This window comes from Oratosquilla oratoria, chromosome 6 (assembly GCF_046742065.1).
Source record: "Oratosquilla oratoria isolate Oo_2021 chromosome 6, ASM4674206v1, whole genome shotgun sequence".
NCBI classification, from domain to species: Eukaryota; Metazoa; Arthropoda; class Malacostraca; order Stomatopoda; family Squillidae; genus Oratosquilla; species Oratosquilla oratoria.
The window spans coordinates 40529147-40601235 of record NC_134782.1 but is presented as its reverse complement, the minus strand read 5'-3'; the positions used below and the strand labels follow the sequence as shown (position 1 = coordinate 40601235).

The 72089-nt window shown below is 37.4% G+C and overlaps 3 protein-coding genes across 8 annotated transcripts in view; 2 read left to right on the top strand and 1 right to left on the bottom strand.

Moving 5' to 3' along the window:
- The window catches only part of LOC143026433 (ADP-ribose pyrophosphatase, mitochondrial), a 19314-nt gene extending 14729 nt beyond the window's left edge, over positions 1-4585 (top strand). For all 4 annotated transcript variants that reach the window (XM_076186786.1, XM_076186785.1, XM_076186784.1 and 1 more), the window contains exon 6: positions 3612-4585. In XM_076186786.1, coding sequence (XP_076042901.1) covers positions 3612-3853 — 242 coding nt within the window. In that variant the 3' untranslated portion in view covers positions 3854-4585. The remainder of the gene's footprint in view (positions 1-3611) is intronic.
- A 10429-nt stretch (positions 4586-15014) lies between these two features.
- Wsck (tyrosine-protein kinase Wsck) lies at positions 15015-47927 on the bottom strand. Its single transcript, XM_076186783.1, has 4 exons — positions 47749-47927; positions 30767-32227; positions 30340-30639; positions 15015-29320 (listed from the first exon to the last, which is right to left on the bottom strand). Exons 2-4 carry the CDS (start codon positions 32225-32227, stop codon positions 28775-28777), a joined length of 2307 nt encoding a protein of 768 aa, XP_076042898.1. The 5' UTR covers positions 47749-47927; the 3' UTR covers positions 15015-28774.
- A 14115-nt stretch (positions 47928-62042) lies between these two features.
- The window catches only part of LOC143026431 (uncharacterized), a 79253-nt gene continuing 69206 nt past the window's right edge, over positions 62043-72089 (top strand). For 2 of the 3 annotated variants that reach the window (XM_076186782.1, XM_076186780.1), the window contains exons 1-2: positions 62043-62182; positions 64219-64714. In XM_076186782.1, coding sequence (XP_076042897.1) covers positions 64700-64714 — 15 coding nt within the window. In that variant the 5' untranslated portion in view covers positions 62043-62182; positions 64219-64699. The remainder of the gene's footprint in view (positions 62183-64218; positions 64715-72089) is intronic. The other variant, XM_076186781.1, reaches the window with a different exon arrangement.

Genomic DNA, 72089 nt, shown 5'->3' with positions numbered 1-72089 from the left:
GACTTCGCCAAGGATGTGTCATGTCACCATGGCTGGGGTGGTGCAAGGGTAATGGGCCAGGGATTGGAGATGGTTAAAGAAAATAAAGAAAAATTGGATATAACCTAGTTGTTGTTTGCTGACGACACTGTGCTTGTAGCAGGATCAGAGGAGGGATCAAGGAAATTAGTGAAAGAATTTGGGTAAAAGTAAGGTGATGTGATGTACAAGGGGAGAGGATGACAGTAAATTGAAAGTAAGTATTAAGGGAGAGAGGCTGGAGGAAGTGGGTAGCTTTTAGATACTTGTGGGAGAATGTGTCAGGAAGATGAGGAGTGGAGGTGGAATGTAGATTGAGAGAAGCAAGTAAATGCCTTGGGGATTAAAAAATGTAATGAGAAATAGACATTTGGGAATGGATGCCAAGAGGAGATTGTATGAAGGGGTGATTGTGCTGACACCACTGTATGGGGCAGAAACATGGAACATAAGAGAGGAAGAGTTTATGTGTTTGAGATGAAATGCCTGAGAATGTTTACTAGGCTGGATAGAATGAGAAATGAAGGGAGGAGGAGAGTGGGGTTGGAGAGTTGGGAGACAGGGTTGATAAAAGAATATTGTATGGTTTGGGAAGAATGAGTGAAGAAAGATTAGTAAAAGGTGTAGAAGGCAGAGGTGGAGGGAGTGAACATGAGGGGGCGAACAAGGTTGAGATGGATGGATGGGGTGGCATTGGGAAAAAAGGGAATGTATGTTGAGGAAGGAAGGGAGAAGATAGAAGATAGGGGTGAGTGGAGAATGGTTGTGTATGGATGATGCTGTGATGTATGGGAGTGGGTGGGGATGGGGGGTGAGGGATAAAGTGTGATATCTTCACCATCTCTTTTACTGCATAAGGGGACACAGGAGGGGGGGTCACTGATTAAATGAAGTGGCTTTACTGTGGATGTGCTGTGTCTTGCTGCATTGCTTCTGACCCAGGACAGTGGGCAAGATGCAGGGATGACCCATCATCCAGGAGGAGCCAAGAAAAGAGTGAGGGAGGGGTGGTGAATGGGAGTGGAGTATGTGGGGATGAAATGGATGGGAGTGGATTTATGCCATTGATTTGGCTATCTCCCTTGTAAGGGGGAAATGCCCTTGGTATATGTATGTATATAAACAACTTGGACAATGGGATTATTAGTGATGTATGTTAGTAGAGCAGATGACACTGAAAAAGGATGCCAAATCAGGTCAGAAGAAGATGCTGGGATATTGCAAGATCTTAACAAATTGTTCACATGGTCTGTGAAATGGCAAATGGACTTCATTACTTCAAAGTGTAGTGAATAAACATGAGTTTACACAACCCAGAAAGCAGATATAGCTTAGATAACACCTTTTTAGAGAAAACTGAGTGTGAGACTTGGAAGGATTAGTGAGTCCCAACCTTAAATCCAGGAAACAATGCATTAGTGCCAGGAATAGAGCTAGTAGAGCATTAGGCTTCATTGCAAGGAGGATTATGAATAAAAGTGCAAAGGTAGTTATCACACTGTTTGGCTTTAGTTAGACCAATCCTTGACTATGGGGTACAGTTTTGGTCTCTTACCTATAGAATGGATATAAATTTACAAGAGTCAGTACATACATACATATACCAAGGCTTTTTCCCCCTTACAAGGGAGGTAACCAAAAAGGAAAAGGCATAAAATCATTCCCACCCATTCCATCCCTGAATACACTCCACACCCCTCCACCCTCCCTCTTATCTTAGCACCTCCTGGATGACGGGTCATCCCTGCACCTTGTCCACTGCCCTGGATCAGAAGCAGTGTCGCAAGACACAGCACATCCACAGTAAGGCCGCTTCATTAAATTGGCGATCCCCTCTCTCCGTCCCCCCATGCATAAAAGGAGAAGACGGGGAGAAATCCCTTCGGGCTGTGTCAAATTTTGCTCACACATACTACCTCACCCCCCATCCCCCCGCCCATTCCACCTTATGCATCACAACATCAGTAGAAGAGAATAACCAAATTGATACCAGAGCTCAGAAATTTGCCTTATGAGTACAGGCTTAGGCACCTTGATTTACACTCTAGAAAGATGCAGAGTGTGGGGTGATCAAATAGAGGTGTTCAAGTAGATCAATGGCTTTAATAAGGGTGATGCAGAGAAGGTTATCATATTAAGAGATCAGGGCAGGATTTGCAGTAATGGATTTAAATTGGACAATTTTAGATTTAAGAAGGAAATAGACAAGAACTGGTTTACAGATAAGAGTGGTCAAATAATGAAATAGACATAATTACCATGTAGTGATTGCTGAAACAATCAGTTATTTTAAGAGAAGGTTAACTTTGTGGATGGGGATGATAAGTGGTAATGGACATAGAACTGCCCAGTGTAGGCCTTAAAATAGCTTGCAGTCTCTTTCTCTTATGTTTTACTTCCTAGTGTTTCTCACCTTCACCATCTTCTTTCAAGTTGCCAGTCATAATGATACAAGGATTCAAAATAAGGGTTTGGTGACACCAAATCCATTTTTTGAGGGTTTGAGGTCAATTGTAAATCAAGGTCTTGCTGTGTAACTACAAGAGCAGAGATGACTCTTACTACACAGATCTCTAATCAGATTCTCAAGTCTCAACCTCTACCCCTTGTTTGCATTGAAATTGTGAAGTCTTTGGGACAGAACTTACCAGGAGCTCTCACCATGTAACTCCTAGTTAGAGCGGCCACAATGACTCTCTGGAACCACATGCTCTGGAGGGCCTCTACCATCTAGGAGACCCTGGCACATGTACATTCAGGTCAATACCTTGCACAGAAACTGTACCAGCTGCCTTAGATGGAATCAGAACACAGAAGATACAGGGTACATTATACTACACTGTGTTATACACACTCCAGACAGCTCCACTGTCTTTAAGAGTGGCTTTTGTACTGAATTGGTGGCTGTGGCCAGTTTCCTGGAGGTCATGTAGGTCTCAGCTACAAGAGAGAACTTATGGAACAGATTGATTGATTCCTGGACAGAGGAATTATACTAGCCTGCCCAGGTCACCATGTAATACAGAAACTATTAATCTATATACCATGGGCCTCTTTCCCTTTATAAGAGAGGTAGCCAGTCAAGGGACATGCCCACTCTCATCCACCAGCCTTGTTTCCCTCTCATTTTAGCTCCTCTTGGATGAAGGGTCAGAAAGAAAACGAACACAAAATTAACCGAGAAACAGACACCATATGCCTTGGATGCAGTTGCCACACAAAAGGCATTGAATGTATCCCATTATACTCCCCAACATTCACACAACATTTATGACTACATTTTCTTTCTGAAGTGATTTGTGGGCCAACTACAGGGCCATAACCCAAATCCCTCATAGGACCAAAGCTTGACTGAAATTAAATACAAACTCATCCCTGGGACTACAATATTGTAGATTTTTATTTTGCATAATGCTAGATGATTCCACTTAAATTAATGTCCCTCCCAGTTGAATGAAATCAATTGGTATTCTGAGAAAAAAAAAATAAGTACATCACATTATTGTAACATTACACTATTGCTGCATATGTCTAGCAGTTTTATATTTTAGGTATGCTGATAATATAAAGAGTGTAAATATAATTTTTAACAGGAAAGGAGATCTATGCTGGCTATATTGATGACCCAAGGAACACTGACAATGCTTGGATGGAATCAGTGGCCTGCAATTTTCATGATGAAGACCTGAAAGGTATTCTTCATAAGCTCGAACTCAAGGCAGGTGATGATGCCAAATCAGTGAAGTGGATGGATCTAGATAAAGAGCTGGAGTTATATGCCAGTCACAAGGATATAGTACATCAAGTGACTCTTCAACATGGTGCACATTGGTGAATACCTGTTGTACGTTGGTTTGAATAGGAAGAACCTTCAGACAAATTCAAAAGGTATCCCCAAATTTATAGGACAAGCACCATCACAAGATACTTAAGAATTTGTGATATTGTATTCCCAAACTTGTAATATACTTACCAATACAAGATATTAAAGAATTTGTGATATTATACTTTTAGGTTGTGACAAAGTTTGTCACTCATAATGTGTGAATCAAAAATAGAATAGAGGCCATATTATCTGTCTATACACAAAGCTGCATACTTGAGGGGTAGCTGACTCAAAGCATGCAATTATTTGTCTAAAGTCTCAACATTGTCATCATAGCTTAAGTGAGGCATTTGGTGAGTGGATGTATACTTTCACTCGTGCTTTAAAGTATAAACCAGATTTATTTGTGCTTAATCGTGTTGGGTTTTCATTATTCCTTATATCAAAAAAGAAGACTGTGAATGTTCTATGCAAATAGAATACTGTATAGTTTGTCTTAATTCTGTGTTTTCTGTTTTCTATACAGATAGGTGTGTGTATGTGTATGTCTACCACAAGAGGTAATCAGGCCACATTTTTGAGTGTGTTTGAGTTGTTGCTAGCACAAACAGAAGAGGTGTAAACTTTTATTGCACAATTGTAGACAACTTAATAGGCACTGAGCCATGATCATACCAAAAATTCTACCAAAATGTTATGTGGTATTTTAATAGTGAAATAAATAGTTGCCCAATTACCCCACATTATTGTGTAAATGGTCCTTTTCATCAATTCATTTACAATCTATCTATATACCAAGGGCTATTTTCTCCTTAACAGGGAGATAGCCAAGTTAAAAGGCATATACAGTACCTACTCCTGTCCACCACCGTTTCCTTCCTCATCTTAGCTCTTCATGGAAGGCAGGTCATCCCTGTATCCCGCCCACTGCCCTGAAGCAATGCAGCAAGACACTACATCCGCTCGTGCAGAAAAAGAGAAGACTGGGAGAAATCCCTTTAGGCTGTGTCAAAATATCATTCATGCCTAACCACTCCCTAACCCCCCCCCTCCCTTGCATCATAGTATCATTTATACACATTCATTCTGCAAGGTGATTTTATTCAAGCTTGGGCAGAGATAATTATTTTTTTTTAATTCAATATTTTTTCTTAGCCCCACCTTTTTAGCCATAGCTCCTAGCCCTGTAACCAAAGATCTAATATTTGAGACTTAAATCCCACCCAGTCAAATCTAAGCTCTGCCCTCTCGAAGTCTATACTCCATCCCCTCTGGAGTTTAAGCCACTCCTACAGTCTAAGCCCCAGCCCCTAAGGCATATTATAGTCCTTGTGCTCTAAGGAGTCCGTTCAGTGTTGGGCAGAAGTGGGAATTCCCCAGAGTGCAACAGTGCCAATTTGACCATTTACTGGATTGTCACTGTCCCCTGCCACCCAGTGACACCTTGGAGTGTCATACATACATATACCAAAGGCTTTTCCCCCCTTACAAGGGAGGTAGCCAAAAAGAAAGGCATAAAAACTATTCCCACCCATTCCATCCCTAAATGCAAATCAACTCCCCTCCACCGTCCCTCTTATCTTGGCACCTCCTGGATGATGGGTCATCCCTGCATCTTGTCCACTGCCCTGGGTCAGAGGCAGTGTCACAAGACACAGCACATCCATAGCAAGGCGACCCCCCCTCTCCGTCCCCTCATGCAGAAAAGGAGATGGGGAGAAATCCCTTCGGGCTGTGTCAAATTTTTCTCATACATACTACCTCACCCCCCATCGCCCCCACCCATTCCACCTCATGCATCACAATATCATCCATATACAACCATTCTCCATTCACCCGTCTTTTGTCCTCTCTCGTCCTTCCTCAACAGACATTCTCCTCTTCCCCAAAGCCCCCTTCACCCCATCCATCCATCTCATCCTAGGTTGCCTCCTCATGTTCACTCCCTCCACATCTGCCTTCCATACCTCTTTTACTAGTCTTTCTTCACTCATTCTTTCCATGTGTCCAAACCATCCCAATACTTTCCCAACTCCCTTACCATCCCTGTTCTCCTCCTCATTTCTAACTCTATCCAGCCTAGTAACCCCCATCATACTTCTCAGACACTTCATCTCAAACACATTCAAACTCCTTCTCTCTTATGTTCCATGTTTCTAGCCTCCATTCCCAAATGTCTATTCCTCATTACACTTTTTAATCCACCAAGGCATTTACTTGCTTCTCTCAATCTACATTCTACCTCCACTCCACCCTTTCCTGCCACATTTGCACCCAAGTATCTAAAACTATCCACTTCCTCCAGTCGCTCTCCCTTAATGCTCACTTCCAGTCTGCTGCCACTTTCACCCCTTGTACATCTCATCACCTTACTTTTACCCACGTTTATCTTCAACTTCTTGTTCACACCTTCCCACCATCCATGTACTATTTAGAAACTGTTATTTCAGATGGCAGCATACACACAAACCACTATCAGTTGCTGCCACCTGCTGCTTTCGCAGTCTTGTCTCATCTCTCACAGCATCAAGTACTTCCTGTGAGTGGGAAGAATGGTATTAAAAAGTATTGTTTGACTGTGAAATATTGATTGCTGAGGTAGAGAAGAGACCAGAACTTTGTGACAAGGACATTAAAGAAAAATTGTGGACCAAGGTGTGTAAGGCTGTGGTCATTGATGAGTAACCTTTTGCCAGGAGAGGGAGAAAGGTTACATTGTATTGGAGAGAGAGAGAGAGAGAGAGGAAAAAAAAAAAAAAAATTCACCAGTAATTTTATGTTACACTTGCCTGCTTATCTGTGTATTTACCTAGTTGTATTTTATGGGAAGGGGAGCTATGCTCATGGTGTCCTGTCTCCATATCTCGTTTTATCCACTGTTTTTAAATTCATGTATTGTTTTTGCCCACACATTTTCATCTAACTTGTTCCAAACGTCTATTATCCTGTGGGGAAAGCTGTTCTTTTTCAGGTCTCTTCTATAATTGTCTTTTTTTATTTTCTTTCCGTGTCCTCTTGTATCTCTACCATCCCATTTTATTAGATCCTATCAATAATTTCTATGCATCTCATAATTCTATAGTTATCAAGTCTCCTCTCTCTCTTCTTTGCTCTAATGTCTGTAGCTCAAGTTTTGCCAGTCTCTTCTCATATGATAGTTCTGAGAGTGTTGGTGCCAATTTCGTAATTGCTCTGTATTCTTTCAAGTTTTGTTATACATCTTTTTTAGTTCTTGGTGACCACATCATTGCTGCATACTCCAATCTTGGTTTTATCAAAGCGACTAGTATTTTCTTCACCATTTCTTGTATTTACCTAGTTGTATTTTATGGGAAGGGGAGCTATGCCCGTGGTGTCCCGTCTTCATACCTCGCTTTATCTAGACTATTTTTAAATTCGTGTATCGTTTTTGCACACACCACATTTTCATCTAACTTGTTCCAAATGTCTATTATCCTGTGGGAAAAGCTGTTCTTTTTCAGGTCTTTTATAATTATCTTTTTTTATTTTCTTTCCGTGTCCTCGTGTATCTCTACCATTCCATTTTATTAGATCCTCTCTGTCAATAATTTCTATGCCTTTCATGATTCTATACAGTAGTTATCAAGTCTCCTCTCTCTCTTCTTTGCTCTAATGTCTGTAGCTCAAGTTTTGCCAGTCTCTCCTCATGATAGTTCTGATAGCGTTGGTGCCAATTTCGTAATTGCACTTTGTATTCTTTAAAGTTTTGTTACATATTTTTTTTGTACTTGGTGACCACGTCGTCTCTGCATACTCCAATCTTGGTCTCATCAAAGTGACTAGTATTTTCTTCACCATTTCTTGTTTTACCTAGTTGTATTTTATAGGACGAGAGCTATGCTCATGGCAGTGGCGGATCCAGAAAATAATTTTGGGGGGTTGAACTATGTATGAGTGGGAAGCGAGCAAAGCGACCTGAATCAGCTGGGGATTTGAAATGTGAAAATTTTTAGAATCATTTTGAAGCTATTTGCAAAGGTATATTGAGGAAATGGTCAATAAATTAGATTGCAATGGTAAAAAACTTTATACACATGCACATACATGGCTCTTCCTGAAAAGTAGAATACAGGTATGGCAAAAAGTAAAACTGTCACTTCAAGTTTTTCCATCCCTCTTTCCCAACATTGCGCTACAGCATCATCTGAGATCACCTCGACCAATCAGCATTCATTGCCATCATGACACCGTCATACGATGCTCTAACTGAAACCGATGAAAGCCAATTGCGCTCCAACACCACCACGACGCTGTCATATGAATACTTACAGGTCCAGTTTGGCCTTCAGTGTCAATTAAATCCAAAATACGTTATATATATATTAAAAGGAGAGTCAGTAAAAAAAAAAAAAAAAATTGTTCTCTGACAATGGGATGTTAAAGGCAAAAATTTGGGGGATATTCAGCCCCTCCCCCCTGATCTGCCAATGGCTCATGGTGACCTGTTTTCTTATCTCTCCGCATCCAGTTTGTTCTTAAAATTTTGTTTAGTTTTGGCACTCACTGTTTCTCCGTTTAGTTTGTTCCAGACATCAATCACTCTATGTGGGAAGCTATTCTTTTTCAAATCTCTTTTGTAACTGTCCTTCTTTAGCTTCTTTTTGTGTCCTCTTGTTTTCCCTTCTGTCCCATGTGTGTATGCGATCACGTATGTGTGCATGGAAGCTTGCATGTCTGTAGCCTGTGTGATTCAACAGGTCTTGGATCATGTGTTGGACTTGTGATCAACACCTATTTCCCTCCTGGAAGAGAGCTCAGAGCTCATATATGACCAAGATATGTATATACCTAGTTGTAATATACGGGTGGGGAGCTATGCTCGTGGTGACCCGTCTTTGTATCTCTCTGCATCAAGTTTTATCTTAAAATCTTGTATAGTGTTAGCACATACTGTTTTGTTGTCTAATTTGTTCCATGTATTTATTGCTCTGTGTGGGAAACTGTTCCTTTTCAAGTTTTTTTCTATAAATATCCTTTTTCAATTTTTTTCCGTGTCCTCTTGTTTTACTGTTTTCCCACACTAACAGGTCGTTCCTGTCTAAAACTTCCATTCCTTTCATTATTCTGTAGATTGAAGTCAGCAAATCTCTTCTTTCTCTTCTTTGTTCAAGAGTTGGTAGGTTCAATTTGGATAGTCTTTACTCATATGTTAGTTCAGCGAGTGTCGGTGCTAGTTTGGTTGTCGCTCTTTGTAATCTTTCTAGTTTCTTAATATTCTTTTTGGTACTGGGTGTCCAAAGTGATGCTGCGTACTCAAGTTTTGGTCTTATTAGTGTAGTTAGTATTTTCTTTATCATTTCTTCGTCCATATAAGCAAATGCCACTTTGATTGCTCTCAATAAGCTGTAGGTCTCTCCGAATATTTTATTTATATGCTTCTCTGGTTTCATGTCCTTTCCAATCATCACTCTTTTTCATAGTTTATTTATTTTTTCTTCCCCAATTCTGTAATCTTCTGATATTCTGTTTTTACTCTTTCCAAATTCCATTATACTGCATTTCTTAATATTGAATTTTACTTCCCACTTTTGAGTCCAATTCCATATTGTGTCCAAATCTTGTTGCAATGAGTTGCAGTCCTCTTCCGTTTTTACTTTCTTAAGTAATTTTGCATCATCTGCAAAAAAATTTATATAGCACTCCACTCCTTCATGTCATTAATATATACGGCGAACATGACTGGGGCCAGTACTGATCCTTGCGGGACACCGCTTTATACTTCTTCCCAGTTGGAGAAATGGTGTGTGTTTACATATTTCCTTGTAACAATTTTTAGACTCATGAGATTCACCAATCCTGGTAGATAGCTACATTTTGTTGTATTGCCACAAAACAGCTCTTTGAGGACCATTAAAGTACAAGATAATGTGAGACACTTGCCTCATTTGTGGTTCGTATACACGGTGCTCCTACTCACCATTTTTTCATGGCGGCAACTTTGGGTGGCAGGCACTGTCCACGAAAAGTTGCTTGTGTGAACTCAGGTCGCCTACCTGGACCTGAACCTGGTGGTCTGGAACAGTTCACACATGAAACAGGATGTGTTCACGTGATGCTACTGTTAAGAGTGCGGTGCCCAGAGGAGACCAGGAAGGGAGGGCACCCCTCAACTCCAGGCAGTGCCACTTAGATGGAGAATAGCACTGGCTCTGTACTCAAGCAGGTAGTGGTGAAAGGGTTATTACACTGCAGCTCCACGTATACCACTTACCACCCACAATGATATCCAAGGTGGATCCTTTAGAAGATAGATTCTGCCCTTCTACCAGGCAACAGGTGGATGGCCTAGTACCTAGTGACAAGGCAGTGCCACAGCGCTGATTCTGAAGTATGAAGATTGCTGCTATGGTCAGCCCTGGCCATCAACCTGGCCTCCTTGATACAGTAAGTCCTCGTTATACGGTACATATGCGTTCCTGAAAACCTTACCGCAAATTGAAATTACCATATACCGAACCCATTATAACATGTAATAATAGGATATGGCAGATGTACCTTCTCCCTGCTCTTTCCTCTTCAAAATATCTAGTGGATGCCGTATCTGTGAATTTTTTCTTACCATAAATATAATCGAGAGTAGTAATTACCAAATACCGTAACTGTGAATTTACCACATAAAGAATTACCGTATAAGGAGGACTCACTGTAGTGATACTCTTGATCTGTGTGATTGTGAGTACTAGAGGCAATGTGATCCTGCTGAACCTCATCGCTGCCTTAGCAGCAGCATCAGCAATAGTGCTCTCCCTGAAATCCCAATATGACTGGGAATCCAGTGAAACTTTACAGACCTCTCATGCCAGTGCATGAGGTTCAGCAAGTGCTGGATTGATGTCATAATATAGACATCATCTGTTGCCTTCCCGATGTGCCGTCACATTGTTTCAAAGTAAAACACTATGATGCCACAGCTCAGCTCGTGCCACTGCTATTGCAAGGTGCCAAATTTCAAACTAAAAACTATTACATCAGGATGCTACAGAAATCTAATGAACTGTTGCTCACCAATGCAATTTGTGTTTGTGCTTGGTTGTATTTTTTGTATACATACACCAAAGGCTTTTTCCCCCTACACAGGGGGTAGCCAAAAAGAAAAAGGCATAGAAACCACTCCCACCCATTCAATTTCCTATATATTCCACTCCCCTCCCTCCCTCTTATCTTGGCACCTCCTGGATGACTGGTCATCCCTGCATCCTGTCCACTGCCCTGGGTCAGAAGCAGCGTCACAAGACACAGCAAGGCCGCTTCATAAATTCAGCGTATTAGGGTATTACTGGTGGATGTACTGTACATATTTTCTCAGTTTCAGAGGAGTCCTTGGCAATTCCATTGCATGATAAGAGTATTTTTATTTGTGTTGGGATATGATGGTATGGGTTGTATATCATCAGGCGCAGGTGTAGGATTGGTTGATCACTGCAGTTGAGAATCCTTCAATGTGGTTGACTTGCTTACAGGAGTAGGATAAGCAAGTGGGATTTGGGGATGAAGATGAGCTTCACAAATGCTCATTCATTCTTGTTGGGTCAGATTTGGTCATTGGTTTGGAGAACAGGTGTACATGAGGGTGTATTGTTTGAATTTTTTTTTTTTTTTTCCATATTATGGAGATACAGGTTAGGGAAGTGATTGTAGATGTATAGGTTTACCAGTTTTGGCATACTTTGTGCATTACTCAAAGGGGGGATGGGCTCAGATTCATTTTCAATTATAGTATTCACTTATTTGGTCTTTAGGACCAAATTCTGCATTGTAGTGTCTTTGAAGCCATCGGAAGGTTGTTATTATTATTATTTTTTATAGGCTGTAGCTCAGTCTGGATCTTGTTAGGTGACAATGTTGTAATGAAGATGATGGATAATTTTCATTTATTTATTTTTTTACTGAAAGGAATGTTGCTGAGAGTAATTCGTAAGATAGGTCATTGCTGTGCCGACTGCTGGGTAGTCTTCTAATGGCATGGAGGTCCTACCTGATGTTGCTTGAAAAGTTTTTCAGTCTGCACAGGTTGTGGGGTTGGAGGGACCTGGAAGGGGTGTAAGGATATGTGTGAAATGTTCATTATGGTGTAGGTCTGATATTATTTTTTTTTTTGTGTGTGTGTGGGGGGGGGGGAATGCAGAGGGCCTCTTACAGGTGGCATAACGTGTGGGTGCTGACCATTCATAGTCAAGGAGGTTTCGTGCATATATGTTGATGGGTGCGTAGGTCATCGTCTGGAAGCGAAAAGCTGATGGTCAGTGTTGTATAATAAGCAGTGTTGTTAGTAGGTATGATTAGTTTACTTGGGGTGGGGGTTGTGGTGGTATCTCCCTAAAGGTGTCTTGTATTAAAGTCTCTTAACTTCTTCAATACCAAGTCAAATTCTTGCGCACAGCATCGGATGCCTGAGGTATGATTGATGTATCACAATACTTGTGTTATGAGATATAAAGTCACTGTTGTATTACTCATTCTCTTTCACGGAGTAATTATAAACACAGAAAATGAGATCAAGCCAGTTCACAGAATTTGAGGGTCACTCAACTACAACTACAAAATAAATTTAATCAAGATGCCAATGCAGGCATCCTCGTATACCCACCGTGCCTCATGACACCTACGTAGGCATCATCGTATGGAAGAGGTTAATAGAAGGTTGAGGGGAGAGGGGGGTGTAGTTGGGTCAGGATACTTAAGAGTGTTCCCAAGGTGACATTTTCTGATGAAAGGTGTCATTATGCTTTTTCCAAGGAAGAAGAAAATAGTGAAACAAGGATATGTTTGTTAGCAAATACAGTATAGATAATTGTTTCTATTTGCACTTGGATATTTGTATTGCTGACCATTTTGGATCCTGTTTGGACTGCCGCATGCAGGGGCTGACCACTGCTCAGTTGAGCCTCCTGGATAGCAACATCATTGTTTGACAAGTCCAAAGTGCCTACTTGAAAGTGGTGTGGATGTGGGTAGTATTTTCTCATATCTTAAGAAACTTAGGTGAGTTGGAAATTGGGGTCTATCAAAACTCTTTTTTTTTTTTAGTTACTCTTATTATTCTTTTTTCTTAATCTGCAACATATCCTAATTGTTCTGCCTCAGTGTATTCCCACATTCATGAGATGTTGATAATTCCTACACTGTTGCTGATCTGTTGCATGTGGTTTTCTTTGAACTGAGGCTACGGTTAAGAGGGATAAAACTGTATGAAACTGGCAGTTGCTAACAAATCTATCAAAATAAACACCACATGAGGATGGAGCCTTCATTGGTATATTTCAATTATTACAGCTTTATCAAGAACATTTATTACATCATAGCTGTAACATGCAAAATGCACTAATAGAGGCTCCATCTTTACATGGTGTTCATTTTGAGGGGGGATAAAACTTTATTATATAGAGCTTGATTCTATTTCCGACGGGACCACACTTTTCTGGATTTTGCTGCAAATGATGGAGTACTGGTAGTATTCAGACCCAGCAATGTCCAATTCAGGGTCCACTTCATCTCAATGTGGGCTGGGTGAGGCCAAACTTGGGATTGGAGTGGTGATTGGTTCTGATGCCATTCAATTTTGTCATTAGTGGTGATTGTTTCCCAATGGGAGGGGGTGAGCAACTGCAAACATGTTGTCATTGTAGATTATTCCTGGATCAAAGAGTGCAGCAAAGAGGTTTTTGTTTTGGGAGGGCTCTTGTCCCAAATGTATCATTTTCTTTGTTAGTGTTCATACCATAGATAGGATGACCTTGCTAGGGTTGGCTCCCCAGCTAGATTAGGGTAAGGGGATTTATATTTAAGGCACCTTTTCTAGCCTCCTTATGTGGAGTGAACAAAGTGGATTCTGAACAGGGCTGCTCAATTATGCAGACTGCTGATGGGCTGTACAACACATGTTCCACTTGGTTCCAGTACAGGAAGACTTATGGGCCTGCACCACTTGTGATGTGGATTGTAACTTAGGACTTCCAGAGATCATCATGTCTTGCCCTCACAGATTCATTGCTAGAACTTTTGGTTGCTTAAGGGAAGGCCAAATTTATTGCTAGATATGTGAAAGTTTTGACGCTGACTAAATATTGTCAGTCTCTGTCTCTGCCTTACACTTGGCATCAGTCAGTGAGGTGAACTCTGGGAGCACCACAGGGAGGTTGTGAGAAAGCAATTCATCTTCATCCAAATATCCTGTCTCCAACTCCTGTCCTGAGGTCTAAGTACCCTCTTCTGAGGTAAAGTGTTGCAAGACCTCATAAGATTCAAAATTGGCACAAGACACCAAGGAAAGAAAACCTTGCACCTATCCCATAAGTTATGTTAATCATTACACAATCAACCACCTTGTGACTTCTTTTTTTTTTTTTCTGGAATGGAATAAGATTGTATAATGTGGTATGCCTGTACATACATTCCACAATCATAGCCATTCCATATCCAAAATTCCACATGCACTTCACACTCTACATACAATCTTACTAACCCAGATTAAACCACTACAGATAAGTACTAAGGCCATATTGTCCCCTATGGGATAACTGGTCCTGTGGTGGACCATTAAAACTGACCTCACAATCACATGTACATACTTCCCGTAGTCATGTCCACTTCTTCTCCTTGCACTATCTACTTTTCATGCCCATTTTTGGCCTGAAGATACTTTCAAATAATTCCACTTTTGGTGCTCCTAATATAACTAACCCTTCTATACATGCACATGTATTGTATACACACATGCATATGAGAAAAATCCACCAAATGTGTCTATATATATAAAATCCTAATTGAAAATACAACTTACATGGGCAAAAATTCATAGCATTTCTTCAAAACCAAATAGATATTTACTACTGAAATGAATTACCAACATAGATATTCAATAACCATTTTCCTATGAAGCTATATTATTGGGCACAAATTACACATAATTTCCTTGTCATATTCAAACATTATGCTGCTCATTTAATAATTTTCATTTGTTTGACTTACTTTTTCATGCACATGCCACTTACAGTATATTTCTCATTTAAAGTCCCATTCCATGTGATTTCCTCATTCAAATGACTGAATCTAACATTCTCAGGAAAAAATTTCCACTGACAAAAATACTGACAGATTTCACGTCACTAATGACATCCTTTCAAATATTAAGGTTACAAAAAGAAAAAACTACAAAAAAAAAGTTTATACAAAAGAAGGGTACAGATTGCATGCTAAGAAGTATGTGATTATATATCTATCCATGGAGAACACAGCATTTAAAATAATAATTCAATAACTTTTTTTTTTACTACTTTCTTTGACAATATAGGTTGAATTTTGAGTTGTGTCACAAACATAAGTACAACTGCAATTACCAATTGTGTGCATGTGTGTATTTACCTAAATGTAATATAGAGTAAAGGAGCTACACTCGTAGGATCCTGTGCACATGCACACATGTGTGACCTCTATTGTTTACAATCACACAGTAAACTAACATGTCTGTAGCTGATATCACATGCATACAAGAGTAACTGTAATTGTATATGTTAAGTGAAACAGACTTAAATTTCATGCATGATATGTCACCTGTGGAATAGGTTTATATTAGAACAATACCAGGGAAGGGTGGATGTAACACAGGATAATGAATATATAGGCAATTATTTTGTGATAAAATGCTTACATTCCTGTACCACCTTAAATTTTCTGTGACATGGCTTAGCTCATGATCATGCAAAGCCTAATGATGAGAAAGTTTCAAGTTCTCAACAGAAATGTCTAAGACATCTGCATTTCAATCAAACAGATAGCTACACATGGTAGGCTCCTCATTTGAGCATTTGGTGAACACAAGTGTACACAGGTTAATGTTATGTGGTTATATGCACAAGATCTTGTACATTTGCATAACTAAACTAACCCAATAATTGGAAAATTCATTTACATGTAGTGACTACAATGGGACGGAAAAATTATAAGTTTCCAGGACTTCATAGTGTAAACGTAATTCCAATCGCAATGACTGGGCAACTGCAGATACTACTGCAACTCTACACACAAATTCATACATTTTACAGTCATACACAGTATTCAACATTTAACTTAAATATTCACACTTATACTAAAAATTCTTGGTGACAAAATACATGTACACATGACTAAAATTCACAAAAAATGGAATTTGGCTGGGTGCCAACATAGAAAAAAATACATATACATATATATGTGTATATATATATATATATATATACATACACACACACATATATATATATATCGATAATAACAATTATGCCGTACTTAAAGAGAACAGATTAAGCACCAGCACTAAGTACCGTACATGATAACATGCACATTTATCTAATAAAATAATCTCATGACTCGTACATATTTGGTAAGTCCTTCACAACTGAAAAGATTATTGAAAAATAACCTTTTCGTCCAAGTCAATTTTTCTTAACATTAACCCTTTTCATTAACCCTAATATAGTATGGTCAACAACCTATTTTGTACAAGTGATAAAAGGCTGCTTCATAAAAACAGAAAAGATGGAAAAGAAGGAGGAGAGTCAGCAATACACTACATGCCACTTATTTCTAATTCGCTCTCCATGTTCCAAACTTGCTATCAATCACATGAAAACTGGAAAAAAGGGTAGCATAAAAATATGTAAAGATTACAATGGTGATACTAACATAAAAAAGGTTAATATACCTCATGACAATGAGCATTCAACCCTACACATTGTAAATAAATTAGTTTCCATGGTATGTCCATAAATTTCTGCATATAATGGTGACTAGTAAGCTAATACATACCATGATTCATGTTTGGTTCAATTCATTTACCCATACACCAAACTGGACTGGACCTCCAGCTGTTAACTCCAGTCAAGGTGGTGAACATCTTTATTTATGAAAATAAAAATTTCCTTCATATGTGAAAATTATGAGATTCAAGGTTACTCGTATATAAATCATAAACTTGGGGCAGAACCCAGAAGTATGGATCACATTATGTGCTTTGCAATTTCACTATATTAACCTCTTACACATGGTGGCCTACCACAGTCTAGAATCATGCCACATTGTTTCACTCTGTTAATGTGTGGTGCTGGGATTGAAAGAGTAAACACATGACAAAGCTCAACTCCACTGTTCTAGATATGTTCCTATAACTCTTAATGATTACATAAATGAATATCTAAAACATTCTTAATTAAAACCTGTTACCCAAACCAATGATACAATTCTTTTGAATATGATGAATTTCTGGCTATGTTTACCTCTCCTGCTAATAATGTCTACTGGGTTTCCAAGATAATACACGTGTCATTCACTATTACTATGATCAAGATAACTTCATCTACAGGTAAGGATTGTAGAGAAATAATGTTTTATTACACCTACTGATTACTAATGTGTTAGTTCTTGGCATCACAACACCTTCAAGGAAAGGTGGTCACAACTGAACTTGTGAAACTTCCACTTTCTTAGCTAAACACTAACCTCATTCATCTTGCTGTTGTTGAATTTTTCCTGTGTAAAATTTCCTTCACAAAAGATACAATCTTGACTCATCTGCTAATGGTATCACATACAGTGGGGTCTCTGTATAGTATTTACATAGTAACACATCTATTATGGATAGCTGTTGACCCAATTGAATGCTATGTGAATAATAGTAATTGTCAATCCATGGTCATGGACACAAAATAGGTATAGTATAGTGACAGTTTGTTGGGGATGCTCCTAGCCACTTCCTTGGAGAATCTACTCACAGTTTGTTGTTCTCCAGAAAAAAACATCCATGATTCAATTTGTTCCCCACCCTCTACCTGACCTCCATATTTCTCATTCTACCCACTCTCATAATACTTACCATACCATACTTCTCAAACATTTTAATTCAAACTTGTCTTGCCTCTTCTCTTCTGCCTCCTCCAAATTCTAAGTCTCCACTCCATACAATTAGGTGCAATCACTCCCTTATCTTTGCTCTCATTTCCTGATACTTATTTCTTGAAGCACTTTTAATCCCAAAATATTTACTTGTTTCCTGTACTATAAATTCACCTCCATCCCCAATCCTCCATTTACTGTCACATGTAGCAGGTGAGGAGCATATGCCATGAGGCATATAAGTGCAGCTGAATCTATCACCTTTGCCTTATGCATTTGGACTGTTGGGGCAGGTTACTGTTGGGAACCTGAAAGAAATATGGGAGTTGAACCCACAACTAGGAAGATGCAATAACAGCATCTCTCCACTTCTGCCAGCCTTTCACCCTTTAAACTTATCTCCAACCCATCAATATCATCACTCATTATACATCATAAACTTATTTTTGCCCACATTTAAGTTTTCTCATCTCACACACCCTCTCAAATTCCACTACCTATTGCTTTAATCTACCCTTAGACTCATCCACAAAGAACCGGCTTACTTCCCACTACCTTTTACTCTCTAACTCCAACCCCTCTCTTGCATCTACAAGATAAGATGACTTTTGAAGGAGACTCAAAGTATGAATTTAATGGTTTTAGCTCAGTAGGGAAATTTTAAATCAGTGAGTACTAATCCACAAATATGAATTAACTGTTAACATAAATGAAAATAATATATCATATGCAAATCATCATTATTAAAGGTAGTAGTTCAACCAATTTCAATGACTGAAATGTTTATCCTATGTCTATATATGATGCACTTGATATACTTTCTTTTTTCATTCCTTCAACTGAAATAACATCACACTGGTTATTATGTTGTAAACATTACATCAGCCATTTCCATGAACAAGTCCAGCACCTTTCAGCAAAAATAAGCTATTGAAAATTTGTGAAGAGTTTTAAAGCCCAATCTTTATATCTAGCCTACATGGTGATGCACTTCTTATGATTCAGTTGTCATCTTATCTGCTGAATTATAAAGTATGCACTGAAAAATGTAAGTTCTCCTACACAAATTTAGGATATGTACTATTTAGTTTCTGTAGCAATTATTTCTTCATGGTAACCAATCATTTTAATGAATATTTAGAGGCCTGCAAAGATAAAACATTTACTATACTTCACTATATGTACTGTATAACAATGATCTAATGTAAAGAAACTAATGAAAGAGGCCAGGGGGGGTGACTTGCTCTAGTAGGAGGATACATTTATTGTTTAGGGTGGCAGCCCAGGAAAGACTGATACATTGTTCTACAAAACTATTTCTGTAATGGGAAACAATATTAACCTCTTACACCGTTCTGCACCCAAATGCCCCATTTATTGCTTTACAAATGTAATGAACCTATCATCACTATTTTCCTTTTCTTCAAGAAAACTTATTCACCAAATAATACCATGTCATGTGAAAACGATCATATTGCCGGAGTTATCTGTTGTCACAGGCTGTCCATCTGATTCCTACTTATGAGATACTATAAAAAATAAACATCCTCCAAAAGATACCATATGCTGTTCTCTGACTAAGTACTGTATAGAATTATTCCTGCATGGTTAAAGCTGATGACATGAGAAACTACTCACTTCCTAGGGACACATCCCTACCACCAACAAATGAAGAACAGTGGAGCATTAGCTACATCATGCTGTAATTTGTATAAAATAGGTACCGAGGTAGCATTTTCCCATCACCTCATATTTAAGAATTGTATTGAAAATAATACCCTAAAATATTATGAGCTCTTTAGTACTAAAGATAGCAAAAATTAAGTTCACTCAAAACAGGACATTTTTAATGAGTGAGATGCTGTCAAGTACTCAGATATCCGAATTATTTAATTCTCCATGAAAAACCAATAAAGTTAACAAAAGATAAATACCTGTGTATCTATGATCACACTGTTTTTTCACTAACACTGAAAGCAGAGGTTTGGTTATGTATTCCTGTAAATACTATGGTATTCTCTATATATTTCTAAAAATTAATTCCTCATATCTTCATGGCAGCATGAACTCCACCCTTACCACATCAAGTCTACAGGGAAGATTTGGTTATAAACAACTTCACTATAAACAAAATTAATCTGAAATATAACTAACACATACAGTATCTCTCAAGATGTTTTGTGTACATACATATATAATTAAGCTACACAAGTCTTACAGGAATCAAATTCACTGCATCCCATCTCTTTCTTTACCATAAGTTCAAATACCACTGGTTACTTTGAACTATATAGGTGGTAATAGACATGGAACTGCCTAGTGTAGGCCTTATGGTCTCTTGCAATCTCCTTCATCCTTATATTCTTGTATATGGTCCGACTGTCTTTGTTTAGATGCTTGCACCTGCTTATGTATACATGCACCTAAGTACTGTCATCCTTTCTAATATGCTGGGGTTAAAATACTATCCCTGCTAATACATGTAATACATGAACATGAGCTACCCTCACCCTAGGAAGTTATTATATGTAAGAACACTCGTATCATGAACTGTTATATCAAGTATTCATATTTGTAAGAAACATGATTATGAATATCTATTTATTCAATCCTTTGGTTGAGGAGCTTCCTTCAAGTGAATAACATTACCAGGCAACAGCTAGAATAAATGAATCAAGTAATAAAATGTTGCAGCTGGGACAGACTCAAGATAAAATGTTACAACTGGGATCTCAAGATAATTTTTAATTCTTGTTGTGGAGGGGGGAGGGCTAGCATCATGACTGGTGGCAGACATTATCTGCTGAATGAAGAGCATTGTTTTGGCTTACAATACTATTTGCTTCATGTCTCTATGGACTAGCTTATCCACATTTTAACATTTTCATGTTTGAGGGCTCTTACTCTGGATGGATCAATGCAACAAAATTATTCTGTTACTTTCTTTATTAGCCTTCAGCCAGGTTATCCAAGGCTAGCTGAGGATCATACTACTCCTCTTCTTCCACTTGACCAATGACAGCTACCTGGAAGTGGTTGTCCAGTGAGACTGACAGCTAAGAGGATCATATCTCTCCTGCAACTGCAGTCTTTAAAACCTGTCAACACCCTCGGTTCTATCTAAAGATGCAGCCCTGAGGAACTGACACCTGGTCCCTAGACTGGGCCCAAGGTCTTTCTTTTTTTAATTCAACTACATTTCCTTCATCTTTTCACGTAAAAAGACCTCAGAATTTTCTAACAACAACAACAACATGGTCTGCAGATCCATTTTCACCAGTGACCTAGATATTCTAGATAATGAACTGTCCCTTAAAATTCTTAAACCATCCTTTACTGGGTTGAAATGTAGGGACATTTAAGGGTTCACCTCTAATAGCAAGCATACAGGTGCTGCAGACTCTGTCAACAACCCTCCTTTCTCTCTGGGAAGAAACTGCAGACTGATGTGTGTTGTGTTAGTGTGCAACAGCTTCTTTCTCGCTGGCTCATAGTAGTATAGGAGGGTAACAGGAGTCATATTTGTGAAAAAGTGGAGAAAATACAGTTGAAATTGATAAACATATCTTGGGGTTGGTCTGGAGAATGAGTGTTAGTACCTTGACATGGATGCGAGGGTTGATAGTCTTTTGTAGATGGGCAGCAGGGAATATAATTCTCTAATGTCCACATTACAGGACCACCATTTGCAGATATGCATGTAGTTGGTCATACATAAGTACACATGAGCATAAATTGTGAATTACAAGGGATGCAGGTATACTGTGTACATAGGGAGAGGGCAACTTCTTAATCTGAATGTGAGTGGACAGCCTCAACTCTACTCTAACTAAGTCATTCTTACTAATATCTGTTCCTGCTGCAAAGGAACCTGAGTGGAGGGGCTCTAGCTCAATGTTGTTGTGTTTCATAAAACTGCCAAGATTGGAAATTATGTACATAATGTTCACATGGAAAACCCAGATAGCATGGCTTCATTTTAGTAGCAAGGAATCCCTTCATTCCATCCCACTGTTGTTGAGGAAATGTTTTTCATTCATGGAGGAGTTGGGTACTCCTCATGCTCTCATCTTGTAAATTGTGCCATAGGGAGGGAAGGGATGGGAAGGGGAGATAAGATAAAAGAGAAAAAGAGATGGAGGATAATTTAATTCCTCCCTGCACTACCACAAAAACAGCAGCCAATAAATTATGAGCTCATGCCAGGAGATGAGCTGCGACCAACACCTTTGTCCCATGTGCAAATGGAGGTCACTAGTAGCTCTTTCCTTTCTAAAAGATAAGGGTGGATCTAAATTCTCTGCTACCTGAGCTAAATATTTTTCCCTTTCTAAACTAACCTAAACTTATTTCTTTCTGAGAGCCTGAGTAGAGTGAAGACCTGTTATTGTGTTCTTCAGGAATCCAAGGGGGGGATCCAAGTATTGGGGAGTAAAGCAATAGTTTCTTTCATTTGGAGTTACCCCTTCTTCCAATATCAAATGGGTTCAGAAGCAAGTTTTCCCCAAGACAATGGGTGGTCAATCACTATCTAGAGGATCAATCTATCTACACTATTCCTCCATTCTACTTTTCTTCTGTGAAATTCATTTAACCACTCCTGTCTACTCAAAACAAGGGTGAAGAAGCTATTCCTACTCTATCTTTTCTTTTAGTCTTGGAAGTTAGATAGATTTGCTCATGGTGAATGGGTTGGAGACCTCTTTCAAGAGAAAATCTTTTGCAGATTTTAACCATTTTCATAATACTTAATTTGGCAATTCTTCATTGTTGCAGCATAAAAATATCAGAATTTGTAAATTTTGCTACTTTCCTTCCCAATTTCACAAGTCAGCATGGACGAGTGGTGATTTCTATGGAGCATTATAATGGATTGTTCCTGTCCTACTATGACTGATAGTTAAGGAAAAAATAAGGATGGGGACATAAATACAATTCTGACTTGACTGCTAAGTGAGGAAAAGGTATCTAAAATTGATCAAAATAAACAAGTCATACATTAGGAAGACACATGACACTAAGCATTCACCAAATGAAGGCTAGTTTACTTACAGGGGTATCTGCATGTGTTATGTAATAAATGTAGGTAAAACCATGAAAGTCTTGTTATATATTCAGTCATCAAAGAACTAACTACATGTTCGGTTACTGTACTTAATAGTTATGTGTATATGACCTTTCTTGCTAAATGGTAAATTAGTCAAATAAATGTATAAGTATCTGACACCAGTCCTGAAGAACATGCCTTACCAATGTTTCCTGCCAGTGGATTGTTTCATATTAATCAATCTGAGCTCACAACACCTCAAAGGTCTAAAACTACTGACCAGCACTTCAAACACTGATGGAAGATCAAATTCGAGCATGCCTTTTGTCTTTCCCTCATAATAGATTTGTGCAAAAATGGGTTTAGATTAAACATATGAGGAGTTAAGTACATTTCAAATATCACATAATCTAACAAAAAGATAATTTGTAAAAAAATTAACTCTACAGTACCATTCAATGTTCCAGAAATGTAAATTGAAAAAAAAAAAAAAAAAAAAAAAAAAAAAAAAAAAAAAAAAATGAACACAAATTGTGAAACCTGTATACTTGTATATATATACCCAATATATATATACATTCATGAAAGTCTTGTCCAACTTTGTTATCCACCGTTCATACTTTACACTCGGAATATCTTGTTCTGTTAAACACCTGTTAAGACCTTGTGACTGTGTGTGTGTGTGTAATTATAAATAATATTCCCATACCTTTGTTTAGTACCTCCACTGCTTTTTCTGGTTAAAGATCTCTGTGCCCCATTTCCTTGTATACCACTAATCTTCTAAATATTTACACTCATCAAATCCATCTCAGTATTTGTAATGTTTTGGACGGTAATCAGTTTCACCCCTGTTTCTTTTTTAATCATTAAAAATGAATAATAGCAATGCTTATAAATTTCTAAATTAATAAAATTTGTATGTCACTTGTCATTCATTTTCAGGTGGTAAACCGACATGGGATATTGACAATGCAAGTTTCATGGAGTCAATACTGTAGATGCCGTAGCAATATCCAGGGCTAGATTTACCTACTTGTAGGCCCTGGGCCAAAATCATCAGTGAGTCCCCAAATTTATAAAGATATGGCACATTTCAGTTGAATTTAATTGAATATGGTTACTTTTTACTGAAAAATACTTATTGCACTTTAATACGTCTGCCTAATCTAATGTTACATTCTTTTACCATTCATGTGTGATAAACTAGTTTTAGTGGGCACCCAGTTACCTGTGGGCACTAGGCCAATGGCCTACTATGCCTATTAGTAAATCCAGCCATGGGAATATCTTTACAGACCCGAGTTACACAGCATTTTCATAATTGGAGACCAATCTCATGTAAGGAAGAATCTCCTTTCTGGTACTCTCCTTAAATCTCTCTTTTACCACCTCTTTGGCATAATGCTGTCAACAAAGAAGTAGAGGTTATCAGTGACAATGTACAATTACATATGGCAATCAGTCACAATTTTCATGATTTATTCATCATTACTTTTTTGCTCTTCAGAGATATATTGGTGGAAAAATCTAAATAAAAATTCCTTGAAAACAAAAATAGTATATAGTTTTATATGCATACATGAATTAAAAGGCCTGTTTTCCCATTAAAAAGGGGGGTGGGCCTTTATACTGTATTTACCTAGTTGTATTTTGCGGGAGTAGAGCTATGCTCGTAGGAACCCGCAGTTGTATCTTTCCGCATCCAGTTTTTTCTTAAAGTCGTGTCTAGTTTTAGCACTCACTGTTTTCTCTTTTAATATATTCCATGTATCTATCACTCTATGTGGAAAGATATTATTTTTCAGATCTCTTCTGTAATTGTCCTTCTTAAGTTTCTTCTTATGTCCCCTTGTACAGTATTTCTATTGTCCCATTTAAGTTGATCATCCCTGTCAAGGATTTCCATCCCTTTCATAATTCTATATGTGGATATCAAATCACCTTTCTCTTCTTTGCTCCAGAGTTAATAATTTTAGTTTGTCCAATCTTTGTTCATATGTCAGCATACTGAGTGTTGGTGCCATCTTTGTTAGTGCTCTTTGAATTCTTTCTAGTTTATGTTTTTTCTTTGTACTGGGTGTCCATAGTGTCGCTGCATACTCTAATTTTGGTCTTATCAGTGTAACTAGGATTTTCTTCACCATCTCCTCATCCATGTAGTCAAAGGCCACTTTCATTGATCTGATTAAGCTGTAGGTTTCTCCAACTATTTTGTTTACATGTTTGTCTGGTGTCATGTCATTTGAAATGATCACTCCTAGGTCTCTTTCTGAATTTACTTTTGCATCTTCTTTTGTTCCAATTTTGTATTTACTAGATATTCTATTTTTGCTTTTTCCAAATTCCATTATACTATATTTTTTAATATTGAAATTCACTTCGTTCTTTTTACTCCAGTTCCAGACTTTGTCCAGATCTCCCTGAAAAGATTTACAGTCTTCTTCATTACTCACTCTCTTCAATAGTTTTGCATCATCTGCAAAGAAGTTTATGTAGCATTTACCGTAATTCTTTCATCCATGTCGTTTATATAAATAGCAAACATTATTGGGGCCAATACAGAGCCTTGGGGTACTCCACATATCATGTCTACCCATATTGTGTTCTTTTCTCTTAAGTATCACTCTCATTTTTCTTCCTTTATATAAAAATTATATAAATCTATTGTGGTTTCCAAATTTTTAGTATCATAATAAATATGTCAATAACTTATATGTTGCTGTTACACCCACCTGCTCCAATCCATCACTGAAACAGGGAGAACATACTAATGACCCTTCTCTAAATATGCCAAATACTGTTAGTCATAATATATCAGTTTCATTAATTTAGATACATAATCGCACTATTAAAGTCTCATGATTTGTTACTGAATACAATTTTCCCCCAAGAATAGATCTCTTCAGAGCAAAATAAAGCAATGCTGTGACTGATTACTTTCTGAAACTTTATATTTACTTCCATCTTTCACACTAATTTTGATACATTCTCTCCTTCTAACTGATATTTACCTTTAATTTCCTTTTCAATTAAAAAAGTGAATTTCTGGCGCTTCATTTTACATTAACAACATATCTTCTGCAGAGTATGAGATTCGGCCTCCATTGATCTCTTCTGTTCCCCTCATTTCTACTTTAATATTCAGTCCCAATTTTCACTTCTTTCATTGTTAAAATACATTCCTGCATCAGACCATCAAAGAACCAATCCATCTCCTCTCTACATACCTGCACACATGCATCATATATATATGCATATACATATATACACATACACACACACACTCACATGGAGTATATACATATATATTCATACACATATGTACACAGTCACTTCATCTTTCTCTCATTTCCATCTAAAAGAAATGAAAACTTCAGTCTGACTTGAAAAACTGTGAAATATACCTCAACTACAATTAGTTGAAACTTTATCACTAAAATAAAAGTTAACTATAAGACATATGCAAAAGCCATGGTTTAGATTCAGTGTGTGTGTGTGTGTGTAACAGATAGAGAGAAAAAGAAAGGGTGGGAGTAAGATAGGAAATAGATACAATCCATACATACGCCTTTCATAAATACTTTCCATGCTATTCATCTTTGTCTCCTGAGAAGGTTGGGGGTAATTTGATGCCTTTTGTGGCACAGGAGTGTCTGGGTCTTGTCCAGTGAATCCTCCCCAGTGGGTCTCCTGGAAGAGACACCCCAGGGGCAACAGAGTGATCGATTCTACTTCGCCTTGAAATCCATTATGAAAAATGTCAAGAGACTCAAGATAAAGTTGAGTAATGTGACAAGTGTTTATGACAGCTGATTCCTAAAATATTTTTGCATCCACTGTGTACATGCACACACACACTCATTTGAGAGAGAGACGGTGGAGGGAGGAGAATTTCATGTGTTCATATACCATGGAACTCATTACATTTAAAAATGGAATGCAATAAACTATTATTAATACAGATGCATACATATCATAAATAAGAATAATGTTTGATTCTTCTGTTCACATCTGTGATATGAACCAAGTATTTGTACACTATCTTAAAAACTGAGGAGTGTTAGTCAAACATAACACAGAGACTCCTGTCCTCTTTGACTGCTGTGGAATAAATATAACAAATATTGCCTTGTTTGTTCAAGCTATAACAACTGCCACAAATATCTGTATTCAATCAACAAATAAAGCTGCACATCTATCACAAAACTGAATTAATTGCTGCAGTCTACACAACCAAGGAATGTTAACATATTTCTAGTGGAATGTGCGTACTATGTTACAAATACTGAAGTCTTTATGATAAGAATAATAAAAGCCATACATACACATACTAAAAGGGCCTTTCCCCCTAATAATGGAGGTGTCCGAGTCAAAAACACATACCCACCCCTCATCCATCCCACCCATTTGTTGCCAGGTCCTGTTGTGGAAGTGCAGTGCCTTGCTGCATTACCTCAGACACTCCAAGGCCAGTGTTGGCCCCTCAGATCTCCATATTCATCTATTTATATACAAAAGGCTTTTTGCCCACTTATAAGGGAACTAGCCAACCAAGGCATGAACCAACCCCAACCCATTTGTTTCCCTTTCATCTTAACTCTTTATAGATGAAAGGTCATCCCTGTCTCCTGCCCACTACCCAAGTCATCAGCAATGCAGCAAGTGACACCACATTCACATCAGGACCATAGCTGGGAGGCCTTGAGCTAGAGGGTCCATTTATTGACTCTTGGTTACTTGATTTGGAGCTCCACAAAGAAGTAAGAATGTTGATGGGTCTTAGATGCATGGCAGACACGATTCCATCTGTTGTCTATTTTGCATGACTAACACCTGCAAGTACCTGTCATAGGTCTTTGAAATCTTTATCCATCTACACAATCACTTCTGAGCAGTCACAGAAATTAAACATAGAACAACTTTCAAAAAATAACTTTTTACAGGAATGTATTATTTTTTGTGACTTTAATTAAGTGAACCTGTGTCTTATAGGTGAACAATCAAAACCTCTTCATACATACCTTACAATAGTGTTATGCGGTGAATTTTGTGCATATGTTCTCCGTCAATTATTCTTCCTGGGTCATCCTTGTATATGCTCCATATTAACATTGCATACATGTATACCTCATTACCTCAATAATAAAAAGTGAAACCCATCTGCATGTATTACACACAATCACTGGTATAATCCTCTACATTCTCTACCATAATTACTCCCTACCCAATTTGAGTTAAAAGAAGAAAAGAAAAAAATATATGTATACACACACATATATACATATATATATACATATACACACACACATATATATATATATATATACACATACATACATATATATATACACACATACATATAAGCAAAACCTGCTTGAAAATTTTGGAAGTCAGTCCAAGTTTTGTGCATTCTTTAACATGTGCTTGATGTCTACATACCATGTCTAACCTTTTTCTTTTAATTGTGGTGCCTTTGCATTTCTAGGAATCCAGTCACCTGTAATTATTAGTAGCTCTACCTTTCTGATTTCTTTTACAAAGAGAAATGAGCATATGATTCCTATAACTTGAGTATTCAACAATAAATACAAACTGATACTTGTAACAAAAATTGAATACATTTTTTGTTGGCACACTAGTTAAAATGACTGATTTTACAGTCTTTGACACATGGCAGCTGAAGCAAGTGGAGAAGAGCCAAGAGTTGACATTTTACTATTGCTCTTGGCACAATCCCACAATTCAAGAATTTCACACACATGCACACACACAAACACAGCTGGATTTTCAATACTGCAAAGCACTGAGCTAATGCTACATCTCACTGCCATTATTATGATTAAAAGGAAAAGTAGCTCTTGCTACTTTTTTCAATACATGATGCTCCATTTTCCTACTTTCATACAATCAAGCAATTCATGGGTTGGACATTTACCAAATAGGTTTTAGGGGTTGGGGTGGAGGGGCTTACATGAATCCCGAGAAAGCCCCCCTCAATCTAAGAACTCCAAATTTGGTGCATACTGTTCATACTGGAATGCCGGATACAGTGAGAAGAGAAGATGGGGAGTGATGTCATCACCAGCAAAGCTATTCAGTGATTGTTCCAAATGTTCAAATGTTGGTCTTTCATCAAGATCCGTCTGCCAGCAGAAGAGCATTAACTGATACAAGTTGTCTCCCACATACTGAGGCTGTGCCAACCGTAAACCCCGAACGATGCGTCCTGCCACATCCTCAGTCCGTACATCCGAATAAGGTGTTCCCCCGAGGGTGACAGCTTCCCACATGAGGCAACCAAAGGACCAAACATCACTCTTAGGCTTGCTGAGTTTGGTGCGTAGTGTTTCTACAGCCTGCCACCTTTGATAATCAGGCACGTACAAATCATTATGATAATGGATTAAACCAAACCCTGTGACCTTTGGATGGAACCCATCAACCAGGACGACATTCCTGGAACAAAGTTGGCCGTGTACAATCCCCAGGGATGAAAGATGTGCCATACCTCTTGCCACTCCAGTTAAAATGTCCAATACCTGTACAGAAATGGAATAAAACATAGTGAGAAAAATGTAAATGTTTTTGCAATTCAGTCATTTCACACCTCATTACAGGAAGAAAAAATGGACACACACAAATAAAAGTACATTCTTTTAGTATCCAGTGTTTTGCAAAATTCAAATCTGGGACTTTTCTGATTTTCTGGTATGAATTCTGAAAAGTAGTGGTACATGGCAGAGGCCCCAGGCCTAGTATGGAAACCATATGAGGATGGTGATGGGTTTGGAAGAGCCAATAGGGAGATGATATGATCTGTCTAACAGGACCACAACCTTTAAACACCCATTCTTGGGAATGACTAAACATACACAGACTAAGACTACAAATTTTTGTACCAAGGGGATAATTGTCAAAGAGGAAGTAAGGAAATACAGTAGGCTGGGATGGAGGGATAAAATAAAAAAGGGCAATGCTAAAATCTAAGACATTCTTTTCTACTCCTTCAATTAATAAATTAATCTATTGCTCCAGGTCTCTCTTGCAGGAGACCCATAACCTGTGGACAGGTTCCCCACCCCCTATCTATCTCCTGGGAAGAACCTGAGCATGTTTTGAATCACTCACCCTCATTATGTGGGAAAAATGACCATTGGTACATCTATATACCAAGGGCTTTTTACCCCCTTATGAGGGAGGTAGCCTTTTAAGTCAAAAGCCATGCATCAACTCCCATCTGTCACCCTTTCCCTCCTCTCATCTTAGCTCCTCATAGATGAAGGGTCATCCCTGTCTCTGCCCATTGCCCCAGGTCACAAGCAATGCAGCAAGATACAGTACATCCACAGCAAGACCACTTCACTCAATCAGTGAAACCCCCCTCTCCATCCCCTAATGCAGAAGAGACAGGGAGATATCCCTTTGGGTTGCATCAAAATATCAGTCACACACACCCACTCCCTATACCCCCCCAATCCCCTGCCCCCTCCCTTCTTTGCATTACAGTACTTGGTACATACAAACAAGTATTAATGATGGGATGCTGGTAATACTTTACCTGTGTTTCTGATAACGTTGAGAACCGTCTGTGTTTCTCAGCATAGACTGGGTAATGCTGCACTGCCCGACTTTCCACCAGAGTATTTTTAAATGTTCCAGATTCATATTCAAAAGCCACAGACACAAAGTTTATTTCTTCCATGAGACCCAGTAAGCATACAACATGACTATGCTGGTTTATTTTAACATGAGCATCAAACTGACGCAACATCTGTGACTTGTTCATCTCATCTAAATTGTTGTCTTGGATACGGTGAACCAGGATATTTACAGGCTGTCCCTTCTGATACATAATTCCCTGATAGCAGGAAAAAGAAAAGGAAAAGAAACAGAAAAAAAAAAAGATGAATAAAATATTACTCATGTAAAGAACCAGATATATTCTATCACAGTTTTCTGCATGGAAGTAGTACACAACTACTTACCTTCTTCACTTCTCCAAACTTGCCATTACCAATGTCACCCACGATAGTTAGGCCCTGATGGGGAATAACCTTGACCCTCTCTTTGAGTCGCTGGTAATGGTCAATTAAGGGACCTTCATCATCAACGTAATGGGCTCCTATGGCATATCCATTTTCTAGTTCCTGGTGGGGTATATCAGCATGTTCTGCTAGTTCTTGGTGATCTGAAGACCTCCTTTGCTTCTTCTGAACAAGAACACGAAGAACAGCATACACAACAATGGATGACAGCAACAAAAACCCAAACAAGCCAATAGCAATTGATAAGCCCAAGACAATGTTGTCATCATGTGGAGTTCTTGTCACTTCAGCTGTTTCATGGTCGTCTTCATGTTCATCAAAATGCTGAAGTGATGAACTTTCATGTTGAGAATGGTCTGAGACAGAGTATGATGACTTGGTAACATTGCGTAAAGAGCTGATGACACCAAGAAGAATGTGATGGTCGACATTGCTTATAAGGGGTGCATTGAAGTACTTACCATACATCTTTCCGTCTCCTACTGTGAAACGGCGATAAAAATTTTCTGGTGTAAATTCAGCAGTTATGTAATAAGGCAGACCTACTTTCATGGCTTTGTTATAATCAGTCAAGGCATCAGGCTGTAATATTACAGGTGCAGTTTCATCAACTACCACTACCTGGTAGGATGTTATGGGACCGTTAGTAGCTACAACAGTTTCCAGCTCAACCACCATAGAATCTGAGGTTTTGCTGATGAGCTGAGGCACATGTGGGACCTCTGGCTTGCCAACTTTGGTCCACATTTCTTTTGATGCAGGATACCCAAGCCCATCCCTCGAAGCTGCTCGCACCTCCACAACATACTTAGAACCTGGATGAACTCCATTCAACCACACTTGGGTAAGCCTAGAAAATTTAGCTTCTACGGTTCTTGGAGGATCTCGTTCACTATATGTAAAGATTGAAGTTGCGTTAACTACATACTCAATAATTTCCTTAAAGCCAGCGATTGGATGTTCCCATGCAATGTGCAGCATATCTGTCTTTTCAGTATCAAGCTGTCTCAAATTGAGGGGAGCACTTAAAATGCCTGGATTTGTTTCATAAACAATAACTGCACCATCTCCGCCACAAATCTGGCTACTATTGGATGAGCAAGGTATTGTACAATTATTGGAGGTTTTATGGCTGAAGGTATCACCACAAAAGCATGTATTACCCCCATACAGAGCAGTGAAATGCAGTCCCTTGCTCCGACATTCCTCTAAACATGTATCCACACTGACATTTTCTGCTGTAAGAGGCGACTTGTAGCTGAAATCTGGATTATCACCATTTTCTGAGTAACATCCAAATGGCAAGCTCTCTTTCCTCATCTCATGGCATGTCACAAATGCAAAGCATAAGAAGACTGCCAAAGTCCATCTTACTTGCTGCACTGTACGATCACCCCACATCTGTTAAATAAAATTAAAACGAGTTATCAGTAATAATTATACACACAAACACACATATATAAAACTTAGACTAGGCATATCACTCTTATAATTACTGTATTACTCATAAAAGAACTCTATTGTATTATTGTCAGTGTATCACTGCTATCTCAATAAACCTATTATTATTTATTATTATATTTTTGCAGAAACCACCGGGAAATTGAAAAAACGGATACAGAACGTTTTTGTCTATTAAGACATTTTCAAAGGTACAGAAAAGCAATACAGAAAGAAACAATATATACATGAAAAGACAGATGATATTCAGAAAGGTCCCATGTTACAAATGATCACACACAATCTTGTCAAATCTTGTCAATAATAAAATTGCCCAGTTTAAATAAACCCAAACTCAAGTTCATATTATTTCCGAAATTTCTTTTTATGTAACAAGATTCAATAATATTTCTTTCTACAATATTACAAGAAGTAATTACTTTTGTAATAATATTGTAGAAAGAAATATTATTGAATCCTGCTGATATGTCTGTCAAGTGACAGGTTATCTTTTATCAAGACTCCGAAGTCTTCCTCCTCTTTTGCTTTTGTAATTTTTTGGGTTTGCTTCCCACGAAATAGTATAAGGATGACCTTTTGTCATTATTGCCAATTTCCAGTACTTTGCATTTTTGGTATTAAACTTCATTTCCCATTCTTGGCTCCATGCAAAAATAGTATCTAGATCTTTTTGCAATATTCTACCATCATCCTCATTTCCCCTCTCCTCATGATTTTTGCATCATGTGCAAATATGCTGGCATAGCTTCTTGTTCCATCATGTCATTAACATTGACAAGAAATACTATTGGTGCAAACACTGAACCTTGTGGTACTCTGCTCATTACTGCTCTCCAGCTTGACATCTTGTCCTTTACTACTGTGTGTGTGTGTGTGTATTTACCTAGTTGTATCTTATGGGAAGGGGAGCTATGCTCATGGTGTCCCGTCATTGTATCTCACAGTGTCTAGTTTGCTCTTAAATTTGTGTATAGTTTTTGCACATACTATTGTTTCTTCCAGTTTGTTCCAGACATCCACCACTGTGTGGAAAGCTGTTTTTTTTCAGGTCTCTTCTATAACTGTCCTTTTTGAATTTCGTTTCATGTCGCCTTGTATTTCTTTGATCACAATTTAGTAAGTCCTCTCTATCAAGGACTTCCATGCCTTTCATGATTCTATAGATGGTTTAGCAAGTCACCACTTTCTCTTCTTTGTTCCAGAGTCGGTAGTTTTACTTTTGACAATCTCTCCTCTCAGTTTTGAAAGTGTTGGGGCCACCTTTGTAGTTCCTCTCTGGATTCTTTCAAATTTCTTTATACTGGTATTCTTTTTGGTACTGGGTGACCAGTGTCACAACATACTCCAGTCTTGGCCTTATCAATGTCACTAATATTTTCTTCACAATTTCTTTGCCCAAGTAGGTAAAAGACACCTTTATTGATCTTGGCAAGTTGTAGGATTCTCTGACAATTTTGTTTATCCATTTATCTGGGGACATGTCATTTGTGATGATCACTCCCAGGTCTTTTTCAGATCCCACTTTCTTTACTTCCTTTGTACCGATTTTATATTGTCCTGGTATTCTTTTTCTACATACATACATATACCAAAGGCTTTTTCCCCCTAGCAAGGGAGGTAGGCAAAAAACAAAGGCATAAAATCCATTCCCACCCATTCCATCCCTAATACACTCCACTCCCCTCCACCCTCCCTTTTATCTTGGCACCTCCTGGATGATGGGTCATCCCTGCATCTTGTCCACTGCCCTGGGTAAGCAGTGACTCGAGACACAGCACATCCACAGCAAGGCCGCTTCATTAAATTGGTGACACCCTCCTCTCCGTCCCCTCATGCAGAAAAGGGGAAGACGGGGAGAAATCCCTTTGAGCTACATCAAATTTTTCTCATACATACTACCTCACCCCCCATCCATTCCACCTCCTGCATCACATCATCCATACCCCCATCCATTCCACCTCATGCATCACAACATCATCCATACACAACCATTTTCCATTCACCCGTCTTCTGTCCTCTCCTGTACTTCCTCAACAGACATTCCCCTCTTCCCCAAAGCTCCTTTCACCCCATACATCCATCTCATCCTAGGTCACCCCCTCCACATCTGCCTTCCATACCTCTTTTACTAGTCTTTCTTCACTCATTCCTTCCATGTGTCCAAACCATCCCAATACTCTTTCATCCACCCTATCTCCCAACTCCCTTACCACCCCCGTTTTCCTCCTCACCTCATTTCTCACTCTATTCAACCTAGTAACACCCATCATGCTTCTCAAACACAAACTCATTCTTTTTTTTACTTCTTCAAAATTCCATTATGCTACATTTCTTGATGTTGAAGTCCAATTTCCAATTCTGACTCCATTACCAAACCTTGTTCAGATCTCTCTGCAGTGATTCACAATCTCTTTCAGTATTCATTTTCCTCAGCCATTTAGCATCATCTGCAAAGGTCATGTAACATTCCACACCTTCATCCATGTTATTCATATAAATAGCAAACATTGGAGCCAATACTGATCCCTGTGGAACTCCACTAATCACCTCTTCCCAAGCTGAACTCTTTTCTCTGAGCAATACCCACATTTTCCTTCCATGCAAATCCTCTATCCATTTCAGTAGTTTACCTTGTACTGTATCTCTATTATGGTTTCCAGTTTTCTTAATTTTTCATAAGGTACTTTGTCAAAATCTTTTTGTAAGTCTAGGAAAGCATAATCAGCCCATCCGTCCCTCTCTTGTATTATATCTATTAGTCTTGAGTAGAAACAGATCAAGTTTGTGGCACATGATCTTCCCTAAATCCAAATTGTATAGGATTTAGTATATAATTTTATTCCAGAGGCTTTATCCATCTATTCTTAATAACTTTTTCATAAATTTTGGCTACAGTGCTTGTAAGGGAAACTAGTCAGTAATTTGTTGGGTCTTTCTTGTTTCCTCCTTTATATATTGGTACAATATTGGCATTTTCCCAGTCCTTTGGTAGTTTTCCTTCTTTGAGTGAGCAGCTTAATATATTATATATTTTGTCCATTAGTTCTTTACATTCTTTTAGTATCCAATTTGCAATTATGTCTGGGCAATGTGATTTCCTGACGTCAAGGTTTGTTAATTGATCAATTTTTGTGTTATTTCCCTTATGGGGGAGGGGAAGGGGGGAAATCCCATTTCACCCCCTTCATCACAATGCTGTACATTTTCTCTAGTGCAAACCACCTTAAAGTGATTGTTCATGACTTCAACCATTTCTAAATCTTCTGTGTATTCTATATTTCGTTGTAGTTTCACCATTTCCTGTTTGTTTTTGAGTTTACCATTCACATATCTATAGAATAGCTGATGTTGGTCCTTATATTTTTCTGTTATGACTTTTTCATAGTTTCTTTTTTCCTCTCTGCACATTTTTACACATTCATTCCTTTGATTGTTATATATTTGCCACTTTCCAGGTTTATACATATATATATATATATTGGATGGCTGCTAAGAAATCCATCTCTAAAGCAGCTGGGCTTGACCTCACTATCGGTCAACCTCTACCCTGACCTCATCAAGGACACACAACCTGAGTCCCCCCTTTTCCCTGTCCCCAAATGTACCCTTCTTAGCTATATATACTCTCGCACTCCACATTATATATCATTCTGCTGAAGTGGACCACAGATAGTGGTCGAAATATACAAAATTTCTGTCCACCTTATCTCATTCTCCGACAGTGGGTCAATAAATCTTATTTTACAAATGTGCTACTACATTAAACCTTCCTAATATATATATTATATTCCAAGCTTCATCTCTTCCATCTTTTGCCTCACTGCACCTTCTGTTAACCCAGCACTTGATATACACCTTTTCATGTTTCTGTTTTGGTACATAGTTATCCATTCCTTCATTATAAATTTCCATCAAAATCATCTATTTTTCTTTCACTTGTGTCTCTTCATTGTAGAATTTTTCCCAGCTCGCATTTTGAAAAAAATTCTTAAGTTTCCCAAAGTCCGTTTTGTTATACATCAGTCTTCCTTTTCTGTATTTCTCATTTCTCTCTATATATATTTCCTCCTTAGGTTCAAATTCTATTAATATGTGATCACTCTTCCCAAATGGTGTCTTGTATTAAATTCTATCCACAATTTTAGGTTCTGATGTAAATATTAAATCTAGTCTTGAGGGTTCTTCATTACTTCTATATTTGGTATTTTCTTTTACCCATTGTGTCATTGTATGTTCTATAGTCATGTCAAGTAATACATTTCCCCGTAGTTTTTATTTATTATTTTATTATTATGATTTTTTTTTTGCATCCAACCTAGATATGGACCTAAAGGTTTCCTGTCAGCATGCTCTGCCTTTGTAATCCTCTCCACCTTTCACTGTCATCTCTCCCCAACAGATTTCTTTGTAGTTAAAATCTCCCATAAGTACCAGGTTCCCTCCATCCTTCAGCATCTCATTTAATGTCTTGTATCTTCTAACACTTTAGAATAATCAATCTCTTTCCAAGAGCCCTTTTTAGGGGGCACATAAGTCACTGCAAACTTTCTACTTTTCATATCACTACCTTCAACTCTTATCATGATCATTTCCACACAGTTTTCACCATCTGTAACCTTCATCATATTTAAGTTTTTCTTAGCTAAAAACATGACTCCTCCACCCTGTTTCTCATCTTTATTTTTAATCCAGGGATTTATATAATCCATTTACCTAGTTGTAATATACGTGTCCAACACTATTTGATGGTAGTGGACCCCTTAATTTTGTCTCCACAATTCCCATTATATCTGTTTTTTTTCTGAAGGTAATCATTTAGTTCACTTAATCCTGAGATCAATCCATGTTAGTATAAGCCACTTTTATTTTTTTCCTCTCCATCTTGTTTTCTGTTCATTTTGTTTCCCTTATCTGAGTATACCATTTTCTCAGCCTCAATGTCTAACACTCTCCAATACAGCTCCTTTTGATCTCTGTGGGTATGTGTATCTATATACCTAGTTGTATCTTATGGGAAGGGGAGCTACGCTCATGGTGTCCCATCTCTGTATCTCACAATGTCTACATTGTTCTTAAATTTGTGTATGTTTTTTCCACACACTATTGTTTCGTCTATTCTGTTCCATACATCCACCACTCTGTGGAGAAAGCTATTCTTTTTCAGGTCTCTTATATAACTATCCTTTTCGAGCTTCCTTCCATGTCCCCTTGTATTTCTCTTATCCCTATTCAGTAAGTCTTCTCTATCAAGGGCTTCCATACCTCTCATGATTCTATAGTCAACAAATCACCCATTTCTCTTCTTTGTTCCAGAGTCAGTACAGTAATTCTATTTTTGACAATCTCTCTTCATATGACAGTTCTGAAAATGTTGGGGCCATCTTTATAGTTACTCTCTGGATTCTCTCAATTTTCCTTACATTCTTTTTAGTACTGGGTGACCATAGTGTCACTGTGTACTCCAACCTTGGCCTTATCAGTGTGACTACTTTTTTCTTCACCATTTCCTTGTCCAAGTAAGTAAAAGACACCTTTATTAATTTTAGCAAGTTGTAGGTTTCCCTGACAATTTTGTTTACCTGTTTATTAGGGGATATGTCATTTGTGATGATTACTACCAGGTCTTTTTCAGATCCCACTTTACTCCGTTTTCAAAAAATTTATATTGTCCTGATATTCTTTTTTTGCTTTTTCCAAATTCCATTATGCTACATTTCCCAATTCTGACTCAATTCCCAAACCCTGTTCTGATCTCTGTGCAGTAACTCACAATCTGTTTCAGTACTTTCTTCAACAGTTTTGAGTCATCTGCAAAGAAGCTTATGTAACATTCCATACCCTCATCCATGTCATTCACATAAATAGAAAACATTATTGGAGCCAATACTGATCCCTGTGGAACTCCACTAATCATCTCTTCCTAAGTAGAACTCATATCTCTGAGCACTACTCTCCTTTTTCTTCCATGCAAGAAATCCTCCATCCATTTCAGTAGTTTACATTATATGCCTCCTATGGTTTCCATTTTCTTAATAGTTTTTTTGTGTGGTACTTTGTCAAAAAAAATTGTAGGTCTAGGAAAGCACAAGCAGCCCATCTGCCCCTTTCCTGTATTATATCTAATAGTCTCAAGTATAAACAAATCAAATTTGTGTGTGTGTGTGCATTCACCTAGTTGTATTATACGGGAAGGGAGCTATGCTCATGGTAACCTGTCTTTGTATCTTTTAGCATCAAGTTTTTCTTAAATCTTGGATAGTGTTTGTACACATTGTGTATTTACCTAGTTGTATTTTATGGGAAGGGGAGCTATGCTCGTGGTGTCCTGTCTTCATATCTCATTTTGTCTAGCCTGTTCTTAAATTCATGTATCGATTTTGCACACACCACATTTTCATCCAACTTGTTCCATATGTCTATTATCCTATGGGGAAAACTGTTCCTTTTCAGGCCTCTTCTATAATTGTCTTTTTTTATTTTATTTTCGTGTCCTCTTGTATTTCATCCATCCCATTTTGTTAGATCCTCTCTATCTATAATTTTCATGATTTTCATGATTCTATAGTTATCAAATCTCCTCTCTTTTTTGTTCCAATGTCTGTAGCTCAAGTTTTGTCAGCCTCTCCTCATATGGTAATTCTGATAGCATTGGTACCAACTTCGTAATTGCTCTTTGTATTCTTTCAAGTTTTGTTATATATTTTTTTTGTACTTGGTGACCAAGTTGTAGCTGCATACTCCAATTTTGGTCTTATCAAAGTGACTAGTATTTTCTTCACTATTTCTTCGTCCAGGTATGTAAATGCCACTTTGATTGATCTTATTAAATTATAAGTTTCTCCAAAAATTTTGTTTATATGTTTCTCAGGGGACATATTATTCATAATAATGACTCCTAGGTCCTTCTCTTTTTCCACTTTTTTAATTTCTTCCTCTCCCAATGCATATGATCCCACTATTCTTTTTTTGCTTCTTCCAAATTCCATTATACTACACTTCTTGACACTGAATTCCATCTCCCACTTCCTACTCCATTTCCATGCTTTATTGAGATCACTCTGCAGCGACTGACAATTTTCTTCAGTGTTAACTTTTTTCAACATTTTTGCTTTGTCTGCGAAGGAGTTCATATAACTTTCAATTCCTTCATCCATATCATTAATATAATATATATATATATATATATAGCAAACATTATTGGGGCCAAAACTGTTCCTTGTGGAACTCCACTAATCACCTCATCCCAAATGGAATTTTTCACTTTTTTTTTTTAACTTTTTTTTGCATCATCTGCAAAGAAGCTCATATAACTTTCAATTCCTTCATCCATATCATTAATATATATAGCAAACATTATTGGGGCCAAAACTGTTCCTTGTGGAACTCCACTAATCACCTCATCCCAATTGGAATGTTTGTCTCTTATCACCACTCTCATTTTCCTTTCATGCAAGAAGTCTTCCATCCACTTAAGTAGTTTGCCCTGTATTCCTCCTGCAGTTTCTAATTTCTTTAGCAATTTCTTATGTGGCACCTTACCAAAAGCTTTTTTTCAGGTCTAGAAAGGCATAATCAGCCAATCTATCTCTTTCCTGTATTATACCTATTTGTCTTGAATAGAAACACATCAAGTTTGTGACACATGATCTTGTCTACATCCAAACTGCCTTGGATTTAGTACATTTTTTCCAAATGCTTTACCCATCTAATTTTGATAATTCTTTCATAGATTTTAGCTACCTTACTTGTAAGAGAGACAGGTCTATAGTTTGTTGGGTCTTCCTTGTTTCCCCCCTTATATATTGGTAGTATATTTGCTCTTTTCCAATCATCTGGAACTTTTCCTTCCTTCAATGAGCTGCTTATTAGACTATGTATTTTGTCTGTTAGTTCGCTCCTGCTTTCTCTCAAAATCCAGTTTGCCATTCCAACTGGACCATGCTATTTCCTAACATTGAGATTACTCAAGTGATTCATTATTTCATTCCTTGTTACTTCTATCTCTTTCATAGGGGGGACTTTCCCCTCCCACTCGACATCTCTAAGTTGTATGATCTCCCTTGTAAATACTGATTTAAAATGCTTGTTCATAATTTCTGCCATTTCTATTTCATCTGTGTATTCTATCCTCCTTGTTGTAGTTTCACTAATTCTTGTTTGTTTTTCAGTTTGTTGTTTACAAATCTATAAAATAGTTTTGGTTGATCTTTACATTTTTCTATGACATCCTTTTCATATTTTCTCTTTTCTTCTCTGTGCACTTGTACATATTCATTTCTATAACCAGTATATATTTTCCATTTTTCGTTTTTTTTTCTTTCCTCCATTTTATACAAGCTTTATACCTTTTATCTTTTAACTCACTGAATCTTTTGTTGTACCAACATTTTACATATACTTTTTTTCTTTTTTTGTCTTGGAACATACTTTTCCACTCCTTCGTTACAAACTGTTGTCAAAAATTTCCATTTCTCTTCTACTGTTGCTTCCTCTTTGTATATCCTTTCCCAGCCTGCTTTTTTAAAAAATTATCTTATTTTATAAAAATTTGTTTTTCCATACATTCTTCCCTTTCTATATTATTCGTTTTTCCATGTATTTTTCTTCATTTAGTTCCAGTTCAACTAATATGTGGTCACTTTTACTTAGTGGTGTCTTATATTCAATCTTGTCCACTATTTCAGGTTCTGATGTGATTATTAGGTCCAGTCTCGATGGTTCTTCCTCATTTCTATACCTAGTATTCTCTTGTATCCATTGTGTCATTGTATGTTCTATAATCATATCAAGTAGTACATTTCCCCATAGGTCATCTCTTCCCAGCAGATTTCTTTACAATTAAAGTCACCCATTATAACTATTCTTCCTCCATCTTCCATTATCTTATTTAGTGTTATCCTTGTGTCTTCTAACATATTTTTGTGTTCTCTCTCTTCCCACGAAGCCGTTTTAGGAGGCACATAATTTACCACAAACTTCCTGCTCTTTTTGTCCCTGTCCTCTATTTCTATCATAATCATCTCTATTCTTTCCATATGTAACATTCCTCCCATTTATATCCTTCTTAGTCAGGAACATTACTTCATCACCTTGTTTTACCTCTCTGTTTCTAATCCAATAATTATATGCACCATGTCCTACACTGTTGGGTGGTAATGGACCTTTTAATTTTGTCTTCACAATTTCCATTATGTCAGGTTCTTTTTCCTTCAGGTAATCATTCAGTTCATTCAAGCCCGTTATTAATACATCTATATTTGTGAAGGACATTTTTAATTTTCTGTTACCTCCATCCTGTTTTCTGTTTCCCTTCTGTTTTTCTCTCCTATGAACCATTTCTTCACTTTCATATCCACTACTCTCCAATAGAATTTCTCTTTGTCTGACTCTGTTCTGTTCTCGTTTTTTCCTTAGCTTCGATTCTTTTTCTCTTCCTCTCTTTCCTCTTTATTCATCTCTTTTTATCCATACCTATTTGTACTGATAACTTTCTGCTAGTTTTCCTGTTTTTGATAAGACATTCTCTGCTGTCGTTTGTGACCTGAATTTAACCTTAATTGGTACGGTCTTGTCTATACTGAATTTCCCCAGCCTATTTCTTCAATTTCTTTCCCTATTTCCTGTTCACCTTCTTGAAATATTTTTAATACCTTGTTAATTTTTTTTTCTCATCTCTTACTCTTGTAGTCCTATTTGGATTATGCTTCTCTTCCATTCCTAATATAATTATAGACTTCCTTTTATCTGCTAAGTCTCTTACTATATTCTCCTTCTCTCTTATCACTTTAATAACTGTCTTTAGTGTGTTCCTTCATCTGTTGTTTCACTATTTCTCTAAATTCAATTTTGCTATCCTCCTGAACCTTTTTCCAACCACTTACCTCTTTTGCTATGGACTCTTTATTATTCCTCTTTAATTCCTCATTCTCATCCTTTACTTCTTTTAACTGTGTTTTTAATTCTTCTATTTCTTTATTTAGGTTTTGGTTCTCCTTCTTTAGTTCTTCCAATTTATCAACTCTGTGTAATTAGTGCAAGTTGGCTAAACCTAACCTCCCATGATTCATTCATTTTTGTTAGTTTTTCCTCTAGACTTGCTAATTGGGGGAGGTTGTCATCTCCTCCCTCATTAAATCCATAGAAATATATATTTCCACTTTCTATTGCACTGCTCATCTATATTTCTAATTTTAATGCCGTTACTGATTTGTTTGACTTTAGCTGTGTTGTCTGCACATCTCTTGTTTACATTCCTTCTGACGTCCTGGGCCCATTTGTCCCCTACCTCATTTTCTTCCATTTTCCTCAATAATCCCTCCCCTTCTCCTTTTTCTTCACCGTCCCACTACACCACGAGCTTTCCCTTTCCCTACCAATACAACACAGGTACTCCATCGTCATTGAAATCCATGAACATTGTATTTTTTCCCGGAGTTCCAATCTTCGCCGTCAATCCGATGATCATGTATTTACCTAGTTGCATTTTGCAGAAGAAGAGCTATGCTCATAGGGACCCGCAGTAGTATCTTTCTGCATTCAGTTCTTTCTTAAAGTCTTGTATAGTTTTAGCACTTACTGTTTTCTCTTTCAATTTATTCCATGTATCTGTCACTCTACGTGGAAATCTATTCTTTTTCAGATCTCTTTTGTAACTGTCCTTTTTAAGTTTTTTCTTGTGTCCCCTTGTATTTCTACTGTCCCATTTAAGTAGATCATCCCTGTCAAGGATTTCCATCCCTTTCATAATTCTATATATGGATATCAAATTGCCTCTTTCTCTTCTTTGCTCCGGAGTTAATAAGTTTAGTTTGTCCAATTTTATCAGTGTGACTGGTATTTTCTTTACTATTTCTTCATCTAAGTAGGTAAAAGCCACTTTTATTGATCTTAGCAAGTTATAGGTTTCACTGACAATTTTGTTTGTGTGTGTATTTATTTAGTTGTGTCTTACAGGAAGGGAAGCTATGCTTATGGTGTCCTGTCTTTGTATCTCACAGTATCTAGTTTGCTCCAATTTGTTCCAGACACCTACCACTCTGTGTGGAAAGCTGTTCTTTTTCAGATCCATTCTAGAACTGTCCATTTTGAATTTCTTTTCATGTCCTCTTGTATTTCTTTTATCCCAATTTAGTAAGTCTTCTCTATCAAGGACTTCCATGCCTCTCATGATTCTATAGATGGTCAATAGGTCACCTCTTTCTCTTCTTTGTTCCAGAGTTGGTAATTCCAGCTTTGACAATCTCTCTTCATGTGTGTGTGTGTATTTATCTACCTAGTTGTCTCTTATGGAAAGGGGAGCTATGCTCATGGTATCCGTCTTGGTATCTTGCAGTGTCTAGTTGCTCTTAAATTCATGTATAGATTTTGCGCACACTATTGCTTCATCCAGTTTCTTCCAGACATTCACCACTCTGTGTGGAAAGCCATTTTTCAGGTCTCTTCTATAACTGTCCTTTTTGAGTTTCTTTTCATGTCCCCTTGTATTTCTCTTATCCCAAGTTAGTAAGTCCTCTCTATCAAGGACTTCCATGCCTTTCATTATTCTGTAGATGATTAGCTTGTCACTTCCTTCTCTTCTTTGTTCCAGAGATGGTAATTTCAGTTTCAACAATCTCTCTTCATATGATAGTTTTTAAAGTGTTGGGGCCATCTTTGAAGTTGCTCTCTGGGTTCTTTCAAATTTCTTTATATTCTTTTTGGTACTGGGTGACTATAGTGTTGCAGCATACTCCAGGCTAGGCCTTATCAGTGTCACTAGTTTTTTTTCATAATTTCTTTGTCCAAGTAGGTAAAAGACATCTTTATTGATCTTAGCAAGTTATAGGATTCTCTGACAATTTTGTTTATCTGTTTATCAGGGGACATGTCATTTGTGATGATTACTCCCAAGTCTTTTTCAGATCCCACTTTCTTTACTTCCTTTGTATTGATTTTATATTTTCCTGACATTCTTATTTTACTTTTTCAAAATTCCATTATGTTACATTTCTTGATGTTGAGGCCCACTTCTGACTCCATTTCCTATCCTTGTTCAGATCTTTGCAGTGATTCATAATCCGTTTCAGTATTCACTTTCCTCAGCAATTTTGCGTCATCTGCAAAGAAGCTAATGTAACATTCCACACCTTCATCTGTGTCAATCACAAAAATAGCAAACATTGGAGCTAATACTGATTCACATATCTATAGAATAGCTTAGGTTGGGCTTTACATTTTTCTATTATATATTTTTCAGTTTATTTTTTCTTCTCTTCGCACTTTTACATATTCATTCCTATGTACATATATATATATATCAAATCAAGTAACGTAGATGTTGTAACACAAGAGTAAAATAAAACTTAAACCCACTCTTGGACAAAGATAAGCTGAGATACAGAGTAAACCATATATTTCGACCACGAGCTGTGGTCCTCTTCAGCAGTAACTGCTGAAGAGGACCACAGCTAGTAGTCAAAATATACAGTTTACTCTGTATCTCAGCTTATCTTTCTCCAAGACTGGGTTTAAGTTTTATATATATATATATATATATATATATACAGACGCTCCTCAACTTATGTTTTAGTTACATTCTGAACGGCCGAACATAAGTTGAAAATTAATGTAAGTTGTTACTGTACTATACATCCGTAAATTCTATTACCGTATCTTATAAAACACCCCTAAATCATTAATTATACACATAACATTATAAAATAATAACATTAATTTAAAAAAAATAAATTCATGCAACATAAATTGAGATGGTGGAGGAGGAGGGTGAGGAGGAGGAGGATAAGGCAAGGCACGTTTAGTCTATCGTTTGTGCCATGTAAACAATGGATGCAGCGTCATGCGTAAGTATCGTTTGAACTACGGAGAGCGCGCTAAACCAAAAAATTCACAAAAAAAAAAAAAAAAAAAAAAAAGTTTTTTTTTTACAATCTTTTTTTACAGTCAGTTCAAACGTAAACTCAAAAAAACGTAAAACAAATTAAGGTAAGTAGAGGACCGTCTGTATATATATATATATATATATATATTGAAGTATGGAAGACAAATGAGTGGAAGGGTGGTGAGCTAAACACAGAGAACAGATGGAGTTTTATTCAATGATGTTTTGTCCTTACCAAGACATGCTCAAAGTACATTGAGAATGTCCTGGTAAGGACAAAATATCAGTGAATAAAACTCCAACTGTTCTCTGTATTTAGCTCACCGCCCTTCCACTTATATATATATATATATATATATATATATATATATATATATATATTTATATATATATATATATATATATACATACACACACACATATATTACAATAGTAATTCAATTGTGGAACAATATATTAATATTACAATAATAGATTTATTAACTCCACTATTTCCAATAAATCTGTACATTTTGTTTTCCATTCCCAATAGAAGTATGTAATAGAAAAGATATTGGAAGCTAAACTTTGCACCTGGAAATATTAAATAATGAGTTTTATTCCGGTTTCATGCAAACACATTTTTCATTTCTTTCTTTTTTTACATTTCAAAGAGCTATTTTTCCTATGGAATGGTTACATTGAGTTAAGATTCATGTTAAACATTAACACTTACTTGCATGATTCCCAAATTTTATCAAATAATGCTCTGCAAAGGTGATTTTCAGTCACAGTTTCTTAAACTGCCTTAATTCCTTGGGCTAATGGTTTATGCCAACATACCACCAGGCCAGCCATATAATGCTATACAACTAGTTGCCTTAGTAAAATGCTTTTGCATGGGTATGTACAGTGGCCGCAAAAAGTTTGGGCGCAAAATTATAGGCGCCCCAACTTTCCCCTAAACTCAAAACATGCGAAAAATACAACTTTCCACCCAAACTTTTCGCTATTTTTCAATGCTAGCGTTTGTACCTGTATTTAGCCGAGACAATACACACTATTTGGCAACTCTGTTTAGGTGCACTCGATGTCACATGGAGTCACTTTCTAAACATCTCTCACGGAGAGTAGTCTTTTTTTTGCGGTGGTCTCTGTTTTTGTGCCTTGATATCTCCGTAATGGGAAGTGGTAAAGAGCTGGAAAGAGACACAGTTGTTACAATCATAACCCTCTATAAGGAGGGTTATAAGTGTAAAGATATTGCTACTCGTGTGGGAATTGGAGTGCGTCAAGTGCAAAAGTGGACCAAGAAATTTCGAGACAAAGGAAGTGACATCATTCCTACTCAAAAGCATCGCTCTGGTCGGCCAAGGAAGATATCAAATCGTACTTCTATGGTTCTAACTGCCTCCTAATAACCGTAGGAGGCAGTTAGAACCGTAGAAGTACGATTTGATATCTTCCTTGGCCGACCAGAGCGATGCTTTTGAGTAGGAATGATGTCACTTCCTTTGTCTCGAAATTTCTTGGTCCACTTTTGCACTTGACGCACTCCAATTCCCACACGAGTAGCAATATCTTTACACTTATAACCCTCCTTATAGAGGGTTATGATTGTAACAACTGTGTCTCTTTCCAGCTCTTTACCACTTCCCATTACGGAGATATCAAGGCACAAAGACAGAGACCACCGCAAAAAAAAGACTACTCTCCGTGAGAGATGTTTAGAAAGTGACTCCATGTGACATCGAGTGCGCCTAAACAGAGTTGCCAAATAGTGTGTATTGTCTCAGCTCAATACGGGTACAAACGCTAGCATTGAAAAATAGCGAAAAGTTTGGGTGGAAAGTTGTATTTTACGCATGTTTTGAGTTTAGGGGAAAGTTGGGGCGCCTATAATTTTGCGCCCAAACTTTTCGCGGCCACTGTAGACATACTAACTTTTACAAAACCAGTTTATGATCAATTGTCTATATGACTAATAATCACACGCTGAACCAAGGATCAAAACAGGGCAAATATTGCTTGTTTATTACAATGAACAAATCAGAGTATGTTCATAATGTTGTGAAAATACTGAAACTAAACTGTTTGCTTGCTTACACTTCAATACCTTATTTAGTACTGATATCCACCCTTCTCCAGTATAATGAAGCACAAATACTTTATTTTCAGTTATTTCATGTGACCTGAATCATTACAGAGAAATATCTTGTCAGGAGCCCTTACTGAACAAGTCAAGTGTATGACTGTAACACTTCAAAGTCCATGACCTCTCAAGATATATACATATAGGCCTACTTATTTGAATCCCAACCAAATTTCAACTTTAATTCCTAAACTTAGTTACATTTCATCGAGTAAACTGGACCTCATCTATAATATCTGAATAAGATGCAATCTGCACACTGGTGCATGTATGTATTACAAATCAATCACATAAACAATAGTTCCCTCATAATTCTCCGTTGTCTTTTGACTCCGCGTTTGTTATGAACCACCTGTCTCCCTAACTTGTCACCCTTTCAGTTATCTAAAACTAAATTACTGACTTCTAGCTTATTGCATACTACATCCTATAACGTTAAACGTAGTTCCTCACCTTGAAAGAGTATCTTCCAGGCCTATTTTAAAACAAGGATGGCTTCATAATGGTAATTCTGCTCCATTCTCCTCTTCTCGCCACAGCCCAAACTACCAGTACTACCAATATTTACGTGTTTACATTGTATTTAGTTAAAAGTAACTTTATATTTCTCAGTAGATTCCCAATAATACAAAATTGAGATTCAAAAACATAGTCATATATCGAATAAAAACATTCTGATAGCCCGTAAGTATTCTAATATGATGTCATCGTAAGAGAATTTTATCCGCGTAGTTGGTAAACCTGGGCGTTGTGGTAAATACGAAAAAGCGGAAACACAGTTGCGTATCATGGAAGTAATGACTGATCATACTATTTTTGTAATGATCGTATAATATATTTTTTTAAGAATCTTGTGCTCAACTGTCTTTAAGTTTTTAGAACTACACCAGAAGATCCAGAAACGTGAAAAGGGGAGAGAACTTTGACAAAATATATGTCAAATGTTGTTTTTCTACTGATAGGCAGTATGTTTAACCGGAAGTGAGCTACCGAGCTAAATATAACATCCACTCTTTATAGCCGACTAAATACAAAGATTACTCACACAAAACACCTCTGAATAACTATAACATATTTGAAGGCATAACAATCACAGTTGTGTACTGAACAAACGCAATTGTAATAGTTTCTTCTGCTTTATGGACTCATACTATGCAGTTAATTATTTATTTTTTACATATCACATTTAAAACTGTCAAGAAAGATGCAACTAGCTTGCAATGGCGACTAAGTGGCGTTAGTCAGTGCTGATGGAAGATGAGTTTGTGCCAGTGGGCACGTACAGACCTGACTTTGAATCTAATTACATTATCTCATGTGATTCTTAGATGTTGCATTGAACTTCCATATTTGTAAAAATAATTGGATAAAATGACTTGAGCACACCCATTATGACGGGGTACCACGAATACAGGTCTGTATTATACAAATAGGTAAATGTACAATGCACACGCGCGCGCGCGCAAACACACACACACACACACTAAAATAGTTTAGATAAAATGAGATATGAAGACGGGACCCCACGAGCATAGCTCCCCTTCCCGTAAAATACAACTAGGTAAATACAACTAGGTAATACACACACACACACACACACACACGGCTCGGTGGCGGATTGGTAAAGCACTGGCCTCACAAGTCAGAGAACCGGGGTTCGATTCCCCGGTCGGGCGGAGATAAGTTGGGTTTGTCTCTTTTCACGTGTAGCCCCTGTTCACCTAGCAGCGAGTAGGTACGGGACGTTAGTCAAGGAGTTGTGACCTTGCTGTCCCGGTGTGTGGTGTGTGAGTGGTCTCAGACCTACCCAGAGATCGGCTAATAAGAAGCTCTGAGCTCACTGCCGTAGGGTGGTGTCTGGCTGTCTCGACAGAGACTGCAGCAGATCCGAGGTGAACACACATACACACACTAGTGGCGCTGCTGTTAGAGTTCTCGCCTGCCACTACAGCGGTTCGGGTTCGAATCCCACCCAGGGCTGAAATAATTTCAATATCGCTTCGCTGCAGGGTGTTCCTCCAACTCTTGTGGGCGGGGAGCTAGGGTGTGTGTGTGCGTGTATGGTCACAGTATTACCCATAGATCGGTCATACGAGCTCCGAGCCCTCATGCGGGAGGTTAATAACTGTCGATCACGAGTCCAACACGTGATCCAAGACCATGGGGAATCACACACACACACACACACACACACACACACACACACACACACACACACACACACACACACACACACACACACACACGGGTTAATGGTGTAGTGGTTACCAGCGAAGGCTCATGATGACAAAGACCACTTATCGATCCCTGTTCAGGACTTGAAAGATTCACTAACTTCAGCAGCCGTTACTGCTCCCTCGCGCAAGGTGTGTCTGTGTGATTTACCATGGTCTTGGATCACGCGTTGGACTCGTGATCGACAGCTATTTTCCTCCTGGAAGAGAGCTCAGAGCTCATATATGACCGATGTATGGGTAATGATGTGACCTTACACGCACACACACACACACACACACACACACACACACACACACACACACACACACACACACACACACACACACACACACACACACACACACGCACACACACACAACTCCCTGCCCACAAGAGTTGGAGTAACGACTCGAAGCGCAGCGATACTGAAATTACTTCAGCACTGGGCCAGACTCGAACCCGGACCGCCGTACTAGCGGCCGGGAACTCTACCACTAAGTCATCGAGTCGTGCGCGCGCGCGCGCGCGCGTGTGTGTGTGTGTGCGTGTGTGTGTATGTGTACGTGTGTGTACTCAGCACTGCCCACAGATCGGCGTATATACGAGCTCTGAGCTCTTATTCAATAGTGTACATCACGAATCCAGCACATGATCCATTGGTGAATCACACACATACACTTGTGCATACATAACTACACTTACACATATATACATGAAATCATACATGCATACATAAATGCACGCGTACATTCATGTACACATATATACGTACTTACATACATACATGTATATATACTTATATTCATATATACATACATACACACATACGGACATACATGCATACATATAAACATGTATGTATACATACATACATACATACATTATAGGTAAATACATATATACATACATACATACATACATATATACATGCATACATACATGTATACATTCATACATACATATATACATACATGTATACATGATACGTAAATACACGTTCATACATATATATATGATACGTAAATACATATATACATACATACATATATACATGCACACATATATACATGCATACATATATACATACATGTATACATGCATATATGCATACATACATACATACATACATACATACATACATACATACATACATACATACATACATACATACATACATACATACATACGTTCGCACTGTATACGTGTGTAGGAACACCGCTGGGCACCAGTGTATACGTTATGTAGGGCCACCGCTGGGCACCAGTGTATACCAGTGTAGGAGCACCGCTGGGCATCAGTGTAACCGTTATGGTACGTGATCGTGGCCGAACCGCTGCTGCCGCCAGTGTATACGTTATATACGTGGTTGTGGCCACCGCGAGCCACCAGTGTAACCGTTATGGTAGGTTATATGGTTACGTAGGGAAGTCTTAATGTGGCGAGATAGACTCCAAAGCGGGAGTTTTCTTTGTTTATTTAAACAAGAGATTCAGGTTAAACTACAAATGCAATTGCCCCTTTGGGCTAAATACAATAAGTGCCAGGCCTTGACCTAGGGCACGATAACTCTGACCTCCGGCCGGTAGGTTCGTGACCTACCCAGCCTCATAGAATATATAGAATATATAGGGTTAGAAGGGTTGCTGTAAGCAAAGGCGTTAGTCTCGTTAATCTATGGATTGGGGACGGTTTAGATATATAAGGGTTAGTTGTATAATTGGTGGATATTGTTAGGTATATTATATCTATGTTAGTTTATGCGTAATACACTAGGGCAGTTATAATAAAAGGACTTTTAATAGGTTAGTCTGGTGACACTAGGCATCTATATCTTGTTTGTCTTCAAATGTGCTGCGTTAGGTGTACATGTCGTGGGAAACGCAAGGTAAGCAAGAGGAAGTCTCGCTCTGTTGCAAGCATGTGGATCACGTGCGTGGTGGGTGATGGTTAGTAATGGTAATGGATACACGCACATACATGCATATATGCATACATGATATGTAAATACATACATTACATACATATATACATACATGCATACATATATGCATATGTTCACACATATATATATATATATACATGCAGACATGATACGTAAATACATGCATGCGTACACACATACATAATTTCGTACGTACGCACAGACATGCCAACATACATAAATATTCGTTCAATTATTCAATAGAAAAATTTCCTCTCAATTCATCTCAAGACAAATGAAGCATTTGATAAACCGTCTTCGTTAAACCCTGCCGCATGCAAAAGCGAACCTAATTTACAGGCTATGAAAAGAATTCATCGTCAAAGAGAGAAAAACAAAATGTCGACAATTTAGAGATTTCGATCGAATTTAGTGCGACAGGCATGGAGGCGTTATGCACTATCAGGGATAATTCTAAGTAATTCTTAGAATTGCACAAGCTGGTTAGAGGCGAGGCTCCATTTTTATCATATTCTTTAAGATAATTTCACAAATAGGATTGTTGAAGCAGCTTATATATCAACAAGAAAATTTCCGGGCATTTATTAACTTAGCAAGACAAACAAGCGTCTTAGTTTTAGAACACGCCAGGAAATGAATTGACAATGTGACCTTTCCCATTTGTTCGGCAAGACAACCCCATTGAGTACATCTATACATCAAATGTCTTCATTCATTCTCCGAAGAAGTTCCTTTTTGGAACGAAACGTTACAGTGACTAGGATTTCGTGTTATCCCCCGTGTTTATGTCCTCCATCATCAAAATCACACACACACACACACACACACACACACACACACACACACACACACACACACACACACACACACACACACACACACACACACACACACACACACACACACACACACTTCAACGAATGGACGGCTTAGAAGACGTTCTGAAGAAAAGTGAAGTCTGTGGATCCCAACGCAAAGAGAAGTGCCTAGTGTTTTTGCAGGGTGGGGGGGAAATTGCTCGTGGAGTAGTGGGAACGTAGGGAAAGAGGAAAAGGGGAGGGATTACTGAGGGAAATGGAAGGAAATGAGGAGGGAGTAGACTTTGACCAGCCAGACAAGCGGAAGGTAAACAAAAGACTTAGCGAGGATCAAATGTCTAATAAAAATGTAAAGATTAGAAGTATAGAGAGGAGCAATACAGAAGAAAGTGACGAGAATATGTTCCAGGGATTTAAAGAGGGTGGGGGGGACACAACCCCCCCCCGACTGATAAGACTAGAGGAGAGAGTTGATAAGGTGATCGAGGACTTGGAGCGTAAGTTAGGTAACGTAGACTCCATTTTTCAAAGAATTGAAAGGTTGGAACAACTAGAGAAGGCTAACAGAAACTTAACTGAAGAAATAGAGGACCTAAAAAGACAGTTAGGAAATGTAAAGGAGGAGAATGAGAAATTGAAGAAGAATAGTAATGAAAACAGAGAGAAACTAGCTACAGAAGCTAAAAATTGGAGAATAACTCAAGAAGGGAATAAGGTTTCATTCACTGACATAGTCAAACAGCAATTGAAAGAACATAATGAAGACTCAGTTATTAAAGTGATGAGACAGAAGGAGAATATAGTAAGAGAATTAGCTGACAAAAAGAAATGTATAATTATATTAGGAATGGAAGAGAAACATAACCCAGATAGAACTGCAAGAATCAAGGAGGAAAATGAAAGAGTAAGCAGTTTATTAAAATTAGTCCAGGAAGATGAACCAGAAATTATAAAGGAAATTGAGGAAAAATTCAGACTCGGAAAATATAGTACAGATAAGACCAGACCAATTAAGATTAAATTCAGGTCACAAACAACAGCAGAGAAAATTCTATCCAAGACAGGGAAACTAGCAACAAATGATCAATATAAAAAGGTATGGATAAAAAGAGAAATGAATAAGGAGGAAAGAGAGGCAGAAAAGCAGAAAAGAATTGAAGCTAAGGCAAAAAACGAGGAAAGAACGGAGTCAGAGAAAGAGAGATTCTATTGGAGAGTAGTGAACATGAAAATAAAGCAGTTCGACATACTAAAGAAAAACATAAGGGAAACAGAGAACACAATGGAAGTGGCAGAAAACTAAGAGTGTCTTACACAAATATAGATGGATTGATAACAGGATTGAATGAACTGAATGATTATTTGAAAGAAAAAGAACCGGACATAATGGGAATTGTAGAAACAAAATTAAAAGGCCCACTACCACCCAACAGTGTAGGACATGATACATACAATTATTGGATTAGAAACAGAGAGAAAAAACAAGGGGGTGGAGTTATGTTCCTGACAAAGAAGGATATAAACGTGAAAGGTGTCATATATGGAAAGAATACAGTAGAGATGATTATGATAGAAGTGGAAGACCGAGATAAGAAGAGCAGAAAATTTGTGATCAATTATGTGCCTCCGAAAACAGCCTCATGGGAGGAGAGTGAACATAAAAGTATGTTAGAGGACACAAAGATAGCATTAACTAAAATAATGGAAGACGGAGGAAGAATAGTTATGATGGGCGACTTTAATTGCAAAGAAATCTGCTGGGAAGAAATGACAGTAAAGAGTGGTGATGACTCATGGGGAAATGCTCTACTTGAGATGATTACTGACCATTCAATGACACAATGGATACAAGAGAACACTAGGTATAGAAATGAAGAAGAACCATCGAGGCTAGACTTAATAATTACATCTGAACCTAGAATAGTGGACAAGATTGAATATAAAACACCAATAGGTAAAAGTGACCACATATTGATTGAACTGGAACTTAATGAAGAAAAATATATGAAAAGAAATGAACAATATAGAAAAGGAAGAATGATGTATGAAAAAACAAACTTTGATAAAATAAGAGAATTCTTCCAACAAGAAAACTGGGAAGAAATATACAAAGAAGAAACATCAGTGGAAGAGAAATGGAATATTTTGACAAAAATTTACAAAGAAGGAGTGGAAAAGTATGTCCCAAGACAAAAACAAGAAAAAGAATATGTAAAATGCTGGTACAACAAAAGTTGTAGGGAGTTAAAGGACAAAAGAGACAAAGCCTGGACCGGATGGAAAAAAGACAGAAGACCTGAAAAATGGAAAATATATACTGGTTATAGAAATGAATATGTACAAAAGTGCAGAGAGGAAAAAAGAAAATATGAAAAAGATGTTATAGAAAAGTGTAAAGATCAACCAAAACTATTCTACAGATTTGTAAACAATAAACTGAAAAACAAACAAGACTTGGAGAAATTAAGACAAGGAGGAGTTGAATACACTGAGGAAATGGAAATGGCAGAAATTATGAACAAACATTTTAAATCAGTGTTTACAAGGGAAAATATACAACCTGAAGAGATTGAGTGGAAGGAAAAAGTCCCCCCTATGGAAGAAATAGAAGTAACGAAGAATGAAATATTGACACACTTGGGTAATTTTGATGTCAGAAAATCGCATGGGCCAGATGAAATAGCAAACTGGATTCTGAAAGAATGTAGGAATGAACTGGCAGACAAAATACATAGCATAATAAGCAGTTCCTTAAAAGAAGGAAAAGTTCCAGAAGATTGGAAAAAAGCAAATATAGTACCTATATATAAAGGAGGAAATAAAGAAGAACCTACCAACTATAGACCAGTCTCTCTAACAAGTACAATAGCAAAAATATGTGAAAGAATTATCAAAAGTAGATGGGTAAAATACTTGGAAAAAAACAACGTACTAAATCCAAGGCAATTTGGATTCAGACAAGGACGATCATGCGTCACCAATTTAATATGTTTCTATTCAAGACTAATAGATATAATACAAGAAAGAGATGGATGGGCTGATTGTGCATTTCTAGACCTAAAAAAAGCTTTTGACAAAGTACCACATAAGAAGTTGCTTAAAAAATTAGAATATGAAGGAGGAATACAAGGTAAATTGCTAAATTGGATGGAAGACTTTTTGCAAGAAAGAAAAATGAGAGTAGTGATAAGAGATCAGCACTCAAAATGGAATGAAGTAATAAGCGGTGTCCCGCAGGGAACAGTTCTGGCCCCAATAATGTTTGCTATATATATTAATGATATGGATGAAGGAATTGAAAGCTATATGAGCTTCTTTGCAGATGATGCAAAATTACTGAAAAGAGTGAAAACTGAAGAGGATTGTGAATCACTACAGAGAGATCTAAATAAAGTACAAGAATGGAGTAGGAAGTGGGAGATGGAGTTCAATACAAAAAAGTGTAGTATAATGGAATTTGGAAAAAGCAAAAACAGAATAACAGGATCATATAATTTGGGAGAAGAAGGAATAAAAAGAGTAGAAAATGAGAGGGACCTGGGAGTCATTGTTATGAATAATATGTCACCTGAGAAACATATAAATAAGATTTTTGGAGAAACTTATAATTTAATAAGAACAATCAAAGTGGCATTTACATACCTGGATGAAGAAATGGTGAGGAAAATCCTAATCACCCTGATAAGACCAAGATTGGAATATGCAGCAACGATATGGTCACCAAGTACAAAAAAATGTATAAAAAAACTTGAAAGAATACAAAGAGCAATTACAAAACTGGCATCAACACTCTCAAAACTATCATATGAAGAGAGACTACAAAAACTTAAACTACAGACACTAGAGCAAAGAAGAGAGAGAGGAGATTTGATAGCTATTTACAGAATCATGAAAGGCATAGAAATTACTGATAGAGAGAATCTGATAAAATGGGATGACAGAAATACAAGAGGACACGGAAAGAAAATAAAAAAAGACAACTATAGAAGAGATTTGAAAAAGAACAGCTTTCCTCACAGAGCAATAGACAGTTGGAACAAGTTAGATGAGAAAGTGGTGTGTGCAAAAACAATACATGAATTTAAAAATAGTTTAGATAAAATGAGATATGAAGACGGGACCTCACGAGCATAGCTCCCCTTCCCGTAAAATACAACTAGGTAAATACAACTAGGTAAATACACACACACACACACACACACACACACACACACACACACACACACACACACACACACACACACACACACACACACACACACTTCAACGAATGGACGGCTTAGAAGACGTTCTGAAGAAAAGTGAAGTCTGTGGATCCCAACGCAAAGAGAAGTGCCTAGTGTTTTTGCAGGGTGGGGGGGAAATTGCTCGTGGAGTAGTGGGAACGTAGGGAAAGAGGAAAAGGGGAGGGATTACTGAGGGAAATGGAAGGAAATGAGGAGGGAGTAGACTTTGACCAGCCAGACAAGCGGAAGGTAAACAAAAGACTTAGCGAGGATCAAATGTCTAATAAAAATGTAAAGATTAGAAGTATAGAGAGGAGCAATACAGAAGAAAGTGACGAGAATATGTTCCAGGGATTTAAAGAGGGTGGGGGGGACACAACCCCCCCCCCCCCGACTGATAAGACTAGAGGAGAGAGTTGATAAGGTGATCGAGGACTTGGAGCGTAAGTTAGGTAACGTAGACTCCATTTTTCAAAGAATTGAAAGGTTGGAACAACTAGAGAAGGCTAACAGAAACTTAACTGAAGAAATAGAGGACCTAAAAAGACAGTTAGGAAATGTAAAGGAGGAGAATGAGAAATTGAAGAAGAATAGTAATGAAAACAGAGAGAAACTAGCTACAGAAGCTAAAAATTGGAGAATAACTCAAGAAGGGAATAAGGTTTCATTCACTGACATAGTCAAACAGCAATTGAAAGAACATAATGAAGACTCAGTTATTAAAGTGATGAGACAGAAGGAGAATATAGTAAGAGAATTAGCTGACAAAAAGAAATGTATAATTATATTAGGAATGGAAGAGAAACATAACCCAGATAGAACTGCAAGAATCAAGGAGGAAAATGAAAGAGTAAGCAGTTTATTAAAATTAGTCCAGGAAGATGAACCAGAAATTATAAAGGAAATTGAGGAAAAATTCAGACTCGGAAAATATAGTACAGATAAGACCAGACCAATTAAGATTAAATTCAGGTCACAAACAACAGCAGAGAAAATTCTATCCAAGACAGGGAAACTAGCAACAAATGATCAATATAAAAAGGTATGGATAAAAAGAGAAATGAATAAGGAGGAAAGAGAGGCAGAAAAGCAGAAAAGAATTGAAGCTAAGGCAAAAAACGAGGAAAGAACGGAGTCAGAGAAAGAGAGATTCTATTGGAGAGTAGTGAACATGAAAATAAAGCAGTTCGACATACTAAAGAAAAACATAAGGGAAACAGAGAATACAATGGAAGTGGCAGAAAACTAAGAGTGTCTTACACAAATATAGATGGATTGATAACAGGATTGAATGAACTGAATGATTATTTGAAAGAAAAAGAACCGGACATAATGGGAATTGTAGAAACAAAATTAAAAGGCCCACTACCACCCAACAGTGTAGGACATGATACATACAATTATTGGATTAGAAACAGAGAGAAAAAACAAGGGGGTGGAGTTATGTTCCTGACTAAGAAGGATATAAACGTGAAAGGTGTCATATATGGAAAGAATACAGTAGAGATGATTATGATAGAAGTGGAAGACCGAGATAAGAAGAGCAGAAAATTTGTGATCAATTATGTGCCTCCGAAAACAGCCTCATGGGAGGAGAGTGAACATAAAAGTATGTTAGAGGACACAAAGATAGCATTAACTAAAATAATGGAAGACGGAGGAAGAATAGTTATGATGGGCGACTTTAATTGCAAAGAAATCTGCTGGGAAGAAATGACAGTAAAGAGTGGTGATGACTCATGGGGAAATGCTCTACTTGAGATGATTACTGACCATTCAATGACACAATGGATACAAGAGAACACTAGGTATAGAAATGAAGAAGAACCATCGAGGCTAGACTTAATAATTACATCTGAACCTAGAATAGTGGACAAGATTGAATATAAAACACCAATAGGTAAAAGTGACCACATATTGATTGAACTGGAACTTAATGAAGAAAAATATATGAAAAGAAATGAACAATATAGAAAAGGAAGAATGATGTATGAAAAAACAAACTTTGATAAAATAAGAGAATTCTTCCAACAAGAAAACTGGGAAGAAATATACAAAGAAGAAACAACAGTGGAAGAGAAATGGAATATTTTGACAAAAATTTACAAAAAAGGAGTGGAAAAGTATGTCCCAAGACAAAAACAAGAAAAAGAATATGTAAAATGCTGGTACAACAAAAGTTGTAGGGAGTTAAAGGACAAAAGAGACAAAGCCTGGAACAGATGGAAAAAAGACAGAAGACCTGAAAAATGGAAAATATATACTGGTTATAGAAATGAATATGTACAAAAGTGCAGAGAGGAAAAAAGAAAATATGAAAAAGATGTTATAGAAAAGTGTAAAGATCAACCAAAACTATTCTACAGATTTGTAAACAATAAACTGAAAAACAAACAAGACTTAGAGAAATTAAGACAAGGAGGAGTTGAATACACTGAGGAAATGGAAATGGCAGAAATTATGAACAAACATTTTAAATCAGTGTTTACAAGGGAAAATATACAACCTGAAGAGATTGAGTGGAAGGAAAAAGTCCCCCCTATGGAAGAAATAGAAGTAACAAAGAATGAAATATTGACACACTTGGGTAATTTTGATGTCAGAAAATTGCATGGGCCAGATGAAATAGCAAACTGGATTCTGAAAGAATGCAGGAATGAACTGGCAGACAAAATACATAGCATAATAAGCAGTTCCTTAAAAGAAGGAAAAGTTCCAGAAGATTGGAAAAAAGCAAATATAGTACCTATATATAAAGGAGGAAATAAAGAAGAACCTACCAACTATAGACCAGTCTCTCTAACAAGTACAATAGCAAAAATATGTGAAAGAATTATCAAAAGTAGATGGGTAAAATACTTGGAAAAAAACAACGTACTAAATCCAAGGCAATTTGGATTCAGACAAGGACGATCATGCGTCACCAATTTAATATGTTTCTATTCAAGGCTAATAGATATAATACAAGAAAGAGATGGATGGGCTGATTGTGCATTTCTAGACCTAAAAAAAGCTTTTGACAAAGTACCACATAAGAAGTTGCTTAAGAAATTAGAATATGAAGGAGGAATACAAGGTAAATTGCTAAATTGGATGGAAGACTTTTTGCAAGAAAGAAAAATGAGAGTAGTGATAAGAGATCAGCACTCAAAATGGAATGAAGTAATAAGCGGTGTCCCGCAGGGAACAGTTCTGGCCCCAATAATGTTTGCTATATATATTAATGATATGGATGAAGGAATTGAAAGCTATATGAGCTTCTTTGCAGATGATGCAAAATTACTGAAAAGAGTGAAAACTGAAGAAGATTGTGAATCACTACAGAGAGATCTAAATAAAGTACAAGAATGGAGTAGGAAGTGGGAGATGGAGTTCAATACAAAAAAGTGTAGTATAATGGAATTTGGAAAAAGCAAAAACAGAATAACAGGATCATATAATTTGGGAAAAGAAGGAATAAAAAAAGTAGAAAATGAGAAGGACCTGGGAGTCATTGTTATGAATAATATGTCACCTGAGAAACATATAAATAAGATTTTTGGAGAAACTTATAATTTAATAAGAACAATCAAAGTGGCATTTACATACCTGGATGAAGAAATGGTGAGGAAAATCCTAATCACCCTGATAAGACCAAGATTGGAATATGCAGCAACGATATGGTCACCAAGTACAAAAAAATGTATAAAAAAACTTGAAAGAATACAAAGAGCAATTACAAAACTGGCACCAACACTCTCAAAACTATCATATGAAGAGAGACTACAAAAACTTAAACTACAGACACTAGAGCAAAGAAGAGAGAGAGGAGATTTGATAGCTATTTACAGAATCATGAAAGGCATAGAAATTACTGATAGAGAGAATCTGATAAAATGGGATGACAGAAATACAAGAGGACACGGAAAGAAAATAAAAAAAGACAGCTATAGAAGAGATTTTAAAAAGAACAGCTTTCCTCACAGAGCAATAGACAGTTGGAACAAGTTAGATGAGAAAGTGGTGTGTGCAAAAACAATACATGAATTTAAAAATAGTTTAGATAAAATGAGATATGAAGACGGGACCCCACGAGCATAGCTCCCCTTCCCGTAAAATACAACTAGGTAAATACAACTAGGTAAATACACGGCCCGGTGGCGGATTGGTAAGGCACTGGCCTCACAAGCCGGAGAACCGGGGTTCGATTCCCCGGCCGGGCGGAGACAAGTTGGGTTTGTCTCCTTTCACGTGTAGCCCCTGTTCACCTAGCAGCGAGTAGGTACGGGACGTTAGTCAAGGAGTTGTGACCTTGCATTCCCGGTGTGTGGAGTGTGAGTGGTCTCAGACCTACCCAGAGATCTGCTAATAATGAGCTCTGAGCTCACTGCCGTAGGGTGGTGTCTGGCTGTCTCGAAAAGAGGCTGCAGCAGATCCGAGGTGAATACACACACACACACACACACACACACACACACACACACACATATATATATATATATATATATATATATATATATATATGTATATATATGTATATATATAAATATATATGTATATATATGTATATGTAGATATATATGTATATATATATACATATATGAATATATATATATATATATATATATATATATATACATATATATATATATACACACACAAAAACAAAGGAATAAACAAATAATTTTTTTTTAGCAGACGGTTGAAAACGTGTTGAAGAATGACGCACAGATACACTCTATTATATACATTTACATGTACACGAAGAAAATAATACACCATTACAAATTGTGCACACGTGCAAGCTACAGGGTGGTCAGTCAGGCATGGGGTAATTGAATTGCAGTGTTGGTAATATAATATATGCGTTCGATTTTTACTTTTTTAACAGGATTAGGCGTCTAGCTCCTTGGTCAAGCCTTTAATTATTTATCTATTCATTAATTCATTATTCATTTGGGGGTGCTATTTCTATCGTTGGGGCATACTTTTTATATATATTTTTTCACTCAAACATATTGTGATTATATAATGAAGTAATTTATTATTATACAAAGTATGATCGTATGATTTATAATATCTATCAGCAACTTTTTATTGCAACTATTCAATCATTGTTTATCAAGGCATTATTATCATATTACTGTTATTTCTATATTTTTCGTAGCAATTCTGGGGCCAAAAGCTAATCTCATGACGTTATTGGCGAATTCTTGGTCTCAGATCAAGATATTATTTTCAATAATTTCACATACAGAATCCTCTTATCAAAGTACGTTCCATGACGGAAGTGGAATCTACTCGTAATTCCGTTTAATTGAGGGATTCCCCGAAGTCAGTATTAACATTTACCTCAATAATCCCGTTTAACCATCAGCCACAACATAATCCTGATCACTTTTAAATTTTATTCGTGTCTGGGAATTTTACTTTACCAAGGAAAACCCTTCGCAACCCCGAAAAAAAGTGAAAAAAACGCAAAAAAGTAAATCACATTTCCCGCCAATCTGCGCGCCATGCAGGACGACTCGCCCGGACTTGTTGAAAACAAGATCAGCTCCACTACCTTCCTCCCACCTCTTCCGTCTTGCTTCGCTCCCCACCACACCCTGACCTAGTGGCCAATGGACGCCCTTCGTCAGTCCGTCCGTGCGGGAGCACATGGAACGTTGAATTAGTGGTGCTGTCTGGATGCTGGTTCCAGTGTTAGTTATAGTATCAGTAGTGAAGAAAATCGTACCGAAGTTGTTCAGTGAAGCTGTGTCGTGTACTTGTGCGCGTTTCAGTGTTGGATTTTCGAACACAGCCCGCGCTTTTCAGTTATTTTCGAATTTGATGGAGCGACGACAAATGAACGACTTGTGCTGTATTGAAATAAACAGAACACCAATGTTTTTTCGTGTTTTGTGGTTTGTACTTGAAGCCAAGAACAACATTGTGATTCTTTGTCTTTGAAGTAGTGTTATTTTTTATTGATCGACGACAGCGTTCGAGTACAATGAGCGAGCGATGGAGTGGACAATAGACTGTAAATTGTGCTGTGTTGTGTAACAATGCAAGCAAGTAATTCTGTGAATTCGGAAGTGTATGTTCAGAAGTTGAATGAAATAGTTAACGTATAAAAACAACACCTTTGAAGGATTTCTGTTGTTAACGTTATACGATATCATTCAACGAAGAGAAGGATTTGGAGAGTGACAGTCGATAACTTATCACGGTTAGAATTTTGATAATGCATCTCGTTATGGCTAACACCATGCAATTTAATTAAAATTGGAGCCGTGAAATATGAATAATTTTATTATGAAGATGTAAATTAGAGATTTTATTCTTGTTATGCTAGCGGGTTTGCTAAGAACAGAAAAGTTTCACCGTTCACTTCTTTATGATGCGAGCTACTTTTTAGTGTGGGTTAGTTTTTTTCTTTAAGTATACGACAGTGAGGTCGTATTAGTTCAGAGATGTTTTTATACAAACATTTGCGACATAGTACTGCTTTCACTATTTTAATATAGTGTGGCGTTTATTCCCGCAGACTGCCTACATTAATATTTAATAACTTTATCTGCATTTAATATATTTAATGCTCTAATTAACTTTTCAGTAAATATATGTTGAGCTTCAGAAAGGCGGTGTGGGACGACAATGTCGTCGTTTTGTTTTACCCAGAATGCATTTCCTTGTGGATCGTCTCCAAGCTGAATCGAATCGTTGGTTATTAAACAGAATAAAATATCGACAATATATTACCATTCAGGATTGATTGATTGAAATAATTCCAACCATTTAACAACAATAAAGTCCTTTAAAAAATAACCTCCCGACTTTAAGGATTATTAATGTAGCGGGTTTTTATAGCAATGACGTCAAATTATAGATATATATATATATATATATACGTATATATATATATATATATATATATATATATATATACATATATATTAATATTATATATATATATATACATATATATATATATATAATATATATATATATATATATATATATATATATATATATATATATATATATATATCTTCCGTACTGAATGACATTTTTCTTTTATCTCATCATTCGAGAAAAAAAATCTGTCTTAACCATATTTGTTAAATTCAAAATGGCGATGGGGTAAAAACACATTGGTAAATACTTACCTTCAATAGTCATCTGTCGTTAAGCGATTTTATTCATCTGCGGGGGTAGTAAATTAAAACATTTTGAAGGTTGATACCTATAGTGGCCCCCCTGCGCAATAACATGCACAGTGTCCCATATTGAACAGCGCAGGGGATCCGTCTGTCTTGTGGTAGAACTTAAAAAAATATTGAACAGATTTACAATTTTTCTAGTACAAAGAGCGTTAAGTGGGGTTTAATTGTGAAAGCGAAAATATAGAAAGTCTAGTGAAAGAAACTAGTATGGCAGGTGTCGTTTTTAGATAACACACACACACACACACACACACACACACACACACACACACACACACACACACACACACACACACACACACACACACACACACACACACACACACACACACACACACACACAAACACACACACACACACACACACACACACACACACACACACACACACACACACACATATATATATATATATATATATATATATATCTATGTGTGTGTATGTGTGTGTGTGTGTGTATTAGTTTTTCATGTGAAGAACTTTGATCTTTAAACAATTAACATACAAATTTCTACCCCAAATTGCAGTCCATATTGCCGGTGATGGGAAAACTACCGGCGCTGAGTCCCTCACTATTCCTGTAGGAGAACTAGTAGTTCCCAACTATTCTCTAGCACTAGTACCTCTGACTATTCGGTTATGGACTATTCCCGACTTCTTGCCTTCGGTGGACTATCACCAGGACGGAAGAACTAATACCTACTATTCACCTACTAGTCACTTCGGCTTCTTCCCACCGGTACTAAGGTACTTACCACTCACTCCCGAAGCCAGAGAGTACCAGGGGAAATACCGGGAGTTCTGGTTCCTCGTGGTATCTTGGAGTTGGTACCTGGGGAAGTACTTGGTACTCTTGTACCACTTTTGTGGTATTCTTGGACTTGGTACCTGAGGGTTCTCGGCCGGTACTAAGGTATCTGGTACCGGAAGGGTCAACAGGGACGCCCCCAGTCCCCGGTACTTGTGCCCTTTGTCATTCTGACGACGTAGGAACTACCCGCCGTCAGTATGGTTCTCTGTGGGGTAAGCATTTTTGTGTTCCTATTAATTTATTTTTGTTTTATTTTTTCTTATATCTTATATACATCTTTTATTTTTTCTATAGCTTTAAGTTTCTATGTATCTATATTTTTTGTGTGTTCCTATTTTTTTTGTCTATCTTTTTTGTGTTCATTTTTTATATCTATGTTTCTATATTTTTGTATGTTTGTAATTCTATGTTTCTTTATTTTTGTGTGTTTGTATTTTTGTATTTTTATGTTTCTATATTTTTGTGTGTTTGTATTTATGTCCTGTATTCTTACATTTAGTAGTTCTATTTTTCACTTTTGTATTTCTATATCTTTGTATTTTTATGTTTTCATATTTCCATGTTTCTACATCCTCATATTTTTATGCTTTTATCTTTTTATACATACATATACCAAAGGTTTTTTCCCCCTACACGGGGGGTAGCCAGAAAGAAAAAGGCATAGAAACCACTCCCATTCATTCCATTTCCTATATATTCCACTCCCCTTCACCCTCCTCCCTCTCTCCCATCTTGGCACCTCCTGGATGACGGGTCATCCCTGCATCCTGTCCACTGCCCTAGGTCAGAAGCAGTGTCGCAAAGCACAGCACATCCACAGCAAGGCCGCATCATAAATTCGGCTACTCCCCCTCTCCGTCCCCCCCATGTAGAAAAGGAGAAGACGGGGAGAAATTCCTTTGGGCTGCGTCAAATATTTTCTCGTACATACTTCCTCAGCCCACATCCCCCACCCACTCCCCCTCATGCATCACAGCATCATCTATACACAACCCCTCTCCATTCACCCCTATCTTCTGTCCTCTCCCATCCTTCCTCCACAGATATTCCTCTCTTTTGTAATGCCCCTTTCACCCCATCCATCCATCTCATCCTAGGACGCCCCTTATATTCACTCCTTCCACCTCTGCCTTCCACACTTCTTTTACTAATCTTTCTCCACTCATTCTTTCCATGTGTCCAAACCATCCTAATACTCTTTCACCAACCCTATCTCCCAGTTCCCTTTCCACCCCTGTTCTCCTCCTCACCTCCTCATTTCTCACTCTATCCACCCTAGTAACCCCTATCATACTTCTCAGACATTTAATCTCAAACACATTCAAACTCCTTCTCTCTTCCTCTCTCATGGTCCATGTTTCTGCCCCGTACAGTGCTATTGGCACAATCACTCCTTTATATAACCTCCTCTTAGCATCCATTCCCAGATGTCTATTTCTCATTACATTTTTTAATCCACCAAGGCATTTACTCGCTTCTCTCAATCTACATTCTACCTCCACCCTCACTCTTCCCTCTCCTGCCACATTCGCACCCAAGTATCTGAAACTATCCACTTCCTCCAGCCTTTCAACCTTAATGCTCACTTTCAGCCTACTGTCACTCTCTCCCCTTGTACATCTCATCACCTTACTTTTGCCCACATTTATCTTCAGCTTCCTTCTTTCACACACCTTCTCAAACTCTGTCACTAACTTCCTCAATCCCTCCTCTGATCCTGCCACAAGCGCAGTGTCGTCAGCAAACAACAGCTGGCTCACCTCCCACTTTTCTCCATTTTCTTTAATCATTTCCAACCCCTGACCCACTACCCTTGCATTCACCTCTCGCACCATCCCATCCATGTACAAATTGAACAGCCAGGGCGACATAACACACCCCTGACGAAGTCCCACCTTTACCTCATACCATTCACTCTCTCCATTTCTAATCCTAACTCAAGCTCTACTACTCTCGTAAAAACTCTTGACTGCTCTTAACAGCTTTCCTCCTATCCCATATATCTGCAGTACCTCCCACAGTGCCTTCCTGTCTGCCCTGTCGTAAGCCTTTTCCAGATCCATAAAAGCCCAAAAAACATTTATACCTTTTTCCTATAGCTTTCTCACATATCTATCTTCCCACAAAAATCTGATCTACACAACCCCTACCTGTCCTAAACCCACACTGTTCCTCACCAATTACTCCCTCTGTTCCTCTCCTAATCTTCTCAATCAAGACCCTCCCATAAGCCTTCCCAACTACACTCAACGAGCTGATCCCTCTGAAACTACTACACTCACACTTGTCCCCCTTTCCCTTGTAAAGCGGAACTATACAGACACTCCTCCAGTCCTCCGGCACTCTACCCTCTCTTTTTATGGTTTTATTTTTTATATTCCTATATTTTTTTACTTTTATATTCTTATTTTTTCATATTTTTATATTTTTATAGTCTTATGAGGTTCTAAATTCACCCGGACACACACACACACACACACACACACACACACACACACACACACACACACACACACACACACACACACACACACACACACACACACACACTTCAACGAACGGACGGCTTAGAAGACGTTCTGAAGAAAATTGAAGTTTTGTGGATCCCAACGCAAAGAGAAGTGCCTATTGTATTTACAGGGTGGGGGAAATTGCTCGTGGGGTAGTAGGAAAGTAGGGAAAGAGGAGAAGGGGAGGGATTACTGAGGGAAATGGAAGGAAATGAGGAAGGAGTAGAATTGGCCCAGGCAGGCAGGCGAAAGGTAAACAAACGACCCCCCGATCAGCTGAGCGACGATGAAATGTCTAATAAAAATGTAAAGTTTAGAAGTATAGAAAAGAGCAATACAGTAGAAAGTGATGAGAATATTTTCCAGGGATTTAAAGAGGGTGGGGGGACACAAACTGACAACACTAGAAGAGAAGGTCGATAAGATGATCGAGGACTTGGAGCGTAGGTTCGGTCATGTTAACAACATTCTACAAAGGGTTGAAAAATTGGAAGAACTAGAGAAGGCGAACAAAAACTTAACTGATGAAATAGAAAACCTGAAAAGACAGTTAAAAGAAGTAAAGGTGGAGAATGAGGAATTGAAGAGGAATAGTAAAGAAAACAGGGAGGGATGGAAGTCGATAAAAGAAAACAGTAAAGTTGCATTTACTGATATAATTAAACAGCAAATGAGAGAACAAACTGAAGACTCAGTTATTAAAGTGATGAGACAGAAGGAGAATATAGTAAGAGACTTAGCTGACAAAAAGAAATGTATAATTATATTAGGAATGGAAGAGAAACATAACCCAGATAGAACCTCAAGAACCAATGAGGAAAATGAAAAAGTAAGCAGTTTACTAAAATTAGTTCAGGAAGATGAACCAGAAATTATGAAGGAAATTGAGGAAAAATTCAGGCTCGGAAAGTATAGTACAGATAAGACCAGACCAATTAAGATTAAATTCAGGTCACAAACGACGGCAGAGAATATCTTATCCAAAACAGGGAAACTAGCAACAAGTGAACAATATAAAAAGGTATGGATAAAAAGGGAAATGAATAAAGAGGAAAGAGAGGAAGAAAAGCAGAAAAGACTTGAAGCTAAGAAAAAAAAAAAAAACGAGAGCAGAACGGAGTCAGAGAAAGAGAGATTCTATTGGAGAGTAGTAAATATGAAACTAAGGCAGTTCGACATACAAGAGAAAAACAAAAGGGAAACAGAGAACACAATGGAAGTGACAGAAAACTAAGAGTGTCTTACACAAATATAGATGGATTAATAACAGGATTGAATGAGCTGAATGATTATTTGAAAGAAAAAGAACCGGACATAATGGGAATTGTAGAAACAAAATTAAAAGGCCCACTACCACCCAACAGTGTAGGACATGATGCATATAATTATTGGATTAAAAACAGAGAGAAAAAGCAAGGGGGTGGAGTTATGTTCCTGACTAAGAAGGATATAAACGTGAAGGGTGTCATATATGGAAATAATACAGTAGAGATGATTATGATAGAAGTGGAAGACAGAGATAAGAAGAGCAGAAAATTTGTGATAAATTATGTGCCTCCGAAAACAGCCTCATGGGAGGAGAGTGAACATAAAAGTATGTTAGAGGACACAAAGATAACATTAAATAAAATAATGGAAGATGGAGGAAGAATAGTTATAATGGGCGACTTTAATTGCAAAGAAATCTGCTGGGAAGAAATGACAATAAAGGGAGGAGACGGCTCATGGGGAAACGCTCTACTTGAGATGATTACTGACCATACAATGACACAATGGATACAGGAGAACACCAGGTATAGAAATGAAGAAGAACCATCGAGACTAGACTTAATAATTACATCTGAACCTAGAATAGTGGACAAGATTGAATATAAAACACCAATAAGTAAAAGTGACCACATATTGATTGAACTGGAACTTAATGAAGAAAAATATATGAAAAGAAATGAGCAATATAGAAAAGGAAGAATGATGTATGAAAAAACAAACTTTGATAAAATAAGAGAATTCTTTCAACAAGAAAACTGGGAAGAAATATACAAAGAAGAAACAACAGTAGAAGAGAAATGGAATATTTTGACAAAATTTTACAAAAAAGGAGTGGAAAAGTATGTCCCAAGACAAAAACAAGAAAAAGAATATGTAAAATGCTGGTACAACAAAAGTTGTAAGGAGTTAAAAGACAAAAGAGACAAAGCCTGGACCAGATGGAAAAAAGACAGAAGACCTGAAAAATGGAAAATATATACCGGTTATAGAAATGAATATGTACAAACGTGCAGAGAGGAAAAGAGAAAATATGAAAAAGATATCATAGAAAAGTGTAAAGATCAACCAAAACTATTCTACAGATTTGTAAACAATAAACTGAAAAACAAACAAGACTTGGAGAAATTAAGACAAGAGGGAGTTGAATACACTGAGGAAATGGAAATGGCGGAAATTATGAACAAACATTTTAAATCAGTGTTTACAAGGGAGAACATACAACCTGAAGAGATTGAATGGAAAGAGAAAGTCCCCCCTATGGAAGAAATAGAAGTAACAAAGAATGAAATATTGACACACTTGAGTAATCTTGATGTCAGAAAATCGCATGGACCAGATGATATAGCAAACTGGATTCTGAAAGAATGCAGTAATGAACTGGCAGACAAAATACATAGCATAATAAGCAGTTCCTTGAAAGAAGGAAAAGTTCCAGAAGATTGGAAAAAAGCAAATATAGTACCTATATATAAAGGAGGAAATAAAGAAGAACCTACAAACTATAGACCAGTCTCTCTAACAAGTACAATAGCAAAAAATTGTGAAAGAATTATCAAAAGTAGATGGGTAAAATATTTAGAAAAAAACAAAGTGTTAAATCCAAGGCAATTTGGATTCAGACAAGGACGATCATGCATCACCAATTTAATATGTTTCTATTCAAGACTAATAGATATAATACAAGAAAGAGATGGATGGGCGGACTGTGCATTTCTAGACCTAAAGAAAGCTTTTGACAAAGTACCACATAAGAAGTTGCTTAAGAAATTAGAAACTCAAGGAGGAATACAGGGAAAACTACTAAATTGGATGGAAGACTTTTTGCAAGAAAGAAAAATGAGAGTAGTGATAAGAAACCAGCACTCAAAATGGGATGAAGTAATAAGCGGTGTTCCGCAGGGAACAGTTCTGGCCCCAATAATGTTTGCTATATATATTAATGATATGGATGAAGGAATTGAAAGCTATATGAGCTTCTTTGCAGATGATGCAAAACTACTGAAAAGAGTGAAAATTGAAGAAGATTGTGAATCACTACAGAGAGATCTAAATATAGTACAGGAATGGAGTAGGAAGTGGGAGATGGAGTTCAATACAAAAAAGTGTAGTATAATGGAATTTGGAAAAAGCAAAAACAGAATAACAAGAGCATATAAATTGGGAGAAGAAGGAATAAAAAAAGTAGAAAATGAGAAGGACCTGGGAGTCATTGTTATGAATAATATGTCACCTGAGAAACATATAAATAATATTTTTGGAGAAACTTATAATTTAATAAGAACAATCAAAGTTGCATTTACATACCTGGATGAAGAAATGGTGAAGAAAATCCTAATCACCCTGATAAGACCAAGATTAGAATATGCAGCAACGATATGGTCACCAAGTACAAAAAAATGTATAAAAAAACTTGAAAGAATACAAAGAGCAATTACAAAACTGGCATCAACACTCTCAAAACTATCATATGAAGAGAGACTAGAAAAACTTGAACTACAGACACTAGAGCAAAGAAGAGAGAGAGGAGATTTGATAGCTATTTACAGAATCATGAAAGGCATAGAAATTACTGATAGAGAGAATCTGATAAAATGGGATGACAGAAATACAAGAGGACATGGAAATAAAATAAAAAAAGACAGCTATAGAAGAGACTTGAAAAAGAACAGCTTTCCTCACAGAGTAATAAACAGTTGGAACAAGTTAGATGAGAAAGTGGTGTGTGCAAAAACAATACATGAATTTAAAAATAGTTTAGATAAAATGAGATATGAAGACGGGACCCCACGAGCATAGCTCCCCTTCCCGTAAAATACAACTAGGTAAATACAACTAGGTAAATACACACACACACACACACACTTTCAACGAACGGACGGCTTGAAGAACGTTCTGAAGAAAAGTGCAGATTGTGGATCCCAACGCAAAGAGAAGTGCCTTTTTGTATTTACAGGGTGGGGGGAAATTGCTCGTGGGGTAGTGGGAAAGTAAGGAAAGAGGAGAAGGGGAGGGATTGCTGGGAAAATGGAAGGTAATGAGGAAGTAGAGGACTTGGTCCAAACAGACCGCCGTAAAGTAAACAAACGACCACAAGACGAGCTGGAGGACGACGGAATGTCTAATAAGAATGTAAAGATTAGAAGTATAGATAGGAACAATACAGTAGAAAGTGATGAGAATATTTTCAAGGGATTTAAAGAGAGTGGGGGGGACACAACCCCCCCCCCCCCCCCCCGACTGACAAGACTAGAGAAGAAGGTTGATAAGGTGATCGAGGACTTGGAGAGTAGGTTAGGTCATATGAACACCATTTTACAAAGGGTTGAAAGATTGGAAGAACTGGAAAAGGCGAATAAAAACTTAACTGATGAAATAGAAGACCTAAAAAGACAGTTAAGAGAGGTAAAGGTGGAGAATGAGGAATTGAAGAAGAATAGTAAAGAAAACAGAGAAACGATAGCTAAAGAAAGTAAAAATTGGAAGAAAACCCAAGAAGGAAATAAGGTTTCATTCACTGACATAGTCAAACAGCAATTGAAAGAACATACTGAAGACTCAGTTATTAAAGTGATGAGACAAAAGGAGAATATAGTAAGGGATTTAGCAGACAAGAAGAAATGTATAATTATATTAGGAATGGAAGAGAAAAACAACACAGATAGAACCACAAGAATCAAAGAGGAAAATGAAAAAGTAAGCCAATTACTAGAATCAGTTCAGGAAGATGAACCAGAAATTATGAAACAAATCGAAGAGAAATTTAGACTCGGAAAGTATAGCACAGACAAGACCAGACCAATTAAGATTA

Excerpts from the sequence above, each read along its gene's own strand:
- Wsck (XM_076186783.1), bottom strand. The coding sequence starts at position 32,227 with ATGTGGGGTGATCGTACAGTGCAGCAAGTAAGATGGACTTTGGCAGTC. Across the intron at positions 30,640-30,766 it reads AGTTTGGAGAAGTGAAGAAG|GGAATTATGTATCAGAAGGG; the intron begins GTAAGTAGTTGT and ends TCCTGCTATCAG. Across the intron at positions 29,321-30,339 it reads CAACGTTATCAGAAACACAG|GTATTGGACATTTTAACTGG; the intron begins GTAAAGTATTAC and ends ATTTCTGTACAG.